At 50.1% G+C, this 70,322-nt stretch overlaps 1 protein-coding gene, 1 long non-coding RNA gene and 2 other non-coding genes across 4 annotated transcripts in view; 2 read left to right on the top strand and 2 right to left on the bottom strand.

Moving 5' to 3' along the window:
• LOC125433521 overlaps positions 1 to 5,268 on the bottom strand; it is an 18,584-nt gene extending 13,316 nt beyond the window's left edge. The window contains exon 1 of the long non-coding RNA XR_007244626.1: positions 5,227 to 5,268. This is a non-coding gene — a long non-coding RNA (uncharacterized LOC125433521). The remainder of the gene's footprint in view (positions 1 to 5,226) is intronic.
• A 25,157-nt stretch (positions 5,269 to 30,425) lies between these two features.
• Positions 30,426 to 30,498, top strand: TRNAV-CAC. The gene has a single exon. It is a non-coding gene; the product is annotated as a tRNA-Val (tRNA).
• A 416-nt stretch (positions 30,499 to 30,914) lies between these two features.
• TRNAG-UCC lies at positions 30,915 to 30,986 on the bottom strand. Its single transcript has one exon. It is a non-coding gene; the product is annotated as a tRNA-Gly (tRNA).
• A 936-nt stretch (positions 30,987 to 31,922) lies between these two features.
• DPP9 (dipeptidyl peptidase 9) lies at positions 31,923 to 58,486 on the top strand. Its single transcript, XM_048498625.1, has 10 exons — positions 31,923 to 32,056; positions 33,191 to 33,280; positions 40,368 to 40,624; positions 42,117 to 42,229; positions 45,173 to 45,346; positions 46,319 to 46,487; positions 52,117 to 52,230; positions 53,693 to 53,821; positions 56,391 to 56,452; positions 58,385 to 58,486. The coding sequence occupies exons 2-10, from the start codon at positions 33,225 to 33,227 to the stop codon at positions 58,484 to 58,486; spliced, it is 1,176 nt and encodes a 391-aa protein (XP_048354582.1). The 5' UTR covers positions 31,923 to 32,056; positions 33,191 to 33,224.
• Positions 58,487 to 70,322: the final 11,836 nt, after the last annotated feature.

The raw sequence follows: 70,322 nt of genomic DNA, 5'->3' as shown, positions 1-70,322 counted from the left end.
CACCAAGAGGCTGGTAGCCCGACACTCAGAATCTTAGCTCTTTTCTGCAACAGCAAGTACTGAAAAGCCATCCAAAGGGTGGAAGGGGCCTATTAATGCTTTCATACTTCATACTTTTATATTACTGTAACAGAAATATAATATAATATTAAATATAATATAAATATAATATAATACAAACCTTTCAAACAATGTACATTTAGAGGAGGTAAAATGTTTGTGTGTGTGTGTGTGATTCCAGGTTAATTGGCATGGCCTTAATTTGATGGGTCCTTCTGATTTTGTCAAATGTAGATTTCCGCGATGATTCAATTGATGCGCCAAGGTGTGTATTCTGAACCACCGAAGGAAAATTGGGGTGTGTGATAATAGCTATTTGTGAGGAAATGTGTGAGAGAAAGCAAGACATGCACAGAGATTTCACTTTTTAAAAAAACCTAAATTAATCACTAATCCCATCAGGTGTTGATTGCTGGGGCGAGGGAAGGGGGGGGAAAGGACTCGCCTTGCAAAAAATAAAAAGGAAAAAAAAGACCCTTGACTGACAATGTCTCATCCGCAGACAGAAAGAACAGAATTGAATCATTAGCATGGCTGAACTTCAGCCAAAATCAGGAACAAACTCTCCACACTATGCCCCAGATGTGAATTAGTCACTTCTTGAAATTCAAACCCTGTATCCGTATCCAGTTTGTGCTGAACGGCTCCTCAGCTAAGTACCTGGTGGAACTATACCTCTGGCAGCACACAAAGACACGGGCCCCTTTAGGAGCAGAAGTATGGGTGGGAAATTCGGACAAAGCAGACCAACTATTCCTTGATTCTCTCTCTAGGCCCTACTAAGAACTCTGGTAAGCTACAGACCCTCCTTGAAAATCTTTCAGCCTCCCGCTCCGTTCCTCATTCCCCGCCTCAGTTTCCAGTTTGTGAAACTGGAGACAGTGGCCTACTTCACAACTCTGTTGTTCCAATGAATAAGGTTGGGTGAAGCCATTAGCAAGTGATATATGGATCTCATCCACCGTGATCACACCTTCTCACTGAAAATGATGTGAGTGCTTAAAATGGGGCAGTCAAATGTGACACAGTTGGGGTTTCTAGGTATGTGAAATAAGTTTTCATGTAAATTCAAGAAAAATATTAAAATAATATTAAGATAATCATACAGCATACTGGGAGAAATCAGTACTGATTTCTCCCAGTATGCTGTATGATTATTTTAATATTATTTTAATATTTTTCTTGGTCATGCTGGCAGGGGCTGATGGGAATTGTAGTCCATGAACATCTGGAGCACCACAGGTTGGCCACCCCTAAATTAGAGTGTTGGACTAGGATGCTGCGAAACCCACAAAACTCCACTCTGTCATAGAAACTTGGTGGGCAGCCTTGGGCGACTCATAATCTCAGCCTAATCTACCTCACAAGGTTGTTGTGAAGTTGACATGGAGAAAAGGAGAATATTATAAGCCTCTTTGGATCTCCTTTGGAAAGAGAGGCAGGGCACAAAATGAAGTAAACAAAACCAAAAACTGAAAAAGGAAAATGGTCTATTTAAGCCCATAAATTATCAGAGAATCCTGGAGTGGGGAATGTGGGTTGGAATCACATTTACCAGTAATTTATTCTCTCCCCACCAATAGTTTTGTAAAAGGTGTCTAACTTGTGACAGAGTGAAGCCGGATGTTTACCTACCAGTAGGGCAGTGAGAGGAAGCCACCTAGTTATACAAGTTCAAGGTTTCTGCACCACTGGATAAGCAGGAAACTAATCAGTTTGTAAATGTTAAAAAAAGAGAATAAAACAGCCCCCCACCCCAAAAGACTGCTGAGGACTGAGCATGCTCCTTGTGTTCCATGAAACATGGAACGTTGAGGCAGTCTGTTAAGGGGAGGAAAGGAAATCTGTCTTTGAAAATTAGTGTGGAGGGGAAAATTGAGATGAGACATGAGCAGGCACATCAAATGCCCGCCTCTCCCAATCGCTGAGAAAGAGAGCTTGCCCTTTCTGAGCCTCCCATCAAAAACCTGTGCTTACTGATTCTCCCCGTGGCCCCCTCCCTCCTGTTTCCACCACCCTGCTTAAATTTCACAGGGATCAAAAATGTCACATCCCCAACAATCAGGCTGATGAATCTTGGCCCACTTCTCCTGTTTCAGACCATCCTTCCCAGCCAGATGCCTCTTTCACCCAGAATTCCTCTTTTGGCGTTTGCGACGGGAACGGAGACTCCAATTTCATGGTTTGTGGGGAAGTGCGCCACATCAGGCGCTCTAGAAGCAGGTGTGGGTTTTTGTCCAGACTGGAGAGAGAGCTCTGTGCTCCCGAGGCAATCACAGTCATCCGCTCTCACGCACGTACAATGGTGGCCGTGTGTTTGCTCAGGGCCGGCTTGAGCCATGCTGCTCATCCCTCGCTGCCGATTAAATTATTTCTCACTCTGAGCATCCATCACGCACCAGGCTGTTATGACCTTTGCTGCCAGAGGCTTGGTTCACAGGGGGATGGGTTCGAGAGAGCCCATTTGGGAAGGGCAAAAGGGATTCGTCTGCCAGATTTTCATCTGATGGGATGGCTTTATTCTTCCCTGTCCTTCTTTATCCCACCCTGTGTTTTAGGTTGTGGAGAAATGGGCTTGCTTTGCCTGGCAGGCCCTATCCCGCACTCTGCACACCCCCAGGAGTTACCAACTTTTCCTGGGGAGGGCTAGCTTTCTCTCTGGGTACTCCGCTGCCACCACCTGATCATTTGAGGACTGCCCACTGGGGAAGATCAGGATTTCCCAGCTTCCTTTCCAACTGCAAGGCCTCTGCCTCAGTTTCCCCCTTGGTTCCCCTCTCCTGGGTTCCAAAGGATAGATTGGAGGTCCTGGAGGAAAAGCTGTTCAGCCTTCCTTTACCTCCTGTTTAAATAGCATGTCCAAGACAGTAGGGCATAACATGGTACAGAGAACTGTCCTCCACATCTAAGGTTTAAAAAGTATTTATTAAAAAGAAAATGATTGCCAGTATGTTTTAGCACAGCACGAGATGGAGCAAGGGTTCACAGAGCAAAGGAGATAAAACGCAAATCCTCTTCCCCTATCGCTTATACATACCCTAGCTAGCAGTTGGTGGAAAGCAGGGTAGGTTTAACAACTTTTGATTCATATTTATGTCTGATAAATTATGGGACAGGCTGTTGTGGATTTTCGGGGCTGCGTGGCCACCGTCTGGTAGTCTTAGTTCCTAATGTTTCACCCGCATCTACAGCTGGCGTCTTTAGGCCCCTTCCGCACATGCCGAATAATGCACTTTCAATCCACTTCCACAATGGTTTGCAAGTGGATTTTGCCATTCCACACAGGTCGATTCCCCACTTCCAAAATGGAACCCGATTCAAACCGGTTTGAAAAGAATCGGGAGCTTTTGAGCACAGATATTCATGCTCCCCGCTGCAGCTTCTACCCCCTTGCTCCTAGAAATGCAGCAGCCACGCAGGATTCTCCACTGTTGGCGGATCAAATCCCCATTTAAGACAGTGAATGCAAGGTAGACACAACCATACACTTCCCCATTTCATTAGAACAACTTGTCCCTGGCTGGGCTTGAACCAGCAACCTTTTGCCCAGCAGCCAAACACTCAATCAACTGTGCCATAGAGGCACTGCTGGCTTAAGGCTGGGGAAAATGCTACTTAAGTCTCCCTGCATGAGTGGAAACAGGCAAATGTAGCCAGGTGGATTCGTCTTTTTCTTCCGAGAATTTTTTTTAAGGGCTGCGCGCGCATCCTGCACAGCCCACTGCGTCCTGATTGGATGGGAGGCTCCACATCACTTGCAAGGGCGGGTAGTTTGAATCCTGATTCACCCCCCCTCCCCACTGCTCCACATTCGCCGCATGTCTTTTCGAAAGCTCTACATACATCCAGTTCCGGGAAAAGCGCGCGCTATGGGGGAGAAGCAACTGTGATACCCGGTTCAACCAGCACACCGTGGGTAAGTCTTCCCCAAACCACGTTTATTCGCTTAGTTAACACGTGCTTTTTGGCCAGTGGGAAATCGACTACAGTAAAACCCAGCTGCAAAGTGCATTGAAAGTGGATTGATAGTGCATTATTCTGCATGTGCGGAAGGGGCCTTAAATGCATGTCAGGGTGAGATGTGTTTCTCTCTGTGGTACAGTGACACAGCAAGAAACACAGGGCCACAGTGACACTGTCCCGTGGAGAAAAACACATCATATCGTGACACACCTCTGAAATGCCAGCCATAGATGCTGGTGAAACGTGAAGAGCAGAAACTACCAAGTCATGGTCGCACAACCTGGAAAACCCACAACAGCCAGCTGATTCCTGCCTTGAAAGCCTTCGGCCACACAACTATGGGACACTTTTCTCAAATGTCAAAGGCCCACATCTCAATGGCCCAAGTGAAGGGCTGAATCATTTATCAACTGCTATTTTCCCCCAGCACCGTAGCCTGGATCCATATCAAGCCCCTTGCTGGCGCAAAGATGCACGTGTCGGGATCTGCTCACAAGTGGCACTGTTCGTTTGGTCCAAAACACAGACTCATATGTAAGTACCCTTCTGGTTTTGTTTTGTGCAAAGGTTGCCAAAACCCTCTCACACACACACACCCTGGGACTCCAGCGATGCTCAGCTGCTTTCAGTACTGTGCGCCTACTAGACGGCAACAAACATATTCAGTCCTCATCTGACTATTCTGGAGATATTTTCTCCTCCTTAAATTTACAAAATATTATATTTTTTTTGCATGCTTGGGGAGTTCCCTCCATGGAGTGAGCAAAAGCCCAATCACTTTTCCCGACTGTGATCGGAAAGAGAAATTATGATGGATAAGATCCATATCCTGCTTACTAAGGGTTTCATCCAGAACAAAAGTCTTCAGCAGAATAACAGTCTTGTGAGGGACGCTGCTGCCTCCTGATTTACAAATGGGAAACTGAGAGGGGGAAGAGGGGCAGAGTACGGTTGCTGTCTCTGATTTGGTAGATTCCTGGGGATTTGGAGGCAGAGCCTAGGAGGGCAGGAGGAGAAGGAGGAGAGGAAGAGGAGGAGGAGGAGGAGGAGTTGGAGGAGTTTGGATTTATATCCCCCCTTTCTCTCCTGCAGGAGACTCAAAGGGGCTTACAATCTCCTTTCCCTTCCCCCCTCACAACAAACAACCTGTGAGGTGCGTGGGGCTGAGAGAGCTCCGAGAAGCTGTGACTAGCCCAAGGTCACCCAGCTGGCGGGTGTGGGAGTGCACAGGCTAATCTGAATTCCTCAGATAAGCCTCCACAGCTCAGGCGACAGAGCTGGGAATCAAACCCGGTTCCTCCAGATTAGATACATGAGCTCTTAACCTCCTATGCCACTGCTGCTGGTGTAGGAGGAGGAGGAGGAGGAGTAGTAGTTCGGATTCATACTCCACCTTTCCCTCCTGTAAGGAGACTCAAGGCAGCTTGCAAACTCCTTCCCATCTGCTTCCCACAACAGACACCTTGTGAGATAGGTGAGGCTGAGAGAGTTCTGAGAGAACTGTGACTAGCCCAAGGACACGCAGAAGGCTTCACGTGTAGGAGTGGGGAAATAAATCCAGTTCACCGGATAAGAGTCCTCCGCTCATGCGGGGGAGTGAGTTGTCAAACCTGGTTCTCCAGATTCGATCAGCTTTATCGCGGTCGAAGACCAGAAATTATTAAATACACAGTATAAAACCACAACATACAATTTCCAAATAAAATTTGGGAACATTGTTCAAACTACGAAAATTTTACCAACGCAGAGGGTTCTCCAGATTAGAGTCCGCCGCTCTTTAACCACTACGCCACGCTGCCTGTCAGGGTGCAGTACAGAGCAGAGCAGAGGCCGCTCAGCAAAGACGTGATGCAATGCAGCCTGCTCCCCGGAGCTGCCATTTCCCCCAGGAGAGCTGATCCCGGTGCTCTGCAGATAAGATGTAATTCCAGAATCTCCAGGCCTGACCTAGAGGTTGGCTCCCTAGGACTGTGTCCGAATGGCTTCACTTGGAGACTCGCGTTGAGAGAAAAGTCAGAAAACAATTGGCCTGCTTTGGTCACAATCTCCCATTTGTGGTTTGTGAATTCATTTTGAAACCATTGTGTGCCACCGGCCCGCACCTTTTCAGGTCATACCCGAGTACCTAGCTTGCTGGGAATAAACAACTGGGGAAGGCAATGCCAAATCACCCCTAAATATAGCCCTAATATATGTCGTGAGTCGTCGTCACCCCATGGGTTCGTAATGACCCACCGCTTGCACAGGGCACTAGCTTTACCTTTACCTGTCACCCTGGGATTGAGGTGGGGGCCGGGGAGGTGGGACAGATCTTGATCCCAGAGACAAAGGCCTTCGCCGAGTCACCACCCGCAAAGGTCAGGGCGGCGACTTTAATTATTCCCGAGTTGTTTTCCCACACCTGTCTCCCCAAACAGCTCTTTTCGTCCAGGTAATTAGCAACCGAAGCTGAGTCTGGGGCGGGAGGCGGTTGACGCTGGGGTGGGCAGGAGACCTGGACTTTAGCCTTTGCCGATCTGATTCTTACAACCTGCCTGATTAATGCTCCCAGTCATGTGGCGGCTGCAGGCAACTTGTTGCTGGGCTTCCAGACGTTTCCAAGGGAACTGCTGCATCTCCCGCGCAACGCAGCCGTCACAAAGTGGGAAAGATCAGCCCGTGCTACCTAGACCTGCAACGCCGACCGGGGAAAGGGAACAACTGCCGTCAGCCGGCTTGAAAAACAAGGTGCCTTTCGAATGTTTGCACATCCAGCTTCTTGGCCTCGACACGGTGCCAGTTGCTGGCCGTCAGGAAAACTATATGATGTTTGGGCCATAAGGTGTCCAGGAGGGGCACTGGCTACAGTGGGTGATTGAAGGGGGGGTGGGGGTGGTAAGGTAAGGTTGCCTGATCCAGATTGGGAAAGGTTTGAGGATGAACATAAGAACATAAGAACTAGCCTGCTGGATCAGACCAGAGTCCATCTAGTCCAGCACTCTGCAACTTGCAGTGGCCCCACCAGGTGCCTTTGGGAGCTCACCTGCAAGAGGTGAAAGCAATGGCCTGCTGCTGCTGCTCCTGCGCACCTGGTCTGCTAAGGCATTTGCAATCTCAGATCAAGGAAGATCAAGATTGGTCGCCAGAGATCGACTTCTCCTCCATAAATCTGTCCAAGCCCTTTTTAAAGCTATCCAGGTGAGTGGCCATCACCACCTCCTGTGGCAGCATATTCCAAACACCAATCACATGTTGTGTGAAGAAGTGTTTCCTTTTATTAGTCCTAATTCTTCCCCCCAGCATTTTCAATGCATGCCCCCTGGTTCTAGTATTGTGAGAAAGAGAGAAAAAATTCTCTCTGTCAACATTTTCTACCCCATGCATAATTTTATAGACTTCAATCATATCTCCCCTCAGACGTCTCCTCTCCAAACTAAAGAGTCCCAAACGGGGACTAGGCTAGGAGATGACCAGGTCTTCCGTGGGGTATAATACCATGGAGTAAGGCAGGGGTGTCCAACTCTAGCGCCCCAGCATGCTGGCATGGGCTGGTGGGAATCGTAGTCCATGAACATCTGGGGCACCAGAGTTGGACATCCCTAGAGTAAGGGATGCCAGCCTCCAGGTGGGACCTGAAGATCCTCCCCCCCATTATAGCTCATCTCCAGATTGCAGAAATCAGTTTTCTGGGGAAATGAATGCTTTAGAGCACAGGTGTCAAACTTGCAGCCCTCCAGATGTTCATGAACTACAGTTCCCATCAGCCCTTGCCAGTATAGCCAGTGCTCATGTTGGGAGGGGTTGATGGGAATTGTAGTTCATGAACATCTGGAGGGCTGCGAGTGTGACACCCCTGCTTTAGAGGGTGGACTCTGTGGCATTGTACCCCATCCCAGGGTATATCCCTCCCCATCCCAGGGTATATCTCCAAATCTCCAAGAGTTTCCCAACCTACATCTGGCATCCCTACGCCCCATCTCTTACCGGTGGCCAAGGGGAACCCGGCAATCCTATGTGGAGTCCACCCTCCTTAGCAGACTTCTTCTCTAGGGGAACTAATCTCTGTAGTCTGGAGGTTATGTCATTACTTGGAGGCTGATATCCCTAGTTGCAAGCCTCCTGGTGGGGCCCAGAGTCCCCCAGAGTTACACCTCATCTCCAGGCTACCAACTTCTGCTATCTTCTGGAGGAAATGGCTGGTTTGGAGGGTAGACTCTATGGCAGTGATGGCGAACCTTTGGCACTCCAGATGTTATGGACTACAATTCCCACCAGCCCCTGCCAGCATGGCCAATGGCCAATGGCCATGCTGGCAGGGGGTGATGGGAATTGTAGTCCATAAATCTGGAGTGCCAAAGGTTCACCATCACGGCTCTATGGCATTGTGCCTGCTGAGGTCCCTTCTCTCCTCAAAGCTCACTTTCTCCAGGCTCCACCCCCAAATATCAAGTAATTTCCCAAACTGGAGTTGGCATCCCTAAGGTGCTTGGGAATGAAAAGTTTTTGGTTTCCTCTAGGAGAGCTGATCTCTATCATCTGGAGATCAAGTGTAATGCTGGGAGAACGCCAATCCTCGCCTTGAAGTTGGCAACCCCAGCATTTCCCCTGTGCCTCACCTCAAACAGCCTCATGGAGTCATTTTTTTTTGTCTGAATGGGGGATACCTACTACTTGTTCCCTCTCCCCGGGGGCAAATCTGGAGACGCATGTTTGATTCACCGCTGAGCCACTTGAGCTGTGGAGGCTTATCTGAGGAGCTAACTGTGGTGTACCGCACATTGGGTATAGTGGGCAGTTGCCCAAGGCGCAGAATTTTTTGTCACATGGGGGCGCCTGATTTCTAAGCCCCACCCACTCTGGCTAAGCCCCACCCACTCTGTACAGTGGCCCACAAGCCGCCAGCCAGAGCAGCAGCACGGGGAGCCCTGCCTCCAGTGAACTTGGGCTGCTGGGGCCGTCTGGGAAGGGTGAGTGCCGCAGCCAGGCTGCTCTGCCCATGGAGGGGGGGATCAAACTCAGGTTTTGCCCAGGGTGCCAGTTTGCCTAGGTTCGCCACTGGGAGCTAAGATTAGCCTGTGCACTCCGCCAGCTGGGTGACCTTGGGCTAGTCACAGCTTTTTGGAGCTCTTTCAGCCCAACCTACCTCACAGGGTGTTTGTTGTGAGGGGCGAAGGGAAAGGAGTTTGTAAACCCCTTTGAGACTCCTTACAGGAGAGAAAGGGGGGATATAAATCCAACTCTTCTTCTTCTAATATGAAGACCCTGTGATTACGTTGAAAGTGAAATAAGGTACCCAGAATGGGGTGAATAATCTTTTAATTATAATTTTGCCTTGATCTTCCCTCAGAGAGCTCGTGTGGTGTGGTGGTTAACAGTGTTGGGCTAGTATCTGGAAGTCCCAGGTTCAAATCCTCACTTGTGCCACAGAAGCTTGCTGGGTGACCTTGGGCCAATTTACACTCTCAGTCTAACCTACCTCACGGGGTTGTTGTGAACATCAAATGGACGGGAGGACAGTATAGGCTGTTTTGGGTTCCCGTTGGGAAGAAAGACACGGTAATAACAAATTAAACAAATACATAAATAAAGAGCTCAGAACGGCTAGCATTGTTCTCCCCAGTGTGATGTAGGACAGCCAGTGTGGTGTAGTGGTTAAGAGAGGTGTGCTCTAATCTGGAGAACCAGGTTTGATTCCCCACATCTCCACATGAGTGACAGACTCTTATCTGATGAGCTGGACTGGTTTCCCCACTCCTACGCTTGAAGCCTGCTGGGTAACCTTGGGCCAGTCACAATTCTCTCAGAACTCTCTCAGTCGCACCTTCCTCACAAGGTGTCTTGTTGTGGGGAGAGGAAGGGAAGGGAGTTTGTAAGCTGCTTTGAGACTTACAGTTCAGAAAAGCGGGGTATAAATCCAAACTCCTTCCCTCCTCCTCCTCTCTTCTTCTTCTTCTTCTTCTTCTTCTTCTTCTTCTTCTTCTTCTTCTTCTTCTTCTTCTTCTTCTTCTTCTTCTTCTTCTTCTTCTTCTTCTTCTTCCTGCTCCATTGTATCTTCCAAACATCTCTGCGAGGTTGGATAAACCTCGCTTTGTGATAGAGCGAAGATTTGAAACCAAGACTCCTTGGTTCATGTGTCCGATTTGTTCACCCAATGCCGCCCACTCCTCATATATCTCACCCTGATCTGAACAGGGAGGTTTCCCCAACCCCCTTCTACTGTTTACCATTAAAAAACTAATTGGATGTTTATCCACAGTCCTGGGAATATTTCATTGCAGATCAGTGCTGGTGGACTCTAAAAGCCAATAAAATTGCGATGCCTTTTAAAATAAAATAAAAAATAAAAAGAGCAGAGGCTGGCTTTCACTACCAAGAACATAATCAAACTACTTTGCCTTAGACTCTTATTCAAAAAAAACAACACACAACACTTTGTTTAGCTCAGGAGAAAGAAACCTTGAACACGCTGAGAGTTCAGTGCCAGAATTTCTTCTTAACGTAAAAGTTGTTGCAAAAGCTGTAGTAGCAGCCAGCATTGCTTAACTGTGAAAATGCTGGAGTCGGATCTTGGAGACCTGAGTTTGAATCCCCACAGCCATGAAGTTTCTTGAATGACCTTTGGGCTCGCGCTCAGTTGAGCCTACTTCGCAGGCTTGCTGTAAAGATAAACTGGAGAAGGAAAGATCCACATCGGCTACCTTGTAGCTCCTTGAATGAAGGAGGGGACGAAAATGTAATCGACGACAGTAAAAAAAAATCCCTTTGTCTCCACGGGAATTTTAAGCAGCCCTCTGGCAATGTAAAAAGACATTTTGTGAAGGGACACAGTTGAAAAGGTGCCTGGAATGTAGGGTTGCCGACCTCCAGGTTGTGGCTGGAGTTCTCCCACTATTATATCTGATCTCCAGGCAACAGTGATCAAATTAGCAGGAGAAGATAGTTGCATTGAAAGGTGGCTTCTCTGGCAGTGAAATCCCGCCCCTCCACAAATCCTGGCCACCACAGGCTCCCCTCCATAATCTGCAGTGTCATTGGGTGGATGGTCAAACCAGGCCGATAATCCAGTAAACACCTAAAATGATGTCCCAGAATACTTTGCAACCAGGTTTACCTCCTGGAGAAACTGGATTTGCAACTAATCTCCAGACTGCAGAGAGAAAAGGCCCCAGGACAAAATGGCTGCTTTAGGGGGTGGTCTTGAGAGCACGATATTCCTGCTGAGCTCCCTCCTTTCCCAAACCCCACCCCTTCCAAGTTCCTCCCAAAATTTTCAGACATTTCCCACCCTTGAGCTAGCAAACCTATTTGTAACTCTCTGGCCCCTCCCACCCGGGCCAATAAACCTGGTTGTAGGACGCTTAAAACCCCCATGGGGGGGGGGAAATTTCACACAGATTCCCCCCCCCCCCAAACGAGTCTGCCCTCTTTTCCAAAATCCCAGGTTGCAGCTGCTTGCAAAGCAAATGGCTAGGCAGGGAGCACTTTATCTGCCTCCCATTTCCTTTTTTAAAAAAAAAAATTTGCAGCTTGCATCTGCATAGCTATGCAGGTGCAACTGGTCATATTGTGGGACATTGGCATGGCTGTGCATGCCTGAATAGCTATGCATGTGTGGGAAGTAATTTCAAAAATAAACGTGTCTCCATGTGAAGGTGCGACAGCAACCAGGATTTTTTCCACGGGCTTTAATTTCTGGCTGCACGGATACACGTGAACGCGAAAACAGGAAAACGGGTTCCTTTATCCCAAGTGCAACTCGTTGTACGTCTGCTGCGCAGACAGGGCCTCGAAAACGACATGAGCAGGCATATCAAATGCTCGTCTCTCCCAATCATCTGGAAAGAGAACTTACCCTTTCTGATTGCGGTGGGTTTCCCGGGCTGTGTGGCCGCGGTCTGGTGGATCTTGTTCCGAACGTTTCGCCTGCACCTGTGGCTGGCATCTTCAGAGGTGTATCACAGAGGGAAGTCTAGGAACAAGATCCACCAGACCACGGCTACACAGCCCGGAAAACCCACCACAACCAGTTGAATCCAGCCGTGAAAGCCTTCGACAATACATTACCCTTCCTGAGCCTCCCGTCAAAAACCTGTGCTTACTGATTGTTCCCGTGGCCCCCTCCCTCCTGTTTCCACTACCCTGCTTAAATTTCACAGGGATCAAAAATGTCACATCTCCAACAATCAGGCTGATGAGTCCTGGCCTACTCAGACCTTCCTTCCCAGCCAGATGCCTCTTTCACCCAGAATCCCTCTTTTGGCGTTTGCGGCGGGAATGGAGACTCCAATTTCGTGGCTTGTAGGGAAATGCGCCGCATCAGGCTCTGGAAGCAGGCGTGGGTTTTTGTCCAGACTGGAGAGAGCTCTGTGCTCCCAGAGCAATCACAGCCATCCGCTCTCGCGCACGTACAATGGTGGCCGTGTGCTCGATCAGGGCCGGCTTGAGCAGTGCGGCTTTTCCTTCGCTGCCGACTGTATTATTTCTCACGCTGAGCATCCATCACGCACCGGGCTGTTGCGGCTTTTACTGCCAGAGGCTTGGTACACAGGGGGACGGGTTCGAGAGAGCCCATTTGGGAAGGGCAAAAGGGAACAATCTGCCAAGTTTCATCTGATGGGATGGCACTGCCCTCCTGATCTGTCCTCCTCCATCCCATCCTGGCTTTTAGGTAGAGATGCCAGCCTCCAAGGGGGACCTGCGGATTTCCCAGTATTTCAGCTCATCTCCATACCATAGAGATGAGTTCCTCCAGAGAAAATAGATGCTTTGGTGGATGGACTCTATGGCCTTGTATCCCACCGAAATCCCTGTCCTCTGCAGACTCCACCCCCGAACCTCCCCCCAAAAAACCCCCTGCCAGTCGCCAGCGGGATCCTGGCAACTCCATCAGATAAGAATCGCCTCTTCCTGACTGCAGGAGGTTATTATTTTTCATTTGCCATTGCTGATCGCTAGTGGCAAAAGGGAAGACCTAGTGGATAGGGCAGAAAGAAGAGAAACAGTTTCTAAAGATCTCAGCTGCCCAACGCTTGGGCAGGACTCCAGCCCTGGGAGCTGTTCGGTAGGTATCAGTGACCCTGTCCCAGGTGAACCCCTTTTAACGTTGAGCTGTGTGACAACAAGGTCTAGGCTCTAGGCTTTTTCCACTGTGGTTCCTTGCTTACGTAATAACTGCCTCTGCCTGGCAGGAATCAGAGTTGTCCTTTCTGACATATGATCTTTGTATTTTTCTGGGGGGTTTCACACAGTTGCTCTATTTCTATGGGTTTATCTGATTTTTTTTCTTTGCTGAAGAGTGGGTTGCCAGCCTCCAGGTTGTAGCTGGCGAACTCCTGGGATTGCAACTGATCTCTAGGTAACCGTGGTTAGTTCCCCCGGAGAAAAGGGCCACTGTGTAGGGTGGATTCGATGGCATTATATCCTATTGAAGTTCTTCCCTCCCCAAACCCTGCTGTCTCCAGGGTCTGCCCCCAAACCTCCAGGAATTTCTCCCTCTGCAGCTGGCAACCTGGGCTGAAGAGGCAGGAGGAGGAGGAGGAGAGGAAGAAGAAGGAGGAGGAGGGAGGAGGAGGGGGAGGAGGAGGAGGCGGGAGGAGGAGGCAATGGCATTATCAGGTTGCTGAGCGAGCTCGGGTCAGTCTCAGCCTCAACAACATTGCAGGGTTGCTGTGAATGGAGAAGGGCTGACTGATAGAGAAGGGCCACGTGACCTCCTGGAAAGAAATATAGAATAAATATTTCCTAGGAAAGAGTGAGTCACAATAGGTGGGGGTGAAATATGCTGAAGGGGGCTTTGCTTTGACTGCTTCCCCACCATCCATCCATCCATCCATCCATCCATCCATCCATCCATCCATCCATCCATCCATCCATCCATCCATCCATCCATCCATCCTTCCTTCCTTCCTTCCTTCCTTCCTTCCTTCCTTCCTTCCTTCCTTCCTTCCTTCCTTCCTTCCTTCCTTCCTTCCTTCCTTCCTTCCTTCCTTCCTTCCTTCCTCCCTCCCTCCCTCCCTCCCTCCCTCCCTCCCTCCCTTCGTTCCTTCCTTCTCCCAGTGCTTGCTTGCTTGCTTGCTTGCTTGCTTGCTTGCTTTCTTTCTTTCTTTCTTTCTTTCTTTCTTTCTTTCTTTCTTTCTTCTTTTCTTTCTTTCTTTTTTCTTTCTTTCTTTTTTTTCTTTTCTTTACTTTCTTCTTCCCAGTGTTGTTAGTTCACCGTTCCGTTAGTTACGGTTCGTTAGGATCTCGATTCGTTAGTTAGTTAGTTGGATTCGTTCTGCTCGTTAAGTTCGTTAAGTTCGCCTGCTAGTTAGTTAGATTAGTTCCTTCCTTCCTTCCTTCCTTCCTTCCTTCCTTCCTTCCTTCCTTCCTTCCTTCCTTCCTTCCTTCCTTCCTTCCTTCCTTCCTTCCTTCCTTCTCCCCTCTCTTTGTGGCATCATTTCTCTGCCCCCTTGCTGCCATGGCAGTCTCTATTGAACTGAAATGTCAAAGACTTCCTCTGTGTGTGTGTGTGTGTGTGTGTGTGTGTGTGTGTGCGTGTGTGTGTGTGTGTGTGTGTGTGTGTGTTTGGGGGCGGGGGGGACGACACACCACAAAAGTAATGAAAAAAGGCCTCTCATGATGAGCCGTGCCTGAGTGTTCTGCCAGAGACGGGCCTTCCTCATTATGATAATGGTCTCCTCTGCATTTGGGAATGCTATCAGTAACACTCCAAAGAGAAATGGGGCTACTTAAAACTATTATATGTCTTCATTCACTGGGCAATGCCCATTTTGCTCCTATATGAAGGCAGGCACTAATAGCAGCCACTGCTAACGAGGCCCCCTTGCATTAGTCGCAAGTGACTCATTAGCGCACTGTTGCCATTCTTGGCAAAAATGGACTTTTGGTGGAGCGAGAGATCAGGAGAGTTTGGCCAAATTGTATTCATTCGTTTATTTATTTTGGAGGAAAAAGGAAAGGGTCCAGGTGTATCCTAGCAGCGTACGAGAGGGGGCTGTTGAAAAGCTGAAGAGGACGAACCAGGTGGGTGGCAGGGTGGTTGGCACCAAAGAGGAGAGGTGAAAACCAGAGTGCAAAGGATCAAGAATCCTGTGTGATAGCGTTGCCATCTTCCAGGTGCGGTCTGGAACTCTCCTAGAATTGAAACTGATCTCCAGACTACAGAGATTGGTTCCCCTGGAGAAGATGGCCGCTTTGGAAGATGGACTCTGTGGCATTATGTATTGCTGCAATCCCTCCCCGCCCCAACACCCACTATTTTCAGGATCCACCCCACAGATCTCCAGGAACGTCCAACCAGGAATAGGCAACCTGAGAATGGATTGATGGTCCACCAAGACTAGTGTCCTGTTTCCTACAATGGCTGTCCAGATGCTTCCGGAAGGCTGAAAAGCAGGTCATCCAGGCAACAGCCAACTCCAGTGTTTTGTTTCTAGCTGCTGAAATTCAGAGGTAGACTGTGTCTGGCCATGGAGGTTTTCTTTAGCCCTTGGGATGAAGAGCTGTCAATGGAACTTTTCTCCATGAGCTTGCCTCATCTCATTTGAAAGCCATCTAAGCTGGTAGCCAGCAGAAGGATGAATGGTAGGCAATCAACAAGGAAGGGAGGAAGAACTGGAGGGAAACTGAGGCAGAGAGGGAAGGAAGGAAGGAAGGAAGGAAGGAAGGAAGGAAGGAAGGAAGGAAGGAAGGAAGGGAGGGAGGGAGGGAGGGAGGTTTTCATGGACTGGACCCCAGTACTTTCGACGTGTCAAGTAATAACAAAAAAAGACTGCCCCTGAGCAAGTACAAAGTGTTTTCTCTTTACTGCCCAGTGACTAGGAACACTTTCCGCACACCTCTGTTCGGAGAAAAATGCTCCACTGACTTTCAGGTTAGACCTGGCAATTTCTCAAGTGGGAAGTTCAGAACTGGGTGCCACTGGCATAATCCCTGCCCCCAATTCTGAACTGGCTGCCACCTCAGACGGACCCTTGGGTGCAGGCCCACCGCTCCATTGTTTTCTGCTTCCTTCAGTTCAGTGAGGCAATTTTCCCTCTGGGGCATGGGAGAGCAACCTAGCGTGGGCCTCCTGCCAAACTGGGGGCTTCAGGACAGGCCCAGCCACGCTGACCCCCAACGCCAGCCCCGACCCCTCCCCAGCAGGTTAGAACACGTCAGTTGTCGCTCACCCGGGAGGGAGATCAGCACCCCTGCTCTTCCGTAATCATCCCCTGCTTATTAAGAGCAGTGCAGGGGTGGGGGCGCTGGGGGGGGGGGCAGGCGAGGCCATTGAAAAGGTTCGCCAGAGGGGAATTAATTCCTAGCAGATACAAAGGGACGGTGCTGAAGAGCCCTTAAAGGAAATGAGTAAGACACTCCTGTCTCCACTTGCCCCATCTGCACTTCGAATCTATAATCCTTGGCAAACACTCAGGCATGAAAAGACTACCGCAGGTGATTCGGCCGCATGAAGAGGTCTACTAAGTGGGACCGAGAGAGAGAGAGAGCATGAGAGAAAGAGAGAGGCCAGATTTGCAAGATGTTATCCTCTTTTAGACACTTTGGGTGGCTGATGGCCTCCTGCCTTCCCGAAGCAAAACCGGGACGCAGCTCCGCATCCCGCCCCCTTGTTACCCATGGATTCCCAGAAATCCATTTTCCTATGGAATATGCCTGGCTAAGCCTTAAATAGAGATATATGTTGGTATCAATAAAGAATGTGTGAAGTTTATGATTCCCCTCCTTATCCCACTCAAACTGTTTGCGAACCTCCTTTAGAATAAAGATTGTGTTAATTCTTAAATATAAACCCTTGCATGTAACCTAGGCCCCTTCTGCACACGCAAAATAATGCGTTTTCAAACCACTTTCACAACTGTTTGCAAATGGATTTGGCTATTCCGCACATCTTCAAAGAGCACTGGAAGCAGTTTGAAAGTGCATTATTCTGCATGTGCGAAGGAGCCCTAGATAGAGCTTTCATCCCATTTCTATGATGTATGATATAGCTTGAAAGTTATGTGGTAGATTCCTTGATATTATACTGATATTGTTTTGCTTGTTACCCATGTGTGTATGTAGTAAAAATGTATTGCTGATGTTATCTCTCCCCAATATATAAGCATGTTGTTATAAGGTTAAGAGATTCTATAGAGTTACTTTAAGTAATGGACAAGAAGAGAAATGGATTAGAAATATTCCTTTTAACTTTACTGCATTAATAGAATAAGCCTCTTAGGATTTTAGTAGTTTTATTTTAGCTAGGTAACAAGGAAGTAGATCATAAAATGCAAAATAAGGACAACTCCTTACAATCAGATAAGTTTGTCAGCCTCATAAACAGGCCTTTTTGGACTTACAAGGTGTGCCTTGGCCATTTGGAGGACATCACCCTACTTCCCATTGGACTGACTGAATTTTTTCACTGAAGAGAGGATCTCCAAGACCGATTGGACTATTGAAGTTTCCACTTCTAGGATCTCAAGATTTCATTGGCAGCCTTTTCTTCTAGGACTTAATCCCATCAGCAAAAAACAAAGACTGTCTTCCTCCTCTTTTGTTTTAGATTGTCTGTATTATGTGGCAGGGAGACTGCCCCTTCCCTCTGATTGGGTGAAAAACTTTGTATAAAAGGGCTGTGTTTCGTTCTGTACTGGGGAGTCTGGCCTGGAAAAGAGCTTGAAATCACAATAAAGAACCTCTGCTGTGAAGAGGCAGCCTGCCTCTGCTTACTGCATGAAAGCTGAAATCACTCTGAAATCACTAGCCAGCTCACTGCATTGACAAAGCTGAAATCACTCTGAAATCACTTTCTAGTTACCCTTGGCAGTGGGTAACACCCTCTCCCCCAACGAGGGTTGCCAGCTGTGTTTTGAAATACCTGGAGATTTTGAAGGTGGAGTCTGGGAAGTATATGGGGGAGGGGATGGACGTCAGCAGGGTATAATGCCAAAGAGTCACTACCACACCAAGGCAGCCATTTTCTCCAGCAAAACTGATTGCTGCACCTGGAGAGTTCTCTGTTCCAGGAGATCCCCAGCCACCTCCTGGAAGCCATCAAAAAGAATATTCTCTACAGTCAAAGGCTTTCATGGCCGAATTCAACTAGCTGTTGTGGGCTTTCCAGGGTGTGTGGCCGTGGTCTAGTACAGGGGTAGGGAACCTGCGGCTCTCCAGATGTTCAGGAACTACAATTCCCATCAGCCCCTACCAGAATGGCCAGTGGCCATGCTGGTAGAGAGCTGATGGTGCTGGACCCTGGAAAACACGTTCTAATCCTAATGAATCTTGTTCCCCTCTTGCTTGTTTCACCTGCATCTGTGGCTGGCATCTTCAGAGGTATATCATAGAGAGAAGTGTGCTACACCCTGTGCCCAGTGAGAAGGGAATGTTCAGTTGGGTATGAGAAGGGAATGTTTAGTTGGGACATGGACAATATACCCAACTGGCTTATTCCCACTTCTCACCGTTTACAATGTGTTAGCTCACACTTCTCTGGACACACCTCTGGACACAGTGTATAGCACACACAATGTGTCCAGTGAGAAGGGAATGTTCAGTTGGGTATGAGAAGGGAATGTTTAGTTGGGACATGGACAATATATACCCAACTAAACATTCCCTTCTCACTGGACACAGTGTGTAGCACACTTCTCTGGACACACCTCTGGACACAGTGTATAGCACACACAATGTGTCCAGTGAGAAGGGCATGTTCAGTTGGATATGAGAAGGGAATGTTTAGTTGGGTATATATTGTCCATGTCTCTGACTAATGGATGGTCACGACTAACTGTGCGTAGGACACCAAGCCCAGCAAACTAGGTAAGGTAACAAGCCTTTATTGGCATACAATAAACATACAAAATAAGCATACAAAATTTGCCCATTATTGCTCACAGTTATAGACACTGGTACTAAAATATATACATAGTCCTTCTGTAACTATAGGACATTCCTTCAGCTAAGTTGACTCACATCATCGGATACTGACAGAAGCTAGAAAAATTACTGCTGGCTATATGTGGTCATAATACATAGACATTGATTGGTATTCATCTAGACTTATTGTCTATTATCTTTAGCAGAAATTTTGCTACATTCTCACACACTGTGGGATCCATGTTGTTCAAAAGCATAGGTATCTTAAGAGCATCGGTTAGATTGTTATACAGAAATGGGATAACTGCAGATTGCGACATTCTGATTTTTGCAAACCTTACACAATGAAAGAGGGTATGATCGAGTGTCTCCACCTGACCCATACTGCATGGACAATGGCCCAGCAAACTAGATGCCCTTGTGTCCCACATGGTCCAATTCTGCCCGAAAAGTAACCGATGAAAGCTTGGAAACGCTCTTCCCCGCATACCCTTTCCCGTTTTCTCTCCACCAACTCCAGGGCTTGCAGGCAGGAGGGGGCTGGAGGGGGTGTCTGGTGAGAGTCTGAACCTTTCATTCAGCAAGGTCCTGAGAGACAAAGTCTCTTTCATAATATCTCAATTAGCTTTTCATTTGATTTACTGCTGTTGCGGAAAGAGAGAGACAGAGCGAGGGGGAGAGGAAACGCATACAATGAAACATTTTTTTTTAAAAAAAAGGGGTTTTCAGCAGAGATGTTCCAGCCAGCCGTCAGAGAGAATGCAGAAAGTTGCGGGTTCTGAATGCCAGAGGAACACCAGTTAGCTTCTGAGCTGAGGCTGCTCTATTGAACCAGGATGGGAATCATAGTCCATGAACATCTGGAGGACCAAAGTTGGACACCTCAGTCTACAACAGGGGTAGGGAACCTGCGGCTCTCCAGATGTTCAGGAACTACATTTCCCATCAGCCCCTGCCAGCACGGCCAATTGGCCATGCTGACAGAGGCTGATGGGAATTGTAGTTCCTGAACATCTGGAGAGCCGCAGGTTCCCTACCCCTGGTCTACAAGCTTGTTCACTTTTCCAAAGAATTCCTCACAGTGCCAAGGGCATGGGGGGGGGCGTAGGTGTGGCACACCGGGGGCGTGGCGTAGGTGTGGCGTGGGCGTGACAAGGGCACAGGGTGAACACATGCCCTGGGTGCAGTTCCCCCTCGCTCCGGCCCTGCCTCAAGGCTGGTGAGGCAACTACCCTTTGTAGAAGCCATGCTGACTTTTCCTTCAACAGGTTTTATTCTTCCATGTGCCTAATAATTCTGTCTTTAAGTACAGTTTCTAATAGTTTGCCTGGAACAGACACTAGGCCAGTGGTGGCGAACCTTTGGCACTCCAGATGTTATGGACTACAATTCCCATCAGCCCCTGCCAGCATGGCCAATTGGCCATGCTGGCAGAGACTGATGAAATGTAGTCAAGGTCCGCCCTGTCTTTATAGGCTGACTGGCCTGTCATTTCCTGGTTCCCCTCTGGACCCCTTTTATAAACCAGTGTAACCTTTGCAACTCTCCAGACTTCTGGTACAGTGGCTGAATGTAGTGAGAGGTTACATATACAGGTGAGGAGATCATCAGCCTCATATATCGATGTACTGAGAGAAGCCGGGACTGATTTAAGGTGGGGGGCGGGGTCAGAAGAACTCAGTGGCCAATTAAAGGGTACCGTGTTTCCCCAAAAATAAGACAGTGTCTTTATTAATTTTTGCTCCCAAAGATGCGCTCTGTCTTATTTTCAGGGGATGTCTTATTTTTCCTGTGTTCTGTTCGTCGGGCATGCTTCCAAACAAAAACTTTGCTACGTCTTACTTTTGGGGGATGCCTTACATTTCGCACTTCAGCAAAGCCTCTACTATGTCTTATTTTCCAGGGATGTCTTATATTCGGGGAAACAGGGTAGATGAAGAGGGAGAGCAGGGTTGAGGCTCCGAGTTGGGAAATTCCTGGAGATTTTGGTGGCGGAGCTTGGGGAGAGTCGGGTTTGGAGGCGGAGTGACCTCACTCTATGGTATAATGCCACAGAGTTTTCCTCCCAAACCAGCCCTTTTCTCCGGAGGAAACCAACCTTTCTAACTTGGAGAGGAGTTGGAATTCTGGGAGATCTTCAGCCACCAATTGCCGCAAAACCCACCACACGCAGCAGCCAATTTTTTAAAGCTCCAGATTGGGAAAATATCTGGAAATTTGGGGGGGGGGTGGAGCTGTGGGAGGATAGTGGGAGGGGCCTTGGAAGGTTTAATGTCATTGAGTCCACTGTCCAAGTAGCATTTCCTTCAAGGGAATTGATCTCTCCAAGGAGATCCTCTTCCTTCATCTTGAGGTTGGCCACCCTGCCATATTGAAACCAGGCAACACTGTTCCTAATTAGGGGTAAATGTACATTCATTGGTCCAGATTGCTGGTCACAGTTTGGGAGGTGATTTGTTGTTGTTGTTGTTGTTGTTGTTGTTGTTGTTGTTGAACAGTTTGCCGCCATGCTTTAACGAACCCATGCGCAAGGAGAGCCCTTACCATTGCGCGATTTAACGTTATGCCCTCTGCCCTATTAAAGGGTAGGTTCAGTAATTTAGAAAAATCTGCAAGGCTATGCAGTTGCAAACTCAATGTGGTTGAAACCCTGACCCACCAACTCTTGCACTGCACCAGATTTGATAACGGCATTTCCCCACTTACCTTTGCTGCCCTTTGCTGCGCGCTACTCTCAGCGCGCAGCATCTTCCTAGTGTCGCCCGAGGCGTCCCAATGCTCTCGCAGCGAGGGTCATCAAAGGTGCCACACGTTTCGAGGAAGCGTAGTGATGTCGCCAAGCTGAGAAGTGAGCAGCAGCGTCGGGGCGGCTGCGTTGTCGCCGCCCCTGTAGTGGGGAGTGTCGGGGGACCCCGCGCTACTTGAGGAGAGTAGCGCGGGGCTTAAGGTAAGTGGGGAAAGGGCCAACATCTAAATATACCAACTTACATTTTTTCTTCTAATCTGGGCTGCCTGATCTGACTAGGTTATCTCTATTGTTAAACAACTCGGACCCTGATCTTTGTGAAGAGGTCGCCAATTTCATTGTGGAGATAGTTGACAGTTCTCAGTAGAACGTACTTGTTATGGTTCCTGTGGGGCCTTTTGCCATTTTTATCTATCATGTATTTATGTATTTGCTTCTGGTTTATGTATTCGCTTCTGACTATGCCAATAAAGGCTTATGTATGTATGTATGTATTGAACAGTTTGGCTGTTTGTGAGCAGGCTGAGCCTGTTCAGTTGGTGACTTTTTACATATTTGTCTGTACTGAACGAAGGAACCTTTGACTGTGGGGGCGTGGTGGGGGGATGGTGGGGGCGTTCTGGGGCGGGGGCGGAGAACGCCGGCACTTTCCCCCCTTGCTATGGCTCTATATAAACTGGCCAAACTGGACTGTCTCTACGTAAGAAAATAAACAGACACAGATCAGACATTAACCGCTCAGGAGTCTGGGGTGAGGAAACATCTCAATTGCCTTGGATATTCAATACCAGACTGAAAGGTTAAAAGGATTTTGGTAGACGATCTTCAAAGGCAGACTCCAACGAGAAGCTGCAGGGTTTGGAATCCGCAGGCAAGTTGGGTCTCGATAGCAGGCTTATTTTCGATGGAGACTGGGCAAGGTTATTATTTTCATACGAAAATTGATGGTTTGTCCTTGCAATTTTATATGTTCATTCTGTGTTCATGCTATATCAAGTCAAGTAGCGTTCGTTGTATGAGGCCAAGGCCGTTACAATCATAACATAAGAAAAGAAACATCAAATGAGTCAGTAGTAGATCCAAACATGGTTAAAAAGACATAAAAAAAAACAACTTCAACAAAATATACACAGCAAAACACAATAGCTCAGCCTTCAGGTTCAGCTGTAGTCCGTATTTTCTTAGTGGGCGAAGCAAACTGTGTCACTCTATAGGGGACAAACCGAACAGTCTGGCAGAAGACATTTCTCCTCCACTGTGAAAGGACCTGGGTCCTTCAAACTCTCAGTGGGAAATTTGCTGCAGGGCTCCATACAAAGAGGGCAGAACAAAATGTAACATGGGGACAAAATGTTCATGTGGAAGTCTTCTCGAATCAAGGCCTCACAGATGCACAAATATGATGCAATCATGAGTTAAGTGGAACATCCGTCTAAAATAGCTGAAGGCATCGTTTGAAAGTGGACAGATGTCATTTCTAAGTTTGTGCAAGGAAATGTTGGGCAGATAGCAAACTCTACTGTGATCCCCTTTAAACAGTTTGAACCAGGGAGAAACTGTGGAACAAACGTCTACCTAAAGCCAGTTTTAAAGATCGAATCACATTTATTGGAAACAGCCAAAGAAACACCACCGGGGTCATCCAGCCCTTTCTGCACAGCCAAAATAAGACGTTTTAAGGCAGGAAATAAAATGTTTCCTCTGAAGAGTTCTACATGGTTTTCCGCCCAAAATGTTCTGTTTCCAGTCTCAAAATGTTTCATATACATCCTCTATTTTAGCGATCATTTTTGTGAAAACATTTTCACTTGCTGTGCGGAGGTCTTTAAAACGTTTCCTACTGCTCTCTGCAGTCCCCAGGTGGTCCTCCTCACCATTTCCCAAGCTGTCTCCATTGTCTCACCTGTTTACATCTTCTTCAATTTTATTACAGTCAAAGACCAGCAAATTACTGTCAGGGATCGACAAATTCTATACAGCAAATTACAGTCAAGGATCAACAAATTCTATACACACTCTCAACATTGTAATTCCCAGTGTAATTGTAATATATAAACTACCCTAAAATCAACACTGAGGCCTAATTTGTTTCACTTGTCCCATACATACAGTAACTTAGCATTAAAATACATCCAGTCCATAACTTAGCGTTAAAAAATCCAATCCATAACTTAGCATTACAGTGACTTGTATGGAAATGACCAAGTGCCAACAATGCAGAGGCGTATCGGGGAAAATGGCACCCGGGGACAACATCTTCTCTGCGCGCCCCCCAGGCCCAGTGCTCAGAGAGGTATTGGGGGTGGGGCTTTGGGACACCAAGCCCTGCCCCCGCCTCTGGGCAGGCCAGCTCCTGCCATCCCCAGGGCCTGGGGAGGGCAAAAGCCGGCCTGCATGGAGGAATGGGCCTTGGTGGCGTGTGGCTGGAACGCATGCTGTTTTGTCATGTGGGGGAGGCATCCGGCACCCCCTCGCATGACTGAAAGGCATGTTCCCAGGAACATGGGTGACCCCATGTCTCTATAGGCCATATACCACTGCATAGATGACATCTGACTGTAACAGTGCAAGGATTTGTGGGCCGATTTGGAAATTCCTTTGCTTCCTCCAGAATCAGAACAGGGCAATGTGCAAACAAACTCTGATTGATAATAAACCTAGTTCAGCCAACACTGGAACTTCCAGAATACACCAAGGCAAACCTAAAATTCTCTTTAAGAAGAGATTTTGAATAGGTGCTATTCCAGCCCCACAACTCTGCACTGTATAGAAGTGGCAATTAAATAGTGCTGCCAATGGAAAGTTGGGAAATTTCTGCAGGTTTGAGGCACAGCCTGGGGGAGGACTTCAGAGTGTATAATGCAACAGAGCCCACTCTCCGAAGCTGCTGTTTTCTCCCAGGAAACTGATCTCTGAAGTCTGGAAATCAGTAGTAATTCCCAGAGACCCCCGGGCCCTGTCTGGAGGTTAACTGAACCCTAATGATCATATCCATACCACTAAACAAACAATACGACTACAAAGTAAACTTCAAGTATTTTAGTCGTATGTTATAATATTATGCATATGTTCTCATTATAATGCTCTGTAGGTCGTGCTCCTGTTTCTTGACCTGTGTTCCAAAATTCTCTAGGAGCAGCAGTGGCGTAGGAGGTTAAGAGCTCGTGTATCTAATCTGGAGGAACCAGGTTTGATTCCCAGTTCTGCCGCCTGAGCTGTGGAGGCTTATCTGGGGAATTCAGATTAGCCTGTACACTCCCACACACGCCAGCTGGGTGACCTTGGGCTAGTCACAGCTTCTCGGAGCTCTCTCAGCCCCACCTACCTCACAGGGTGCTTGTTGTGAGGGGGGAAGGGCAAGGAGTTTGTAACCCTCTTCGAGTCTCCTTATAGGGGAGAAAGGGGGGTTATAAATCCAACTATCCTTCCCGTCCTCCTCCTCCTCCTCCTCCTCCTCCTCCTCCTCTTCTTCTTCTTCTTCTTCTTCTTCTTCTTCTTCTTCTTCTTCTTCTTCTTCTTCTTCTTCTAGACCAGTGATGGTGAACCTTTTCGAGACCGAGCGCCCAAACTGCAACCCAAAACACACTTATTTATCGCAAAGTGCCAACATGGCAATTTAACCTGAATACTGAGGTTTTAGTTTAGGAAAAACAGTTGGCTCCGAGGTGTGCGTTACTCGGGAGTAAGCTTGGTGGTAGTCGGTGGCTTTGCTTTGAAGCAACCGTGCAACTCTTCCAATGGGTGAATCATGACCCTAGGAGGGTTTATTCAGAAGCAAGCCCCGTTGCCAGCAACCGAGCTTACTCCCAGGTAAAGGATTGCACTTTAGTTCTTCTCATGAAAATCAGTGGGGTTTAACAGCGCTTAACAGGGTTACCTACTCTGCTTCCCCAAAACTAGGTCTGAGGTTTAATGCTAATAATTGAGCCCAGCAGCCCAGGCCAGCCTAAATATTGGGGGGGGGGGGGCACTCTGTTTGCGTGTGCCCGCAGAGAGGGCTCTGAGTGCCACTTCTGGCACCCGTGCCATAGGTTCGCCACCACTGCTCTAAACGGTTACCAACCTCTAGGTAGTGCCTGGAAATCTGCCATTACAACTGGTCTCCTGGTGACTAAGATCAGTTGCCCTAGAGAAAATTATTGCTGGAAGAGGGTGTGTGTGTTTTATGGCATTATACCCCTCTGTAGTCCTTCCCCATTCTATGGCATTATACCCCTCTGAAGTCCTTCCCCATTCCCAAACCTTGCCTTCTCCTGGCTCTGTTACCGCGCTGCCTGGGTAACTTTTACTCTCCCAGATCAACCACCTCTCAGCAGCGCAGAGGAACAGAAACAGGACCCAACACAGCGAGAATAGTGAAAAATAAAAATGAGTTTATTGAGATGCTGACCTACGTGTCAGCACCTCCGCACCACAGCAACTGCAGCTGCCTAGCAGCTTTACAACAACTTTTATACACTTTCTCCCGCCCGGGAGTCCGGGGGAATATAGGACAGCCTACAACCATTACATTTACAGATACACAGCAACCAATTAGAGTCCGGAGGGCAATCCCTTCTTGAATTTCATGGCAGAAGCAGGGGCTGAGGAGGCGATGGCGGCTGAGGCACAGGCGGGGAAAACACAAAAGAGTCCCTTGGGTGCTTGGGGTCAGGAAACGAAACCTAACGACGACGGCACCCTTATCTGCCTGCTGGTGGGATTAGGCAGATGGAGGCTCTTCTTCCGGGGTCTCTTTTGTCAGGCGTTCATTCATGGTTTTAGCACATGAAAAGGGACATGCCCAGGTGGAGCAGGGGTGGACTCCTGCCTTGAGCAAAGGAGGTTCCACACAGATACAAACTCAAAACACAACTGCAATTCCTACTTTCTATCTAATACAACTTATTCCTATCTAACTTATAAAGAAATAAAAACATAATTTCACCTTTATTAGAAATGTCAGATCAGAAATGGAATAATTCATTTCTGACTCCGCTATCAGCTCCACCCCCAAATCTTCAGGTATGTCACAACCAAGGCCCCTTCTGCACATGCAGAATAATGCACTTTCAACTCATTTATTCTGTCCCACTTCATGAATTGGACTAAGTGGGACTTTGGCTCACGGAGGCCTTTGCCTCAAACTGTTTGTTGTTCCAACTTTGTAGAGCAAGGGTAGGGAACCTGCGGCTCTCCAGATGTTCAGGAACTACAATTCCCATCAGCCTCTGTCAGCATGGCCAATTGGTGCAGGTTCCCTACCCCTGTTGTAGAGGAAAGGTTGATCTGGGGCTCCGAGCCTCAGCCAGCATCTTGCAGAGTGAAAAAGGGTTGCCAGTCATGTTCATGCTTTGGCTGACATCTGGTGGTGTTACTCTCACCCCATTGTGCCTGACTGGTTGCAAAGCGGTGGAAAACAAAAAAAGGACCTGTGATGAAGTAACTTCCTCACAGGACCCCAGTGTGAAATACAAACCCAAAAAAACACACAATACACTGTGACAAAGCCTCCCACATACTTTGACAGTTATTTACTACGCTGACGATTGAGCAAGTGACAAAGAGATGTCTACAAGAACTGCAAAGTGTGGCCAAATAGTCAAATAGTTAGCAACACTGTTTACAGTAGAAAGAAAAAAATGTTTGCAGTCGTAGGTACAGGAAGCTGAATGTATTCCCGATTGGAAAATGTTAAGCATCCAAAGGCAAAGCTTAGTTCTCGGTATACTGGAGGAGCATCCTAAGACATAAGAAGGGGGCTCTAAACATTTAAAAATATGGAGAACGATACAAAATCAAAGTGGACAGGCAAGATAAGGGCTGGCAAATCAATCCCACACATCTCCCTATATAAAAACCCATTGTTTTGTGGGGATGAAAGCTGAGCCTCCTTTGCTCTGTGTACACACATGCATCTAATTGGTAAGAAGAACATGGCAGAAGACTATTTTTGTCTCATTCGTGGACTATACCTTCTGCAACACCTTCATTTCATCTCCTGAGTTAACAGAATTAGCAGAAGTAAGGATACCAGCCTTCAGAATTGTGATTACCCCAGAATTACAGTTCATCTCCAGGCTTCAACCCCATTGGCGTAATGCCCATTGGGCAAGGTGGGCAGCTGCCCAGGGCATCACCTTGTGGGGAGCATCAAAATGCTGGGTTCGTTTTTGGGTATTTTTAGTGGTTTTCCATTTTTGGCCTGCAGGGGGCGCAGTTTTTAGGCTAGCGGCACCAACATTTCAGCGTATCATCAGGGGACTGTCCTTATGCTACCCCCCCAAGTTTGGTGAGGTTTGGTTCAGGGAGTCCAAAGTTATGGACTCCCAAAGGGGGTGCCCCTATCCCCCATTGTTTCCAATGGGAGCTAATAGGAGATGGGGGCTACAGTTTTGAGAGTCCATAACTTTGCCCCCCTGAACCAAACTGCACCAAACCTGGGGGGCATAATTAGGGAAGTCTCCTGATGAGACCCTGAAAGTTTTGAGACTGTGCCTTCAGAAATGCCCTCCCCCCGCAAAGCCTGCAACTCCCATTGACAGCAATGCAGAAAACTCAATGCAGAACAAAGATTCTTGGGCAAATTTCGGGATGTTCTTGCAGGGAGGGCATTCTTGGACGTATCAGCACCAAAATTTCAGGGTATCATCTGGAGACTGTCATGATGGCACCCCCAGGGTTTGGTGCAGTTTGGTTCAGGGGGTCCAAAGTTATGGACCCTCAAAAGGGTAGCCCCCATCTCCTTAGCAAAGGGTAGCCCCCATCTCCCCCATCTCCCCCTAAACCAAACTGCACCAAACTTGGGGGGATCCCATCAGGACAGCTTCCAGATGATACCGTGACATTTTGGTGCTGATACATCCAAAAATGCGCCCCCTTCAGGAACATGGTGGAGTGGCCGCCCATGGGGGGGGGGGGGCGGCGGCACCCAACTCAGGTTTTGCCCAGGGCTACAGTTTGCCTCGTTACGCCCCTGTTCAACCCACAGAGATTAGTAGTTCCCCTGGAGAAAATTGAGGTGTTCGAGGGTGGACTCTATGGTATTCGCTACTGAGGTCCTCGTCTTCCCCAGGCTCCACACCCGAATCGCCAGGAGTTTTCCAGTGTGGATTCGTCAACCATATTTCCACCCCCACCCCCATCCCCTGCCTGTGGCCAAGGGGAAACCTGGCAACCCTACAGCCAAGTGATTTTATTCTCTCTTCCAAGAAGAAATTTGGGAAATCTCATTGGTTTAGTGAGAGGTGAAGCTCAGATTGCAACGTGGAAGTTTCCCTGGGGTAGTGATAAGCGGAACGCTAAATCGTGGCCCATCAAAAATCCCAGAAATGAAGCTTTATTGTTTGCCGGCAAGAGATACGGGGCTCGTGCCCACTAGGCATTTCTCTGCGGAACTCTGCCAAAAGCAAATCATTTCTACATTGAAACAAACAAGAATCAAGCTGTTACAAATCAGTTTACACATTGCCATACCCTAAATTCATTAGTTCATGCACATTCTTGCAAGTTTTGCAATCTTTTACTACATGCATCTGCAGATGCGACTGTCCTTACAAACTCCTTAGCAAGCCAAGTTTACAGATGTTAAAGCTGTAATATGTTCATTAAAAATGTCATGATCATTAGACATGGCGTTGCCAACTCCAGGGTGGAACCTGGGAGAATAGGGTTTAGGGAGGGAAGGAGCCTCTAACAGGGGTGGGCAACTATGGCCCTCCAGATGTTTGTGGACTACAATTCCCATCAGCCCCTGCCAGAATAGCCAATTGGCCATACTGGCAGGGGGGCGATGTAGTCATCTGGAGAACCGGGTCTACCCTGGGTATAATGCCATGCAGTCCCCATTCCAAAGTAGCCCTTTCCCCCAGGAGAAGTGGCATGAAGGTTTTAAATAAATAATAAATAAGTGATTGTTGTGGTCTGGATCAGCTGTAATTTCCCCCTCTTTAAACTCTGATTAAATTTTTTATCAGTACTTAACCTTATCAGTACTTTTACATTTTTATCCGTACATTCAATTTTTATCAGTACTTAAAAGAGATCAACTACAAGTTCAGGAAATCTATACCCGCCCCCCCCCCCCCTTCCCACTTGGAGACTTGCCACCCTATGAATAGAATGCTTGGCTGTTCTATTTTTGCAAACATTTGAAAGTATTGTGGCAAAGCCACATGCGTGTCTATGCCAACAACAGAAATACAAATTAATCAGCGCAGCACATTTGCAGATGGATCCCTGTGAATCCACTCTGGGCTGATGCAAGGGCTAACCCTCTAGCTCAGCAGGCTCCAGCTCAGACTCCAGACAGTACAGTCTATAGGGCAAAAAAACAGCAAACAGGGGGAGGAACAGAAGCAGGCAGGCCTCTGCCCCCAGGAGTCTGCAATCTGACTTGCTTTAGCCGAATGGCCTATGGGCTGAGCTAGAAATCTCTGCTCCAGATCTCTGCCATTCATTCACCCAGAGGAGCTGAATTTTATTGTTAAAGGTTAACTGGGGATCGGCTAAAAGATGGGCAGGATGCCCCGTGTCCCATGGAGCCCTAATGCCACGTACCAGATGGCGGTGGTGTCCTATTCCAAAGGGAGGGGGGGATTTTTTCGCATGACCAGGGAGGTACTTTCTTATTTTCTACGTTACTGCATTTTTTTGCGAGCTGTGGTTGAGCCCGACGTATTGAGATGAGCGTCCAGGGAGATTAAAAATGGCATAAGGTGCTAAGTGGAGTGGAAAGTGAGCAAGAATGGCTTTCGAAATTATAGAGGAATCATAATGAGAAAAACCTGCTCATGGAGGCAACATCAAGCAGCATGAACCCTCTTTTTGCACATGAGTTTCCGTAGTGTAGCGGTTATCACGTTCGCCTCACACGCGAAAGGTCCCCGGTTCGATCCCGGGCGGAAACACATAGTTTTGTTCAACTGTCCAACGAATTGCTCACCAATGAGTATGCAATTGGTTCTTTTAGTTTTTTTGAATAGGAAGATAAAGAAGCAACCTTTTCAACAAGTTTAAATTCACTTTGTCTTTTTGCAAGTGAGTTTGTAGTTGGCATAAAGACTACGGGGGTTAAACTTGAATTCCACTCTTACTCCCACTACACACCACACTTTGTATGCATTTATTTATCGAGAAACACGTGTACGCTAAGTCGCAAGAGAAACTTGTGGAGGTTTTATTCGCGTGATGTTTACTAATACGGTGTACGTGTTACAAAATAATTCCTTGAAATATGTTATGGGAGGAAAAAGGGGCCTGAGAAAATTCTGTTTCCTTTTTCTTATTGTGATGAATTATACCAATGATAGAGAGCAAAATTTTCTGCGTTGGCCGGGAATCGAACCCGGGTCAACTGCTTGGAAGGCAGCTATGCTAACCACTATACCACCAACGCTACGATGAGGTTTGGGTTTCTTTTTTAGTCTAATAAAAAGTACAGAAACGGAGATTGTACCATTTCATAGCAAGAATGGGGATAATTTCACATTGTTTTTCAAGTGGATAACTTGGCTATTACACAGGAAGTCGCCCCCATCATCATAAGGGGGCCCCAGCCTGTTTCTATCTCTCCCTCTTCTGTCTTTTCTTCAATGTGAAGCAGTTTTCAACCCGCCTTTCGCAGGCCACTCCTTCCTCTTTCCCCTTCTGATTAAAGCTCCCCCCCTCTCAATACTTGGTTCCGCCTCAGTGAAACGGTCCCTTCTTCCCTGTTCCCACAGCAACGCCTTCACTCCTGCCAGTGGTTTCTTCCGAGTGTTTATTTTTTGTACTTTTTCACACAAACATTTAAAAGCATTATTTTACATATGTATCCTGATCGCGATATATTTTCATGAATGCTGACGTGTATCTATTATACCGGTAAAATATACCGGTATAATACAATCAAATTTCTCATATTTTATTAATATTTTTGATACAATTTATCGTTGTATTTTTAAATATTTTGTAAAATTCCGCCATCTCCTCTCCTCCTCCTGTGACAAATGGTTTCCGCCCTTTCCTGCAAAAGCCTTTTTATTCTTCAAACCACCCCCCTTTCTAATCCAGCGAGTGGTTCCGCTCAACCGAAATAGAGTCATCCCCCCCCCCCCCTCGTTTTCATCCTCTGGGGAGGGAGCGCGCGCGCGCAAAAACACAGCACCTCGGCCCCGGCCCTTATTTGCTCTTCTCGCGAGATCAAGAAGAACGGACCGGGGCTCGGAAGAGAGGCCCCGCCCATTTTTCCTTCCGCGAGGAGAGCAAAGTAGCCCGAACTTCCGGTTCCGGCGCAAGGGTCGCGCTGGGAGACTCAGGGAGGCCGGCGTTTTCCCTTCCCCCCTCCCCTGTTCCTTGGAGTTTCTCGGTCTCCGGGACGGGAAATGGAGCGGGAGTAAAGGCGGCGCCGCGTGACCCCCGACCCCTTCCCTCCCCTCCCTTTCCCCAACCGGAGAAGCCTCGCAGTGAGGGAAAAACTGCAACGGAGTGAGTCCGTGAATGATTGGCGGGAGGGAAGGCGGTGCTCGGGTTAAGGGCCCCGCCCTTGGAGAGGCGTGGTTGGACCCCCGCCCTTTTTCAAAGGGAAGGGGGAGAGAATGAGGTCTGCTGGCCACGCCTTTGGGGTTTGGGAAGGTTCTTGGCTATTGGCCCCGCTCCTGGACTCTGGAATGATTTGGCCACGCCCTCTCGGGGGAGAATGAATGGGGCAGTTATGGCCACGCCCTTCCTTGTATTCAAACGATGCCTTTTCCCACGCCCACTTTAGGGCAGGGAAGATGTTGATGGGAATGGGCCACTCAGTGACTCGCCTACCAGCTCCTTGGCAAGTTTTTGACTGTGAGTGAGCAGTTTTCCTTAGCCACCCCATTAATGAATTGTGCCCCTAGTGCTGGAGAGTGTAAGAATGGGATGCCTCCTCCCCATTCCATAATTCAGATGTTCCTGTCTTTTTTTCCCCCCCTTACTGTCTGGTTACCTCCTGCCTAATTTGGCTTTCTGTGAAACTCCCCCCTCCATTGGTTGGGACAGGTGGAACATGTCAGGGGGTTGTTTGTGAAGATCATGGGGCTCTGAAATGAAGACTGAAGGAGTTTGCTTCCATACCCTCTAGTATATTCCTTCTGGAGCTGGCAGCTTGGGCTCTGTTAGGAACCAGGATGAAACTCCGCTTCTTTGCAAACAGAAGCGGGTTGGGGTTTTTTAGCTTGGTTCCCAAGATGGGAGTTGCTTGAGTCCTTGGGATGAGGATATCTTTTGGCTCTACCTCTTATGAAATTCTGCCCTACAGAATAGACTTGCTCTGCTGTCCAAAGCTCCCAGCCCCTAACAGCTCAAGATATGCAGTGAAAACTTTAGTTTCTTGGAGATGCACTTTCTTGGCCTTGCTTGCTGTGCACTAGATTGTGATAAGAATAAAAGATGGCGAGTGCCATGTGGAAGAACAGGGGCTGCCCCATACCTTTTCTGTCCTTCCCTCTGAAATTGCATCATGTCTGGGCCTTTTGTGAATGATACGGATTCTTATGTCTTAAGAATTGTCAAGACATCTGTGGTGTGAAGGTGTCTAAACTGTTGCGCTCCAAAAAAAGTCACTTCCTGACTTTCTTTTTTCTCCTCTAGTTTCATATTCTGCCCAAGGTTTGCCAAGCGGTTGATGCAGAAAGCCAAGAGAGCTCGTCTGGAAAACAAAGCTTCAGGAAGTTGGAGAAGGTAACTTTTCTGGGCCTGTGCAAGGAGTGCCTTTTAAACTATTGCATACTGAAGGGTTAAATGGAAACCCAGTGGCGGAACATTGGGACTGGGAATTATCATACACCTGAATTTTAGACTTGGCTTTGTTCTCATTGAGGTGGTATAGTGAATCCCAGTTCAAACTGCAGCTCTGGAGTTTGCATGCTGCTCTATGCAAAAACAGTCCTTTGCTTCTAAAAAGAGTCTAGGCTAGCCCCCTCCTTAGCACGTTAGCTTTCTGTGTGTGTGGATATTTATGCAGAGGAGCACTCAGTTACATGAATCCCACCTGGAGTCTGAAATGTAACAGTCCAAACACAAATTGATTACTCTTTCCACAGAAAAAAATAGATTTTTGGATATATGCAGACAATACTCTAAATATGCTCTTTCTTGTATGTTTTGTTGTACGTTTTCCTGTCATGATTTAAGGGGGACTTATGCTGTGATTGGCACAGTCAGAGCAGGGCGAGAGACCTCCCTGTGATTTTTTTCTTCCTTCTTCCAAGGAACCCAAAGCAGCTTTCCTGTTTCTTTTATCTTAGGCATTGAATGTCAAGGCAAACCTGGGAATAAGAATTTCGTAGAGTGCAGGTCCCAAGGATCTGCCTGAAGCATTCTGGGAAATCTCGGTGTTTCCCACCTAGCCCAGATTAAAGCATAGCACAATATCTTAGGAAGTCTTCTTGAGGTTCATCGATGTATTCAGAAGCTATATCTTTCAGGGGGGCTTGCGTGGAGAGGTCCCTGCTGGATTGTCCCCCTGTGGGTCAGCTCTGAAAATCCTGTATGGTGCTGGGAATCCATTGCCTTAAGGTGGCCAATTCGACTTTCTTCCTGGTGGACATTAAGAACACTTGTTGTTTGCAGGAAACCTAAGTCAGTTGTGTGCGGTCCTCACGCACAGATGAGCTGCAGTTCATTTAGCATTTCATTGACACTCTTGTGACATGCTCTCTGTCAGGGCATTTGGACGGAGCCCTTGTGAAACAGATGTGGGGACGACAGCTGTGTAAGACTGTAGGGACATCTGAACTCTTGATGTGCTCTAATCCTTTGGGGCACAAACTAATCGGGTTGTTTGGTAAGCATGTTTCAAAAACATGTCGGGATCTACTGCAGCAACATTCTCCAATCTCCCCCACCCCACTCCCCGGTTAAAAACTTGGGGCCTGACATAGCGTGGAAAATGAATTTCTCAGCACAGCTCCTTCAGTCTTGAGCAGTGGTTCTCAACCTTCCTAATGCCGCGACCCTTTAATATAGTTCCTCATGTTGTGGTGACCCCCAACCCAAACATTTTACAGATGGAGAACACTGATGCAGAGAGTCTTAGGTGACCCCTGTGAAAGGGTCATTCGACCCCCAAGGGGTCGCGATCCACAGGTTGAGAACCACTGGTCTTGAGAATAATTTCAGGGTTTATCAGGACTTTAGATATGACTGGGGTTTTATGCATGTGGGGAGAGACTCTGCTAAAATATCTGCAGATGGAGCTGTCTCAAGAGAATGCGGCTCTTGTGTCCTTCGCCACTCCTTTTCCTTTAAAAATAATTATTCATACCTTCCTACACAGGTGAGCTCCAAAAGGCAAACAAGATTTTCATGATATAATCTTTTGAGAGACGAAGCTTCCTTCAGCAGATCTGAAAGTTCATCCCTCCCAAATGTTGTTAGTCTGAAGGCGCTACTGGATTTGTTCTTCTCCTGCCGACCAGCGCAGCTACCCTTTAAAACTATATCCAAAAGTTTGATTAGAAGATTATTGAGTTTGATATGAATTTACTTTCTGAGGAAGGGATCATTCGTCATAACTTGATTCCGGTCAAGTCAATTCCTTTGCTTTATGTTTACAACTACGGGTTCAAGCCAGTGTTTTGGGAAATAGATACCCCAGCTTAGCAAAAATTAAAATGTTTGCTATTAAATTCTTCCAAGGTTTTTTGGGAAGGGGTTTCAGATTTTGAGCACAATCACTGCTTATGAGGAGCTTTGGAAGACACCCCCTTACCCCCATTTTTAAGGCTTTAGGGAGAGTCATTTGCTATTGAGCTATTCAGCTACAATCAGGGTTATGAAATGTCCCAGAACACATCTCGGAATCCAGCCTGTGAATTCGCATGGCTTCCCTGGGGCTCAAAATAACCATGGGGTTTTAAGTGGTATTGCCTTGCAAACCATTTTAAATTTAATGTATTGTCGAAGGCTTTCATGGCCAGACTCAACTGATTGCTACAGCATATTTCTCTCTGTAATACACCTCTGAAGATGCCAGCCACAGATGCAGGCGAAACGTTAGGAACAAGATCCACCAGACCACGGCCACACAGCCCGGAAAACCCACAACAGCCATTTAAAACTCATTTTTGAAAGCATATGTTTTAAAATGGACTTTCCCCCTTCACTTCAATCCTGGCAGTGAATGGGATTCTCTTGTTTCACTGTCCGCTTGTCCATTTCCACTGAGCCGCTGTTAAGCCTGTGAGTCTGAGCAAACAGGCCTCCCAACGCTCAGCCTGATCTTGAGTCACACTCGCATGCACACCCACAGCATTGCTTGAATGGTGACTTGGCTGGCCTTGGAAGTTGGCTCGGTAACTGGCCCAAGATGGGGTCAAAGGTTGTGTAAATAGAGACCTGGATTTTTTTTTTCAGCTGCTGCTGAGCAACAAGCTTCAGGGAAGATGGTGGATTCGCACTGTTCAGACTTTTCAGTCGGTAACGACTTTGGGGTTGAGTTTTCTCCTCTTCCTGATTGTGTCTCTTGTTTTGGAGGGCAGTGAAATTTCAGCACAACTTGACTTGGGAGAAGCAGATATAAAGTTCTGCGAAAAGGTTCTGCACGTGCTTTTGAAGAGCATGTCTTAATGTCTCCTTGGCCTTCTCAGCACTTGCAGCCCAAGTCATTGCTGAAGCATGAAGGTTTTGCTACAGGTGCCATTCAAATGAACCATTGTGTTTCTGGGGTCCTGTAGCTATTTTCTGAGCAACAGTGTAGGCCTCTATATACATTAAGGCGGGGTGTCCAGCTCTGGCACTTCAGACATTCATGGACTACAATTCCCATCAGCCTCTGCTGGCATGGTTACTGCCATGCCAGCAGGATGGAAGTTGTAGTCCACGAACATCTGAAGTGCCAGAGTTGGACACCTCTGCATTAAGGCATACAGAGGTGGTGTCCAAGGTCCTCATCTTATACTGTGTGTAACAATCAGATGTGAATTGCAGGCTTTCCTCGATTCAGGCGTGCATAGTCCCTGATTCAGATCGCAACTGTGGGCCAAAATAGCATTTCCTGGACTTCTTCAGGTTGTGAGAATGGTGTCAGGGCAGGGGCAGGCTGATGCCCGTTTTGCACGTCTGCCACAGATGTGATCTGAATCAGGCAAAGGTGGCTCCAAATCATAGATTTAGTGATACCACAGAATTCAAGCACTGTAGTTACATATTTTATCATGCATTTTCTGAAAGAACCATTTTAGAACATAAGAAAGAGCCTGCTGGATCAGACCAGAGTCCATCAAGTCCAGCCCTCTGCTACTCGCAGTGACCCATCAGGTGCCTTTGGGAGCTCACACGCAGGATATGAAAGCAATGACCTTTTGCTGCTGCTGCTCCTGAGCACCTGGTCTGCTAAGGCCTTTGCAGTCTGAGATCAAGGAGGATCAAGATTGGTAGCCATAGATCGACTTCTCCTCCATAAATGTGTCCAAGCCCCTTTTAAAGCTATCCAGGTTTGTGGCCATCACCACCTCCTGTGGCAGCATATTGCAAATACCAATCACGCGTTGCGTGAAGAAATGTTTCGTTTTGCGTTTTCAGTGTATGCCCCCTGGTTTTAGTATTGTGAGAAAGAAAAACTTCTCTCTGTCAACATTTTCTACCCCATGCATAATTTTATAGACTTCAATCATATCCCCCCTCAGACGTCTCCTCTCCAAACGAAAGAGTCCCAAACGCTGCAGCCTCTCCTCATAAGGAAGGTGCTCCAGTCCCTCAGTCATCCTCGAGAAGAGTCCGGTAGCCTGATTCCTGCAGTGGTCAGCTGAGGTGCTCTTGGATCGTCCAAGGGCAAAAAGGCCAGAGCCTCCCCCATTGTTACCCACCCTCAGCAATTGATTCCACAAAACAGCCTCCATTTTAGCCATAAGGCCCAACAGTTGTTGGTGGACGTATCTTCCACCAATTTGTCTAGTCCTCTTTTAAAACTATGTAAGCTGGTGGCTCTCACTAAGGCAGTGAGTTCCACAGTTGAATTATGTACAGTGCATGTTAGATGAGGCTCTTATTTATTTATTTCAAATGTATTTTTTAAAAAAAGTATCAGCCACTTTTCTAACTTGCAGCCCTCAAGCCAGCTTGCAATAGAAATGAAGCAGCAGATAACGTATAAAACGTATAAAATGTAACATTTCTGGAGTGCCAATGAATAAAAACCAAATGTAGTCAAATTTAATCTTAAATAAAACCATCTTGAACTGCCTCCTGAAGAGCAACGGTGAAAAGGCCTGGTCCACTTCCCTGGAGGTTGTTCCATAACTGTGGGGCTCCACCAAACAGACCCTCTCTCCTGTGCCCACCAGACAAACTTCTGTGATTGATGGGTCAGTCAGGAGGGCTGCTTCCTGTGATTTTAATTCTCAGGCAGGAACGCATTGTGGAAGACAGTCCTTCAGATATCCAGGTCCCAAGCCATGTACCACTTTGAAAGATTAAAAAAACCTCCTTAAATTGGGAGCGGATCAGTAGCCAGTGTAACTGCTGTAAAATTGGGATAACATGCTCCCTGTAGCTTCAACCTTAGCGACAGCTTTTGAACACTGTTCATGTGACACGGTGCTTCTTTGTTGAATGAGACTTCTGTGCAGAGGCTTTTTACCAAATAGAAAGCAGACTTGTGCACGCGGGCAACCTTTTGTACAGAGAAATGCTCCGTCATACATCTCTCATGTGAAGCGTACCGCTCAGGTCTCTGGGAGATCCAGGCCAGAATCATTATCAGAGGTTCTGTACCTAGAAGCGAAGTAACCGCATTTCAGCTCTTCCCAAAAGACAGCTTGTTGCTGCTGATCGTTCTGCTGCAGGGTGCACTCAGGAATGCTGAGGCCATTCTAATGTGCAGTCTCCATTAGCATTGGGCAGCAGGGAAGCCCAAGGGGGACCAGTGAGCGTAAATATTGTGACCAGTGCGCACGGGAAACCGGAAACTAGAATATCAGACCATAAACAACATGACACACTATCGCTGCTCAGTAGCTAAATTCTATTAACAAATTCCATGTAACATATCATATAAATTTCCTTTAACAAATTGAATAAATAATTGTGCAATTCCTTAAATTGTCCAATCTTACAAATAAGGGTTCCTGTAAGGGTGATAATATATCTGTTTTTTTTTCTTTTTCCAGATATCTCCAAGAAGACCACTGCACAAATGAATAATGTCAATACAATGTCACACCTGCTGTAAATCACACATTTATATCCTCTTCCAAGCACCCCCCCTCCCCTCTTTGTTTGTTTACATCTTTTATTGATGGAGTCAGCAGTCTTCCCATTTAGGGAGGGTTTTAAAAATGGGTTTGCTGGGCGCCTGATTCAATTTTAAACTTGTATTAACCGCTGTTTTAAATGGGGAGCTAGTAATTTATTTATATTGGATCTTACTTGTTTAGTTTTGATTGTACTTAGTCGACCTGTGATTTAACTTTGTTGTATGCCACCCAGAGCCCTTCGGGGATAGGGCGGGTTATAAAACTAAACAATAAATAAATAAATAAATAAATAAATAAATAAAGTCTGTTCGCTAGACACAAGCTTGTTAATTCCTTGCATAAACTGTTCATTGACTGGCAAGGAATTAACAAGCTTGTGACTAGCAAACCAACTTGGAAGATGATATAAACGTGTGATTTACGACAGGTGTGACATTATGCAGTCGTGCAGTGGTGTTAAAGGAAATTTGTATGATATGGTACATGGAATTTGTTAATAGAAATTTAGCCACTGAGCAGCAACTGTATGTCACATTGTTTATGGTCTGATATTCTAGGACCAGTGAGCGTCCCACATCCTCCGCATGTTGGAGGGGTTCGTTGATGTGCTAGTCTTCGTTGCAGGTTGTGGGACCTGCCAGCGACCACCTTCCCACAAGGTGCTCCTATTTAACCCAGGACACCTTTCTTGTGTGGTGGAAAGCTGAATTCTGCTGTGTGCACATGTGCACATGTAACCAGACTGTTCTGGCTGTGTTTTTAAAGAGCACCAGGGGCAGCCGAGTTAACCCAACAACTGCATCATCATACATTCATTATTTATTTGGGCCTCTGTTAAGGTTCTAGCCCACCTTTTCCTCCAAGGCCCTGAAGGTATGTGGCTCTCCCCATTTCATCCTTGTAACAGCCCTGTGAGGTCAGCGGGGCTTAGAGTGTTTGATTGGCTCAAGGTCACTGGTGGAGCTTCATGACTGGGTGAGTATTTAAGCCTGGGTCTCTCAAATCAAAATCCAGCACTCTTAATCACTAGGCTAGGGGTGGCCAGCCTATGGTGCTCCAGGTGTTCATGGACTACAATTCCCATCAGCCCCTGCCAGCATGGCACAATTCAAGATGCTGATTTTGACTTTTGAAAGTCAATATGGTTTGGGATCAATTGGCCATGCTGGCAGGAGCTGATGGGAAATGTAGTCCATGAACATCTGGAGCACCATAGGTTGGCCACCCCTACACTAGACTGAAGTCCAGGAGCATTTGGGAGAGCAGCAAGGTTTTTAGGGTATGAGCTTTTGAGAGTCAATGCTCCTTTCGTCAGATATAAGACTCAGGGAGCTTTGAGTCTTGAAAGCTCATGACCTGTAAAAACCATTGGTCTCTAAGGTGCTAGTGGTCTGGAATCTAGTTACTGTGACTCCAGTCTGCCAGACACAGCCTGAAGGCCTCAAGCCCAGGCGCAATATCAACATTTGGTGGTGTGAAACGTGAAAATCGACCCAGAGCTTAGAATCCTGGACGCGGGTGGTCGCGTTCCCTCTGGCCCTTCCCAAACATGTCCTCTTCCATTCGTCTAGTTCCTTGACCAGCTCGGGAGGAAGGCCGAGGATGACGGCGGTGGACGCGTTGCTGGAGAGCGCCGAGGTGGTGGAGATGGAAGAAACAGCCTCATCGCAGTTCCACGTGGAGAAGCACTCGTGGGAGGGGCTGCGCGACATCATCCACGGAAGCCGCAAGTACACGGGGATGATCGTCAACAAGGCACCTCATGACTTCCAGTTTGTGCGGAAGACTGAAGAGTCCAGTCCTCATTCTCACCGCTTATATTATCTCGGTAGGGCTGGCTTTGATTGGTTCCTTTGCCTTGGGGCAAGGTGAAGATTGGGACTGGTCGCCAACTTGGCCCCCACTGCTTATTTCCTTCCAATGAGAGCTGCCCTCTCATTTAAGACGAATTGGTTTTTATGTCCCATTTTTCTCTACTAAAAGGAGTCTCAAAGTGGCTTACGGTCACCCCCTTCCCTCACAACAGGCACTTTGTGAGGTAGGTTGGGGTGGAAGAGTTCCAAGAGAACTGTGACTACTAGCCCATAGTCGCCCAGCTGGCTTCTTGGGAGGAGCGAGGGAACAAACTCAGTTCACCAGATCACAGTCTGCCATTCTTAACCACTACATTACTTTGGCTACATCAATTTTTAATCCACAAAGGAGCCCATCTTCATATCCTTTGACTTCTAGTTTTACTCAGGAGTCTTTAGTGAGGTACCTTGTCAAAAGCCTTTCGAAAGCCCAATATATGATGTTTACTGGTCACCAACATCTACATGCCTGTTCACTTTCTCCAAGAACTCCAAAAGATTGGTGAAGCAGGACTCCCCTTTGCAGAAGCCTTGCTGATTTTTCCCTCATGAGGCTTTGTTCCTCTCTGTGCCTTATAATTCTGTCTTTGATTTCAGTTTCAACTGCTTTGCCTGGGACAGACATTAGATTAGCCTGTGCACTTCAACACATGCCAGCTGGGTGCAGCTGGCATGTGTTGGAGTGCACAGGCTAATCTAATGTCTGTCCCAGGCAAACCTTGGGCTAGCTGCAGCTCTTTGGAGTTCTCTCAGCCCCATCCACGTCACAGGGTGTTTGTTGTGGGGATGGGGATGGAAGGGAAAGGAGATTGTAAGCCCCTTTGAGTCTCTTTACAGGAGAGAAAGGGGCGATATAAATCCAAACTCCTCTTCTTTTTCTTCTTAGGGTGCCTTCTGACTACAACTTCAATGTAATTTGTAAGGTTAATTTTAAGATGCTTTAGAAGGGGCACCCACCCCCTCAACAAAGCACCTTTTAAAACAGTGGTTCTCAACCTTCCTAATGCCGTGACCCTTTTATACAGTTCCTCATCTGGTGTTGACCCCCAACCCTAACATTTATCCATTTTACAGATGGAGAACACTGATGCGGAGAGTCGTGGGCGACCCCTGTGAAAGGGTCGTTCGACCCCCAAAGTGGTCCCGACCCACAGGTTGAGAACCACTGTTTTAAAAGATAGTACAGAAATAATGGAGTTCTGTATTTTTGTCCTTTCTGAGATGCCCCTGTTCCTTTCCAGCATGTAGTTCTCTGGGGTTTCTCAGTTGAAGTTCCCTTTGACAGAGAGTGCCCCTGGATAGCCATCCCTCATCCAGCAGCTGGGCATGTTCTCTTTTTGTGTCATGGTTTCCTGCAAGATTGTGAAGCATGTTGGGAGATGACGCGCTTAGTTTTCCCGTTACCGTAACCTCATTGGACGGAATACAAGATCTCATCCGTTTTGTTCTGATGTGCTGCTTCTGCAGGAATGCCATATGGGAGCAGGGAGAATTCCCTCCTCTACTCCGAGATTCCCAAAAAGGTACGGAAGGAAGCCCTGCTCTTGTTGTCGTGGAAACAGATGCTGGATCACTTCCAGGTGAGGCGCGTTGGATCATGGACTGTGTCCCATGGCTGAGACAGAAATGGTGAGAAAAGAAAAACATCCTCAGCTCTCCCTGTAGGTTCATAAGTATGTTCCTACCTGCTCATTAAGGTTTTCTACTGAAGCCTTTCTCTTGGTTTCCCCATTCTGTGGTACAGTGGGGGATAGTTCCCCGGGCCTTTTGCATACAAGGATCAAGGCTTTGAGATTCCTTCTCTAGGCAAGTTTGATCTGCTCCGTGAAACTCTGCCAGGTCAGACACCAGTTCTAAGTCCAGCATCCAATTTTGCATAGCAGTCAACCAGATGCTATCTGAAAGCCTACAAGTGAGACCTTTATGAATAGCATCTCTTTGCTGCTTTGGAGCTTCAGGTACACTACCCTGCCTGTGGAGGTTCCATTTGGTCAACCAGATGCTACCGAACATCCTGCAAGCAGGGGCATGAAGACCATGGCATCTTCCTGCTGTTGAACCTGAGCTACTAATGATCAGGGATATATTTCCTCTGCACATGGAGGTTTCATTTATCTGCCATGGCAAATAGCCTTTTGTGGACATTTCCTCCCTGAATTTGTTCAGTTCCCTTTTGAAACCCTCTGAGGTAGCAGCTGTCTATACAACTTAATGCACAGGACTCCAGAAGTGTGTTACACAGCACAGAGAGAAGTTCTTTTGCTTCTTTGTCCTTCTTTGCTGGCTTTCTGGAATAAATTAAAGACAGTATTTCTCCCAGCCCCCTACACTTTCCGTTTGTATTACATACATTATGGTGGCTTAAGCAAAGTTTCTGCTTCTAAGTTTTCTTCCATTCTCCTGTTTTTCTGTTTCGTTCACATACCTATGTACCTAATAGGGACATGTAGCCCTACTGCAGATACCTAAATCTGTGGATTGGGGCTTGACAGCTTTTCCTGCTTTCTTGGAAGACTCCTAGGTTTACAGAAAAATCTGAAATGACAAATAAAATATATAGGGGGAGTGAAAGATCCCCAGGTACGTTTGTGTTGTCTGCATGTGCACAGACAATGCACTTATCAGAAGAGAAGAACACTGTTCCAGTGTCAGGAGGATGCTGGCAGTTGGGCTCAATAGAAGTTGGTAGGGCTTGGAACTACTCCATTTTTGGCAGTGGGGGGAAGTATGGGATCCCCTGTGACTATCGCAGATCTTCACTTGGGGTTTTTTTTTCTAATTTGCTTATAATTTAATTGTTTTGAAGGGTTGTTTATTCAGAGTCCAGGGTGAAATACTTTTCACTAAAGCAGGAAGTTTGGGCCAGGTAGCATAAGCATGCTTGCTTTGCTAGCATCCTGCAAGGCATGCGGCCATACCATTTGCAGAGCTTTTGGTTTAAATAACAGACCAAGAGGGAGGAATTGAAAACTCCGGGAAAATATGGTATAGGGTGGCCGTAGCCACTCAGAAAAAGGAGAGCCAAATAAAAGGTTGGCCCCTGTGCAGCTGAGCTAGATATGGCTGCTATTGGTGGTTGCCATGACAGTTCAAAATGGCATGCCAAAACTGGCATTAGCAAGGAGGTGGGAACTGGAGCGAATAGCAAGGAGGGGAGGGAAAACGGGATTTCCCTTCCTTAAGCCTCCTTGTTGGTCCCAATTAAACCCCAAGGACTCTGAGTCGGGGGCAACTTATTATTAGCTTAACTTGTCCTGCCTTATCTTCTTCACCTCCTGAACCAGCACCTGGAGGCAGTTTGGGAATGAATGCTGGCTAATAAACTGAAACTTAATCCCAGCATGATAGAAGCGCTATTGGTGCGAGGAAGGTTTGAATTATAAGCAAATTTAACCCATTCTGAAGGGGTTTGAACTCCCCTTGAAGGAACAGGTCTGTAGTTTGGTAATGCTGTTGGAATAAGGCCTACTTCTGGATAAGCAGTTGGCAGTTACAGTCAGGGGTACTTTTACTGGCTTCAACTCGTTAGCCAGTTGTAGCCTTTTCTGGGCAGCCTGTGGTTATATCTCGATTAGATTTCGTGGTGTACTCTTGTGTGTGGCTGCCCTTGGAAAGTGTTTGGAAACATCAGCTGGTCCAGTATGTTTATTGGAGTGGGTTGAAGGGGCCATATCATTCCAGTTTTGGTCGACCTACACTGGCTCCCAGTCTGTTTCTGGGCACAATTCAAGTTGCTGATTTTGACTTTTAAAACTCAGTATGGTTTGGGATCAACATACTGCATAGACCGCCTAACTCCTTATGAACCTACCCAACCAGTATGGTCCTCTTCCACATTCCTGTTTCAATTGCCCTAGTCCAGTGGTTCTTAACCTTCTTAATGCTGCAACCCTTTAATACAGTTCCTCATGTTGTGGTGACCCCCAACCCTAACATTTATCCATTTTACAGATGGAGAACACTGTTGCAGAGAGTCTTAGGTGCCCCCTGTGAAAGGGTCGTTCGACCCCCCCAAAGGGGTCGCGACCCACAGGTTGAGAACCACTGCCCTAGTCTTTGGAGAATATGAGGGTGGTGACTCGGCAGAGGTCTTCTCGGTTTCAGTACCAAAGCTCTGGAACTCTTTCCCCAGGCAGACTCACCTGTCCCGTTGTGTTGCCATCCTACTTCAGCGGGTGAAGATTTTTTTTGATTCCTCTAGCATCCTCTCAGTGATCCCTTCTTCCTGCCCTGAGTTTTAGTGGTGGTTTTTATGTGTGTCTTTCAGTTTGGTGTTAATTGTTTTCATGACGTGTGCGTTGCTGGTTTTTATGGTTTTTAAAATGTGTTTTTATGGTGTAGGTATTTAGTCCGTTAGCCTCCTTGGAGGCCCTGTTGAGAGCAGAAAGGTGCGGTGTAGGTTTTGTAGGCAACATAAGTGAATTGACAGCCAAGGTGAGACTTGAACTCCTTTCCCCCCCATCCCGCCCAGTGCCAAGCCTTCCTTGGGCCACTCATGCATACCTCTTACTTCTTTTTGCCAGGCTACCCCCCACCATGGGATGTATTCCCGGGAGGAGGAGCTACTGCGGGAACGCAAGAGGCTAGGCGTCTTCGGAATCACTTCCTACGACTTCCACAGGGAGAGCGGCCTCTTCCTCTTCCAGGCCAGCAACAGCCTCTTCCACTGCCGAGACGGAGGCAAAAATGGCTTCATGGTGAGTACAAGTAGCCCAAACTGTCTTGGTCTGTCCCCTTCCCCAGTATGGTGCCCACCGATAGATTATCCATCGCCTGCTTGCTGCTTGAGTCTGCCAGGTAAAATCTGAATGTAATTAGTTTTATATCCCGGGAGGCTCTGGGCGGGTTGTCAAACCTGTAATTTGGAGTCCACGACTTTTGGGGGCCTGTGGGCATCTTTGCAATTCTGACATAGGCCCGTGAACTTAGCCACAAAACAGCTGCTGGAGTAGGTGTAGCCTACCATGCCGTATCAGGAAGTAATCCTATGTATAACTTTCATAGTAAATCTTCAACATTGCAGGTACAAACACTTCGGTAGAATGCCTTTTAAAATGAAATAACTTTTTAAAAATATTTTCTCGCATGCACAAAACGAAAATCCTCTTGCTGCGGTGGTGGCTGTTTTCCAAAACAACTTTTTGAAAATCAGTCTGAACAGCCACTCAGAAGCCCCACTTTCAAAAAAGCAACTTTCTAAAAACAGTTGGTGAGCTCCAGGAGAGGTGTCAGTGGACGTTATAGTGCCTAGAGCAGGGGTCTGCAACCTGCGGCTCTCCAGATGTTCATGGACTACAATTGGCCATGGTGGCAGGGGTTGATGGGAATTGTAGTCCATGAACATCTGGAGAGCCACAGGTTGCAGACCCCTGGCCTAGAGGCTCCGTGTTGGAAACTCCTGCTGTAAATCAATCGAAGCCCAGCAACTTCACACAGGAGTCTCCCTCTATTTTGTCTGTGACGGATGGAGACATTACAGAGGTTCCAGAGAGATGCCATTGCTCGCTTCTGAACGTTGGTCTTGATTCTGAGCACAGGGCTTCTGTCGGGCTGCATGAGCAATTCTTTCCCAGTCTTGCCAAACTGGTGTGGTCAGTTTCGCCCTGATTCCCCAGTCTGGGTGGGCTTCTAAGGCCCTCTCATGTTCTGGTGTTTCTCTGCTTGCACAGGTTTCACCGATGAAGCCGTTGGAACTCAAGACCCAATGCTCAGGGCCTCGGATGGATCCCAAAATCTGTCCGGCAGACCCTTCTTTTTTCTCATTCATCAACAACAACGACCTCTGGGTAGCAAACATCGATACAGGAGAAGAGCGCCGGCTGACGTATTGCCAGAAAGGTACCCTACAGTCATCTTCCACACCTGGGCGCGGCCTTTCTGCAGAAGTGTTGGTGCGGGCAGGGGGCCTGGCCTTGGCAGCGAGAGCCTTTTTGTGGGTGATGTTGGAATTTTAGGAAAAGGAAACATGTTAGACCTGGCGCTCCTTGGGATTCACAGAATATTCAGGCCAGCGTTTTGCAGTTATCGGAATATGGTCTGAAAAGGGTGGAAAGTTTTTATTGGAAACGTGTCACATTCAGGGGGAGGAACTGGAGCGGCTGGAATTATAGCAAGGGGGTGGCAGAGTGGTAGAGCACAGTCTAAAGCATCTTCGTCTAAAAAGGCTCTGGTGGTAAGTAATGAGACTCACCCTGGAGACACACACACACACCTGACTGTAGTCCTTTCCATGTGCGTCTATGCTGGAGGTATCCAACTGTGGCACTTCAGATGTTCATGGACTACAATTCCCATCAGCCCCTGAAGCGCCAGTGTTGGACACTCCTGGTCTACGCTCTTGTGAAAACGGAAATGTTCTTTTCCCTCTGGAATGATGGTGGAAAGCACAGTCAAGTGACAGCTGAGGGACTGGAGCACCTTCCTTATGAGGAGAGGCTGCAGCATTTGGGACACTTTAGTTTGGAGAGGTCCGAGGGGGGATATGATTGACGTCTATAAAATTATACATGGGGTAGAAAATGTTGACAGAGACATTTTTCTCTCTTTATCACAATACTAAAACCAGGGGGCATACACTGAAAATGCTAGGGGGAAGAATTAGGACTAATAAAAGGAAACATTTCTTCACGCAACGCATGGTTGGTGTTTGGAATATGCTGCCACAGGAGGTGGTGATGGCCACTAACCTGGATAGCTTTAAAAGGGGCTTGGACAGATTTATGGAGGAGAAGTCGATCTATGGCTACCAATCTTGATCCTCCTTGATCTGAGATTGCAAAGGCCTTAGCAAACCAGGTGCTCAGGAGCAGCAGCAGCAGAAGGCCATTGCTTTCACATCCTGCATGTGAGCTCCCAAAGGCATCTGGTGGGCCACTGCGAGTAGCAGATGATCTCTGGTCTGATCCAGCAGGCTCTTTCTTATGTTCCTATGGTGACACCCTAGGATTTTCCAGGCAAGAGACGTTAAGAGGTGGTTTGCCAGTTGCCTGCCTCTCCATAGTGACCCTGGACTTCCCTGGTTGTCACCCAGCCGAGTACTAACCAAGGCTGACCCTGCTTAGCTTCCGAGATCTGACCAGTTCGGACTGGCTGCAGCTATCTGGGTCAAGGCAAGCAAAGGTGGTTTGTGATTGACTGCCTCTGTGTTTTGCCCCTGAACCTCCTTTCTTGTCCCTTCCAAGTACTACTCAGTACTGGCAGTGGACTATCCAAGTACTACCCTGTTTAGCTTTGACAAAATTAGGCTAACTTGGGCCCTGCATCTCCAGGCTTCCTGTGAAATAGGGTCATGCTAAAAGAATTCCGTGATGCGTGAACATGGCTATCCACTTGGCATGACAGCCATTAGCTTCCCAAAAGTATCATAGTGTCCTTATGTACTACTATGTGCAGTGGTTCTTATGGGTCCCTGAAGCATGCCAAATGAGTTGTGCTTTCACTTGCCCAGCCACCATTGCATCCTTGAAGCTGTGCTAAGTCAGTGTTACGTTCTGTGTCTGGTTGGTTGGATAAAGGCCTGTGGCACAGGCTGGAGCAGGGCGGGAAGTGCTGCGAGGGACAAGTATGGGAGAGAACAAACCATTGGGAAATTGGGGTGTTGTGGGGTTTCTGGGCTCTTTGATTCCTCTGAAGATGCCAGCCACAGATTCAGGTGAAACGTCAGGAGAAAATTCTAGTGGAACACGGTCATGCAGCCCGGAAACCCTATAACACCCTAGTGATTCCGGCCGTGAAAGCCTTTGAGAATACATTGGGAAATTATCCTCTGATTCACCTTTTCTCTCCCAGAATGTCATCAACTCTTAGCCTGAGCAGATCAGTTTCCTTTCTCCTTGTATGTTTGCTCCCTTCCATTGGTCTAGTCCAAGGGTCGGGAACCCGCGGCTCACGAGCCGCAAACGGCTCTTTCCCGCTTGTCGTGCGGCTCCTGGCATGGCCCCTTCCTCCCCTCTCTGGGGCTTTTCCACAGCAATTTCCCTCTCTCTCTTGTCTCTCTCTTGTCTCTCTCTCCTCCTCTCTCCTAGTCACCCCCGCTCTCCTTTCCACCCTCCACTTTCCCCAGCTTCTTCCTTCTCCTCGGAGCCTCGTTCAGCCGCCCCACCCCCCTTAAATCCTGCCCCAGTGCCTTCTGGGGCGTTTCTCCCCTCGTCCTGCAACGAGGCCGGGCCGGGGAGAGGTGTTGCCGCTGTGACTTGCTCGGCGGCCTGCCCCCGCAGCGCTCGGCCCGTTGTCCCTCAGGCCGGGGCTGGGCACATTGCCGCCGCCGCTGGGGCTTGGGGCTGCGTGGCCAGACCGAGGCCTGCCGCTGCTGGGGCGCGCAGCTGTGCCGGCACCCGGTGTCCGCCCCGTCAAGTCTGCGGAGGAGCCTCCACCCACGCTCCCGCATGAATGGGGAGCGTGCAGCCAGCATCCCGGCCTGAGTCGGGTGCTGCTTTTTTCTCCCCTCCCCTCAGGGTAGAATCCTGAGAAAAAAGCAGCGCCTGGCTCAGGCCGGGATGCTGGCTGCACGCTCCCCATTCATGCGGGAGCGTGGGTGGAGGCTCCTCCGCAGACTTGACGGGGCAGGCGCCAGGCACCGGCGCAGCTGCGCACCCCAGCAGCGGCAGGCCTCGGTCAGGCCACACAGCCCCGAGCCCCAGTGGCGGCGGCAATGTGCCCAGCCCCGGCCTGAGGGACAACGGGCTGAGCGCTGCGGGGGCAGGCCGCCGAGCGAGTCACAGCGGCAACACCTCTCCCCGGCCCGGCCTCGTTGCAGGATGAGGGGAGAAACGCCCTAGAAGGCACTGGGGCAGGATTTAAGGGGGGTGGGGCGGCCGAACGAGGCTCCGAGGAGAAGGAAGAAGCTGGGGAAAGTGGAGGGTGGAAAGGAGAGCTGATGTGACGAGGAGGAGGAGGAGAGAGAGAGAGAGAAGAGAGAGAGGGATAGATCTGTGGAAAAGCCCCAGAGAGGGGAAGAACAGCAGGGAAGGGGGTTGAATGTAGTAGAGATGGGGGGGGGACGCTGAAAAGATAACTGAAAGCTGGGTAGAAATATTAGAGACAGAACAAGGGGGAAAGGAGGAAACAGAATGGGAAAAGGTCACAATCAGAGGGTTTGAAGCGGACCCTGACGAGAAGGCAGAAGTTGTGGAAAGAGGAGAGTTGCCCTTTGTACAAATCGTGCGTAAAGGTAAAAAACCAAAATACTCAGTGTTTTCTTAATTTTAAATGCCAAAAGGTATTTGCGGCTCCATGAGTTTTCTTTTCCGTGGAAAATGGGTCCAAATGGCTCTTTGAGTGTTAAAGGTTCCCTACCCCTGGTCTAGTCTTAGTTATGCTTGATATTTTGCTCCCTCGGACAGTGGGTGTGCTTGGGTCCCTGCCTGACTGTGTATGGCGGCCTCTGTTTGTTCTCTCTCCACCCCTTACAAAATACTTGTTTCTTTGCATACCTGAAGAGTCCCTTAAGTGTGCAAAAAACCCACTTTGTTCCGTGGGTGATCCCTTTTCTGTATATGTAGGAGTACGCGCAGCACCCAGGCTGAGGCAATAAAAGTGTAGTAACCAAATTATCCTTGGGATCTAAATCCCTATAGTAATTTATATTGATCAGCACAGTGAACAAATTATTCATGCATAGGACGTTAATTCAATACAATTATACATGAAAGTCCAGGTTTCAATGAATATCCATACTGTTGCTCTATAGTAAATACAAACAAAGATGTAAGGTCATCCTTCTCATAAATGTAATTCAATGAAACCAAAAATAGGAAATTTATCGCAAAGACCTCTCAGGTTCAATTGGTGTGAGGTTCCAGTTCCATGTAATTGACTCCCCAAAATGTATAAATCTACTATTTTGAACGCATCGTACGTAGAGTTTTCGAAGAATCTTCCTCAGAAATAAAAATTATTTTTTGCTTTTATCTTTAGCCTTATTAACAGCGGGTTTCTATAATACATGAAATATAAATAATAAGCATTGCACAATTTTATATAATACATGTAACATTAAGAGGACTATAAACATGCAAGTGTAATGTAAACCCCTCCATCGCCCATCAATATATTAACAGTATATACTACATAATAATAATTAGTAATGATAATGCTCTCACATTTGCTCTCCTTCAGAGTTGATCCACCCCTCAAGGCTGTGTATTATTTCTAAAGAAAGGACTTAACGCTGCATTCCTATAAGACCCTAGTGAGTTTCAGCTGGGAATTCACAAGTAATAATTTAAAGTGATACTAATCTACAAATGACAGATTTGCCGTAAATTTCCTATTTTTGGTTTCATCGGATTACATTTATGAGAAGGATGACCTTACATCTTTGTTTGTATTTACTATGGATCAACAGTATGGATATTCATTGAAACCTGGACTTTCATGTATAATTGTATTGAATTAACTTCCTATGCATGAATAATTTGTTCACTGTGCCGATCAATATAAATGCCTATAGGGATTCAGATCCCAAGGATAATTTGGTTACGACACTTTTATTGCCTCAGCCTGGGTGCTATGTGTGTTCTCTTACATATATGTTGGTTCGGGGCACTCCATCTTTTGTTCTTGATCCCTTTTCTGCTTGATTATTATTTACAGCCTGCCTCTCTCAGCGGGACTCAAGGTGAATGACAAAACATGAACAGCAATTCCATCAAACAGCAGCGGCCTCCAGTAAACCAAGCGGCAGAGCTAGGGATTACAGCACTGGAAAAACCATGCAATCAAAATCGTGTCCAAGGCCTGAAATACCAGTTGAAGAAAGGGGCGGACAAAGGCAGGGAACATTGTTGTGAAAAGGGAGGCTTGTGTCAGAATCCTAAAAACACACGCAAACTCTTGTTGAAGAACAGTAGTTTTTAATGGTGTTGGATCTTCCCTGGTCAAAGCCAGTACTGAGAATTGCCCGCGCAAAACCCAATAGTTAAAACAACTTGCACCTCCCAGCCTGGGAAAGTGCGCCTAAAAGTTACCATAAGAAAGATAACAGGAGATGGTCAGGCAGTGACCTTGGGCACCACCTGGTACTGCATAACATCCTACAGCAACAGAAACGCATCTAACCCCCTGTGCATTTAGAAAGCAGCAAAAGCAAAACCCATAATCACAGGCCTCCTGACAGCCTGCAGGCTCAACAGTACAATAGACTACATTGTATAGAAGTGACCTTCAAGCTTGCTATTAAGAAGGTAGTGGGATGATACTAATTTGACAGAATTGGAAAACTGCATCTTCAAGCGATTAATTCTCCCTGGCAGGGAATATGTGTCAAAGCATGCCTCTTTGAACTGCAGACCTCTGCTAAAGCAACCGAGAGCATTTTTTTCTGTTGAGTAGAGTTTGCGTGTTTGGTGGAGAGAAGGCTAATGAATCTAATGAGCGGGCCTTAAGCCATGCTCGGGTTCTGCGTGGGCAGCTTTACGTGCGCAACCGTTCGGGCAAGAATCCCAGTTCTTTGTCCTTCTTCTGGCAGGTTTATCCAGTGTGTTGGATGACCCCAAATCAGCCGGCGTCGCCACATTTGTTATCCAGGAGGAGTTTGATCGGTTTACGGGATACTGGTGGTGTCCCACTTCTTGCCAAGAAGGTGAGTTTCGCTGGGGCCGGACTTCTGGGTTTGTTTTTCAGCTCTGACACGCCACGGTCATAGCTGAGCACGGCAGGCGGGACATCCTGAGTTGCCCAGGCCAGGCCAGGCCAGGCATTTGTACTAGTTGACAAGGCCTTTGGCTGTTCTGCCTCTGAATAAATTCTTAAGGCCTGGAGCACACACAGTTCATAGAAACTAAGCGCAGGGCATCAAGTATCCCCTATAGAATTGGCTGTTGTGGGTTTTCTAGACTGTGGCTGTGGTCTGGCAGTTTTAGCTCCTAATGTTTCACCCATTAGGAGCAGAAACTACCAGACTACGGCCGCACAGCCTGGAAAACCTACAACAGCCAGTTCATGACAGCCTTTGACAATACCCTATAGAATTGCTTCAAGTAACACTACTAATCATCAACATGTTCTGAAGCAGTGGTTCTCAACCTGTGGGTCGGGACCCCTTTGGGGGTCGAACGACCCTTTCACAGGGGTCGCCTAAGACTCTCTGCATCAGTGTTCTCCATCTGTAAAATGGATAAATGTTAGGGGTTGGGGGTCACCACAACATGAGGAACTGTGTTAAAGGGTCGCGGCATTAGGAACGTTGAGAACCACTGCCTAAGACTCTCTGCATCAGTGTTCTCCATCTGTCAAATGGACAGATGTTAGGGGTTGGGGGTCACCACAACATGAGGAACTGTATTAAAGGGTCGCGGCATTAGGAAGGTTGAGAACCACTGCCTAAGACTCTCTGCATCAGTGTTCTCCATCTGTAAAATGGATAAATGTTAGGGTTGGGGGTCACCACAACATGAGGAACTGTGTTAAAGGGTCGCGGAATTAGGAAGGTTGAGAAGCCTAGCCTGAAGGCACTTCTGGGCAACTTCGTATGTTGCCTCTGCATACTTCAGAAAGACACTGTCATCTTCTGAGTGAAATGGACATCCTTGGGGGATTTTAAGCCCTTGTGTCTTATTCTCACGCGAGGTGTTTCTTTGGGGCGTCAGTCTCGTCTTAAAATAAAGGTGAATGACGGGGAAGACATTTCTGGGCTGGAATGGCAGGCAGTGACCTAAAAAGGAAATTGCTAGGAGAGCTTTAGGAAAAAAAGAAGACTGGTATGATGCATGAAGTGATTAAGAAGAGATTGAACCTGATGCCCGACAATATCTGGGATGTTGGGTCGCTTAAATGGAGCTGCCTGAATAGTTGCCATCTCCTTTCCCAAAAGCCAGTGTGATGGAGCAGTCAGGCGAGTACCCAGAAGCCCACGTTCAACACTCTTCTCTGCCTTGAAGCTCCCTGGGAGACCTTGACTGAGTTTCTCTCTCCTCTCGCTCTCTCTCAGACTCACCTACCTCCCAGGGTGGTCGTGGACATAGAAACGAACCCAATTTTTCTCCCCCGAGCTCCTTGGAGAAAAGGTTCGATAAATAAGTGACCTGCTCTCCTGTGTCTTCTAGGCCCCGAGGGCTGGAAAACGTTGCGGCTCTTGTACGAGGAGGTGGATGAGTCGGAAGTGGAGATCATTCACGTTCCTTCTCCTGCCCTGGAAGAAAGGAAAACGGATTCATATCGGTATCCGAGAACAGGTTAGTGACAGGACGAAGTTGAAAGGAGTGTTGCCAACTTATGGGGTAGGCGGATCCTTCTGGGATCTCTCCCGATTCAGCCCCCAAAAGAGATCTATCTAGTTCCAGTAAATTTTATTCATTTCCCCCTCTTAACCTAGTAATTAGCCTGGTGTTCTGTGCACTCTCTCCGTCACCGTACAGCGGCATGGGGTTGGGAGGGAGAGCCAACAAAGGTCTGAGAAGCTTATCCTGGATGGGTTGAATTGATTTACGCTGCATGGGTCAGGCCTTACCTGGAGTGCCGTGTACAGTTCTGGAGGCCTCACTTCAAGAAGGATGTGAACAAAGCGATGAGGATGATAAGGGACCTGGAGAAAAGCACTGTAAGGAAAGTCTGAGGGACTTGGGAATGTTCAGTCTGGGGAAGAAGAGATTGGAGGGAGAAGGAATTATTGCCCTCTTTAAGTATTTGAAGGGCTGTCCCTTCGAGGAGGGTAGGGATCTGTTTCTGTTTCAGCAGCAGCAGAAGGCCATTGCTTTCACATCCTGCAGGTGAGCTCCCAAAGGCACCTGGTGGGCCACTGCGAGTAGCAGAGTGCTGGACTAGATGGTCTGATCCAGCAGGCTAGTTCTTATGTTCTGTTGGCAGCAGAGGACAGGACTCGCAATAATGGATTTCCAGTAGGAGCAGCAGTGGCGTAGTGGTTAAGAGCAGGTGCACTCTAATCTGGAGGAACTGGGTTTGATTCCCCGCTCTAGTCTGGAGGAACCGGGTTTGATTCCCCACTCTAATCTGGAGGAACCGGGTTTGATTCCCCGCTTGAGCAGTGGAGTCTTATCTGGGGAATTCAGATTAGGCTGTGCACTCCAACACACGCCAGCTGGGTGACCTTGGGTTCTTCTGAGCTCTCTCAGCCCCACCTCCCTCACAGGGTGTTTGTTGTGAGGGGGGAAGGGCAAGGAGATTGTAAGCCCCTTTGAGTCTCCTGCAGGAGAGAAAGGGGGATATAAATCCAAACTCCTCTTCTTCCTTAAATTATGGGCAGGTAGGTTCCATCTGGATATTAGGAAAAAAGTTTTTACAGTAAGAGTTGTGCAACAGTGGAATCAGCTCCCTGGGGAGATGGTGAGCTCCCTCTCACTGCCAGTCTTCAAGCAGTGCCCAGACAAACATTCGTCTGGGTTGCTCTTGGCTGATTGTGCGTTGATCAGGAGGTTGGTCTAGATTACCGGTGTCCAGCTCTGGCGCTTCAGATGTTCATGGACTGCAATTCCCATCAACCCCTGCTTGGCCATGCCAGCAGGGGTTGATGGGAATTATGGTCCATGATCATCTGAAGTGCCAGAGTTGGACATCTCTGGACTAGATGCCCTGTATGACTCCCTTCCAAGTCTATGATTCTATGATTTAAGAGCATGTTCACCTCAACAGCCTAATGCTGCATAATTCTTTGGTGACTGGAAACGCTGTGGGCCCAAGCAAAAGACACCCTGTAGTTCTTATTAGAACTACCCTAAATGACGCATCAAAGGGTGCAAACTTTTGAGTCCTTCAGAACTGTCCATCCAGCTAGATCAGGAGTCCCTAACACGGTGCCCTGTAATTCCTGTCCATGGGGCCATGTGCGACTTTTGCTTTAAACAGGCTGATCCAGCCACAGTTTTCACCACACCTCAAGGATCTTGACTAGGTGGCTGTTTGTAACTGTTCATCCCGCAACGTTTCAGAATTCCAGAGGTGTCCTCTGGCCCATAAAGGATGTGGACTCCTCAGCTAGATCTTTTAAGTGGGGGGGGATACTTTCATCATCCAAGATTGGGGTGGGGATTGAAAAACAGAATAAGGAGTGCCCTCCTTCCCACGCAGATGTGCCCTCCCTCCCACGCAGATGTGGTAGCCAAAAGTGGAAGGAGCGCGAAAGTGATGCTCATTTAAAACATCTGGCGGCATCTGTTCCACCCAAAATGAAGTGCTTTCCTCAGAGAACATATGGAAGGGTTCTATAAATAGAAATGAAATTCATGACTGAATTTAGCCCAAGAGATGCTTGGGGGGAGGGGGTCACTTTAAATGAAAACAGGAGGCTTGGGCCACATTGGGACCAGGGTCCCCAAACATTTCAAGCCTGCAGTTACCTTTCGACCACTGACACAGCGTGGTGTGCACAGGCACAAAATGGGTACCACTGGAGGTGGAGCAATCTACAAAAGGATGCCTGCAGCATGTCTTCAATGACCCAGTGAAGATCCTTGTGCTGTGGTGGCAGCTGCTGCCAGAGGAACACTGCCAGTTAAATCACTGAGGGCCAGTTAGAAGCCTTGCTGAGCAAAAGTCCTACCTGGCCCCACGCACTTTCTAAGAACACTTGGCAGGCGCATGGTGCCCTTGAGCACCTTGTTGGGGGTCTCCTGATACAGGCCAGTGCAGTTTTATTCCCAACCAATCTTGTGGACAAGCATCCCCTTGTTCCTATGGTGGCAGCAGCATCTCTTTGCTATGCAAACATCCTCTGTTAGAAGTATGGAAAAACATCCTTCGGAGGGCGTTCACTTTGAACCTTTCTCATTCCTTTATCCTCCTTTTTAGGCAGCAAGAACCCCAAAATCTCATTGAAGCTGGCAGAATTTCAGGTGGACAGCCAAGGGAAGGTAAGCATGGACTGGATCTTGGCCTAGTGCAGGAGTCACCTCATCCCGCACACCAAGCTTAGCCCCGCTGTCTGGTTAATGTCAAAGCCTTAATCTGGTTCATGGAGTCTGCCTTGCGAAATGGGCCCCAGGCAGGCAGGCAGTGATGCTAACCGAGTCAGTGATCTCCCTGCGCGTGCCTGTTTTTTTAAGCAGCCATTGCCATACCACTTTTGATTTGTCTATTTCAAATATCTGTCAGCCACACGTGGAACTCAAGGTGGGCTTACAGGGTAAGTAAAGCAACAGTGGTTTTAAAATCAATTTAGAAATCTCCGTTAGGCCTGCCAATCTGTGACAGCTAAAATGGTCAAATACAGTCCTGAATAAAACTGTCTTCAGCTGCCTCTCAAAGATCAAAAGTGTGCTGGATGGGGTGTGTGTGTGTAACTACCAGGGGAGGTGCTGGTGGACTGGGTTGTGACTGCCCCAAACCTTTCTGGGGATTCAGAAGGTCCAAAACACGAAGATATATCCAGTGGTGGGATTCAACTAATTTAACAACCGGTTCCGATGGTGGGATTAAACTAATTTAACAACTGGTTGTTTACAAGCACCATTTTAACAACCGGTTCTGCCGAAGTGGTGCGACCCTGCTGAGTCCCACCACTGGATGTATCCCGCTAATACACAAGCCTCAATATAAATTGCACAGTGTGTTTATTGTGCTAGTGTGATTCGTAAACATCCACTTATCACTATACCTAGCAGACTACCACTATTAGCTATTGCCTAATTCTAACACATAACACATATTACTAAAACCCATTTTAGATGCTTGGACAGAGGGAAGAGAGGCTTTCTATTTGGATGACCTCCAAGACTTGTGCCTAGTTGGAATTTTGTTATGGACAATTGAGTTGCTTTGGTTTCATGATCCAAGAAGAAGAGGAAGCTAATATAATTGGACTACATAAACTGATGAGTTTAGGGCTAACACCTGCAGCCTCTACATTTTTGATGGTTTCTTTTATGTTTGCATATTTAACTGTATGTCTAAATTGTATGTTATGAGTAAGAGTTGTATGTTTGGTAATAAGTATTTGTTGTGTGTTAGGCAATAGTAAATAGTGGTAGTCTGTTAGGTGTAGTGATAAGTGGATGTTTAGAAACCACACTAGCACAATAAACACTGTGCAATTTATATTGAGGCTTGGATATTAGCGGGATATATCTTTGTGTTTCGGTTCAGAAGGTCTTCAGCCTCTCTGTTGCAACTAAATCTGCCTTCCGAGTTTGTTGTGAGATAAAATGTGTGTTGGAGTGAAGCGACCTTCTGAGCTCTTTGGAGGAGGTTGTAGATCAGGGGTCTGCAACCTGCGGCTCTCCAGATGTTCATGGACTACCAATTGGCCATTCTGGCAGGGGCTGATGGGATTTGTAGTCCATGAACATCTGGAGAGCTGCAGGTTGCAGACCCCTGGTGTAGATCAAGATCGAAGACCACACAAGACACACATTCAACAATTCCTTACAAAAGTCCTATAAATATAGACTCTTCTTATCCCACAAATGCTGGTAGGGGAAAGGTGAGAGAATAGCAGCTTGCCATGTCAGAAGACTTTTTCTGGATCAGGCCAAAAGTCCCACATCTTTTCCCCAGTGATGTTTGGGCAGATGCTTCTAGGAAGCTTGTGGGCCAACAGCCCTCCTCAGTTGCTTACCCCCTCTAGCATTTGGTGCACAGAGGTAGGTTGCCTTTGGACTTGGAAGTTCCACAAGCCAAATTTATGGAGGGAGAGGCCTGATTTTTTAAAAAAAGATGCACATGTTAATATCACTTTTTGGGCCCAGACTTTTGAATTTTCCCAGGCATTGCAGTCTCTTTTTATGGTGAAAGTACTCATTGACCTGTGTGCACTGTTCAAAAAAGATATTTTTCTATTTGTGTAGATCGCCTGCGCCCAAGACAAGGAGCTGGTGCATCCGTTCACTACAATGTTCCCACGGGTGGAGTACATTGCGCGGGCTGGGTGGACCCGAGATGGGAAATAGTAAGTACATTTCTGTGGCGCATGTGTGTACCTGTATGCACAGCTGAGCCCTCAGCAGCTGTGGAGTGGCAGTGAGGGAACATTTCCATTTCCTTGGATGCTGTTAACAGATTGGAAAGTTAATGCTGTAATATAGTATATGGGCAATGTTATGAACTATAGAATACCACAATACTGTATGGCCATTGGCCAACCACACAGTAAATTTTGGTATTCTGCAGTTTGGAAAGTTGCCATTCTTCAGAAGAGAACTTTCAAGGGATAACTCTAGCATGAAACCACAGAATTGGGATGAAGAAGTTGTCATTCACTACCGTCTGCTGCTGTTTCCCTGCACTTGAACTAACGCTTGGATTTCCTGTCAGGACAGATGGAGTGATGGCTCAAGAAGGAAGATGGGTTCTTTCTAGCTCACCTACAAGTTTTATTGCCCAGGCATAGTGTTCTCCAGTCAAACCTCAAAATCTCAGCAGGGTTGGCCCTGGTTCATATTGGATAGGAGACCACCAAGGAAGTCCAGGGTCGCTGCCCAGAGGCAGGCAGTGGCAAACCACCTCTGAACATCTCTTACAAGGTCGCTGCAAATCAGCTGTGACTTGAGGCTTTGTTAAGGCATTTGAAGATGCATTCAACTGTGGCTTCCATTACCTAAGTCTGATGATGATGATGATGATGATGATGATGATGATGATTGTTATCAAGTTACAGTCTGATTTTAGCAACCTCTTAGGATTGTCAAATCAAATCATGGGGGCAGGAGGTAGAGTTTGGGATTTGGACGCTATTCCTAATATGGTTTATTTGAATTATGATGTTGCTACTGTTTTAATGGATTTTAATGCACTTTTGATTTATATTGTTGTATTATGCTTTATTGTTGTTGGTTTTATTATACACCGCCCTGAGCCCTTCGGGGGTAGGGTGGTCTAGATGATGATGATGATGATGATGATGATGATGATGATGATGATGATGATGATGATGGGCGTTCAGAGGTCGTTTGCCATTTCCTTCCTTTACATCAGTGGTTCTCAACCTGGGGGTCGGGACCCCTTTGGGGGTCGAACGACCCTTTCACAGGGGTCACCTAAGACTCTCTGCATCAGTGTTCTCCATGTGTAAAATGAATAAATGTTAGGGTTGGGGGTCACCATAACATGAGGAACTGTATTAAAGGGTCACGGCATTAGGAAGGTTGAGAACCACTGCTCTACATCACAAGGCTGGTATTCCTTGGGGATCCCATCCAAAAATAGACATGCTCTACCCCACTTAGCATCTGAGATTAGGCTTGCCTGCCCAAGTCTAATTAGGGTTATGAAACTCTCCTTTACCTCCCTGTTCAGTCTCAGCCATTCTCTGAGTACCAGGATTACATTCCCCCCTCCCCCCTCGTACTCCCTTTCCCCTGTCCTCTTCTGAACCATCGACTTCATCTTCCTTTCTCTCTGCTTGCCTCTCTTATTGATTTTCTTGTCTGTTCTCCAAAATCCCTTCCCTCACTCCCGGTAGCTGCCTCCTCCCCCTCTTACACCCCGTTTTTTTCTGTCTTGACCGCTGTACCCAAGCACTGTTCACCCTCTCTGTCTCAGCTACATGTCTCTCTTCTCGCCTTGCCCAGTCTGGGGCCCTGTCTTGTGCAATTGTGCACCGTCGGCAGTCAGATGCCAGCGACTGCCAGTCGACTGGTTCTAATCTTATGTTTTGGGGGCAAAGTCAAGTGCCAGCACACTCAGAATAGCTGATAAGCTATTTTAGCAAAACCGGCGACTCCCCACCTGCTGCAGGTATTACGTAGATCAGTAGAACCAGTGATTTGGCCTTGTTTGTGTTTGAATTTTGCATCGTTGCCTTTCACCTGGGATTTCCTGCCTCTTGTATTTCTTTGACCCTACTGTGCGGTGGCCTCATATCCCTAAGTAAAGTGTCCTACATCATGAAGGGATCTGCTCATAATGTCTGAAGAAGTGGGCTCTAGACCAGGAATGTCCTACTCTGGCCTTCCAAATATTCTTGGACTACGATTCCCATCAGCCCCTGCCAGCTGGGAATTGTAGTCCATGAACATCTGGAGGGCCAGAGCTGAACACCCCGTATGAAAGCTTATTCCTCAAAACTGGTATGTAAGGTGCTACAAGGCTGATGAACTGTCCTTAGGGCACCGGAGGCACTGGACCGTCTGACACCTCTTGGCATGGTTCACGCATTGTGCTCTTCACCAGTGGTCCCCAAGTTTTTTGAGCCTGCAAACCCCTTGCAATTCTGACACAGCCTAGTGGGTACAGCCACAAAACGGCTTTCTCCGCTTATCTTCAGGCACACTCTTCTGCTGAGCCTCTAGCTCCGTGGCAGCGAACCTATGACACTCCAGATGTTCATGAACTACAATTCCCATCAGCCCTTGCCAGCATGGCCGATTGGGCAAGGGCTGATGGGAATTGTAGTCCATGAACATCTGGAGTGCCATAAGTTCGCCATCACTACTCTAGCTGCTACCAAAGCTACTTTTTAAAAAAACCTGCAAAGCCAGTCAGGAGCTCTGTTGGGGGAAACTCCCCTTCCCCTCCCACTTTCTAAAAACACTTGGTGGGTGCTAGAAAAGGTGATTGTGGGTGCCTTGGTGCCCCTGAGGACACTGTTTTTGGGCGTTGCAGCTGTCCTTATTTTCATCATCTTCATTGTTCCCTCTCACTTTCATCAGCTGCCCTGAAATATTGCAGGCTTTTCTTTAGGCTAAATGCTTTTGGTTTTGCTACTGCCAGGAGCACCCTACTCGGACTGATTACTTGCGTGTGGGTCAATTGGCCATGCTGACAGAGGCTGATGGGAATTGTAGTTCCTGAACATCTGGAGAGCCGCAGGTTCCCTACCCCTGGTCTAGGGCAACTGCATATTCATCTGGACAACAGCTATTACACTGTGCCCACTGTCCAAAATCCAAAACAATTAAGTAATCAGTGCAAGTGATTTTAATGTAGAAAGGTGCCAAGTGCAGCGGCAGCATAGAAGAACAACACAGAGAACAGAACAAACACTTGAGAGACAATCCTCCATTCCTGTGAACAATACCTAATATTATTTAATTTCTATATAGTTGTATATTGTCCATTTGAAGTTCCAAGTATCAAGATAGAGGATAAATAAGGTAAGCTCGCAGTCCGAGTTTATAGCTTCCTCAAAGTGGTCTCTTTTCTTGGCAGTCAGTAGGCATTAACTGCCTGTTGACTGCATCTATCTTGTTCATCAGAATAGAGGATTGAAGTGCTTTTTTAGTACGTTGTTGTTCTGTCTCGGCTCTACACTTTGCACTTTTCTACATTAAAATCACCTGTATTGTGTACTTAATTGTTTTGGATTTTGGCCATTAGGCATAGTGTACTTGTTGCTGTCTAGATCCTTTACATTGCCCACATTGTTGTGCTTTCATCAACTCCAGCTTCATCCTATGTTTTCTCTGACTGGATGTTGATTGCCCCCTTGAGACTGGGTGTTGATTGCCCCTTTCAGAGATCTGTGGAAATAGCCAGTTTTATCTTGCGTCTGTGCATTTCCTGCTCACTGATACTGATCCTGGTATTCCTTTTGGCATGGCTGAACCTCTGGCAGTGGTGGTTTCGATGCATATTTGTAAGATTGGTTCCTGTCCCAAAGCGGTTGTTGAATTGCTAAAGGAAGGAAGGAAGATGCCATCAGGCTCCTGTTTTATTTTTCCTGGGACCAGCTAATGCGACTGCCCCTCTGGAAATACTTTTTTGGTTCAGCTTCTGTTCCCGTAGCCTCAGTTACACCTGCTCTCTGTCTCTCTTTCCCTGCCCCATTTCACTCAGCGCCTGGGCCATGTTCCTGGACAGACCTCAACAGCAGCTCCAGCTCGTCCTCTTCCCACCAGCGATCTTCATCCCTGTCCCGGAAAGTGAGGAGCAGCGCCTGGAATACGCCAGAGCTGTGCCTGAAAATGTCCAGCCCTTCATCATCTATGAGGAGGTCACAGATGTGTGGATCAACGTAAGGACCTCACGGGGAAGAGGGTTTTGTTCTTGCAAATCCAAATGGCCAGAGCAGGCAGTTAAGGGAGCAGGCTAGAGCGCAAACTGATGGGGGACTGTTTTTTGTGGCTGGCTGAAGGTTGACGGGGCACAGGGAGAGTTGGCTGGTGAAGGAGGAGCAGGCAGAAGTGTGGCAGGCAGGACTGGGCAGAAGGGAAGATCTGTACAAGTTGGGTGAGTTGGCAACAAGGTGGCAAATGAAGGTCACTGTAGGTAAGCAGTGCACGCCGTGTCAAAAAGTGTGCCCCAGCCTCAGCTGTGTGCTAATAGGGTCTGAACTTGTTGTGATTAAGAGGGGAAAAGATCTTGGGGTTATAGCGGAGAGTTCAATTAAAGTGTCACTCCAGTGTGCCGCAGTAGTGAAAAAGGCAAACTGTGCTGGGGATTATTAGGAAAGAGGCTAGAAATAGAACAATATTATGATGCCTCTCTATAAATCTATGGTGCGGAATACTGTGTCCAAGGAATTATTAGGAAAGAGGCTAGAAATAGAACAATATTATAATGCCTCTATAAATCTATGGTGCGGAATACTGTGCCCAGTTCTGGTCACCATGTCTCAGAAAGAGAATTGCAGAGTTGGGAATAGTAGAGGGTGGCTAAAGCTATAAAAAGTTTGGAGCTCCTTTCCTATGAGGAAAGGCTGGATGGGCCTAAGACTTTTTGGTTTAGACAAGAGATCGCGGAGGGAGGACAAGATAGAGGTTTATAAAATTATACGGGAGAAGGCGGGGGTTGACACATAACTTTTTCTTCCTGTCCCAAAATACTGGAACTCAAAGGCTTCTTCTGGTAATTCCTATTTAAATGCCCGCCTTTTTCAGTAGCTCAGTCAAGTGCCTGTATTCTCTTCTCTTTCTCAGGAGTCTAGGTGGGACCTCTTTTAGAATTATGATCTTTGTCCCCTCTATGATCAAGTTGTTTGCAAGGTGGGCCTGTATTATCCTATCCCTGATAGAGTTGAACTGAACAATGCAGTCTCTTGGTAACTTCTTTCGTGTGGCCTAAGTTGAATTTATGCGAAAGGCTTTGTCTATTTCCCCTTCCATTAACTCAGGTTTTACATCCACTAGCTGGGCCAATTTTATGGTATTTAACTGTTTAATATCCTGTCTTTCCACTTCTGGGATTGATCTATTCTAAGACGTAAAGAATTTTCTCTTTGCCTGTATTCCAGCATAGCAATATGATTCTCCTCTTCCAAATGTGAAACCTTTTGGTCCAACTCATCTAATCTGTTCGTAATTCCTCTTACATCCTCTGCAAGATTCTTGGTGGTGGTATCGATTACATTTACTTTCTTGTTTATTTCTGTGAGGGTTGCTGTGTTTGCTTCTAAGAAGTCATGCAGTTTATTAAACATCTTCATTAAATCTGCATTGTTTATTTTATCAGGATTTTGCCCCTCTCCCCTCCTTCCCCACTACGTGACTTACAGAGTCCCTCCTGTTTTTTTCCTTTGGTGGGGTCATGTTTATTGGCCATCATTTAAAACTCACAAACAGCACTTTCTCATAACTAAAATTTGTTTCTCCCACAGTCTTTCCCCTGGTCACAGACACTTTGTGTGTTTCTATCTTCTTGTTGTCAGTTTGACGTCTTAAGGTCAGAGAAGTACTCTTCCCCCTCCTTTCTTAAAGTGACTCAGATTTATGATGTGAAGAACACTAGATCCTGCATTCCTGTCTCTGCTCAGTCTCTTGCAGTTCTTAACTCTTTCTTACATAAATATTTTGATCTGCCGGCCAATCAAATCCTTCAGTTCTTGTAAGTTTCAGTAAGCATTTATCTTCTTATTTTAATCTCTCTACTTTTAAGTTTAAGTCAAATTAAGTAAACCTTCCAGAGTTCTTTTGCCTCTAGGCTTTGTATGATGATGATGAGTATGAGGAGGAGGAGGAGGATGATGATGATGATGATGATGATTATGTAGGTCCTTTGCTTGTTTTAAATTTTTTAAAAAGAGACTCACAGTTCCTCAGGTCTTTAGTTCTTTAAGTCCATCAGCAGCCAATTTTTATACATTTTTTGTTTTCTCCAAAATGAGGTAACTTTTTTTTTCATAAATCCACATATGATGAATCTTAGAAGAAGAAATCTGGTTTGGAGCAGCTTGATTCCTTTTGATTCCACAGCCAGGTTCAGCTAAGACGATGGTCCCACTCCCAGGTTTCACTCTAGGGCAGAAAGAAGCATTCTCCAACACTCCCTTCTCTTGAGGAAACTTTTATGCTCGGCTTCTATGCCGTGTTGTTGGCCCTCCGAAGAAATTGGTTGGCAATTTCTAGACAGGATGCTGGACTAGATGGACTCCAGGTCTGATCTCACAGGGCTGTTGTATATTCTTAAGAGGGTGGGGACTTGGAAGGAAGAGAGGAGGTGGCCAATCCCCTGTTCTAAATATGAGAAGAATATTAAGAAGCCCGGTGGGGTGAGCAAAACATAGGACAGAAGAAGGCAGGAAAGGAAAGGTATTGGACTTGTGTTGATCACAGAAATCTTTGCATGTAAAATCTTTTTTTTTAATTTGACTTTTAATTTATATACCGCCCTCCCCGAAGGGCTCAGGGCGGTGTACAACATATCAGCAGAGTTTAAAGCGGAGCTGCTCTGGTAAGATGAGAAGGTCTTACGTCTTCTTGCACACACTGCAACCTTCTATCACACTTGGAAAAGAATACTCTCCGCGCAAGATTTTCTTTCCATAGGAAGGTTTTTACTTTTGCAGTTGCAAGGTTACACAAGTCTATTCTATACAAGACTATAATACTATACAGAACTCTTCAGCTATAACAAAGTTCAACATATACAGAACTTAACTCAGACTCTACTCAGTGTAGCATATACAATACATACATCAGGGATACCTTTCTCCGTCCATGCAACAGCCTCTAGAATTACAGTTAAATTCACCAATCATGTTAAAGGTCAGTCTTTGCTACTTTTGCCCCTAGACTGACTGTCTCCGTCCTCTGGGTTTGGCAAACCTTCTGCTAACTTGAAATGACCCTTTAGTGAACTTTTCACTCTTTTTTATGTATCACGAGACAACATAGTAAATAACAATAGCATATCAGTACAAAAGGCATAAAGCAACGTCAATTACAACAACTCCTAACACTTTATGTACCTCACTAGCTGATAAAAATGGCTTAAGGGTTTCCAATAAATGAATAGATTCAACCCTATTTGAGCTTTCCTTGTTTAAAACAAGAACCAAGCATCTAGCCCCATGGTGGCGAACCTTTGGCACTCCAGATGTTATGGACTACGATTCCCATCAGCCCCTGCCTGGGGGGGGGGGGGGGTGGTGGGGGGGGGGGGTGGGGGGGGGGGGGGGTGGGGGGGGGGGGGGGTGGGGGGGGGGGGGGGTGGGGGGGGGGGGGGGTGGGGGGGGGGGGGGGTGGGGGGGGGGGGGGGTGGGGGGGGGGGGGGGTGGGGGGGGGGGGGGGTGGGGGGGGGGGGGGGTGGGGGGGGGGGGGGGTGGGGGGGGGGGGGGGTGGGGGGGGGGGGGGGTGGGGGGGGGGGGGGGTGGGGGGGGGGGGGGGTGGGGGGGGGGGGGGGTGGGGGGGGGGGGGGGTGGGGGGGGGGGGGGGTGGGGGGGGGGGGGGGTGGGGGGGGGGGGGGGTGGGGGGGGGGGGGGGTGGGGGGGGGGGGGGGTGGGGGGGGGGGGGGGTGGGGGGGGGGGGGGGTGGGGGGGGGGGGGGGTGGGGGGGGGGGGGGGTGGGGGGGGGGGGGGGTGGGGGGGGGGGGGGGTGGGGGGGGGGGGGGGTGGGGGGGGGGGGGGGTGGGGGGGGGGGGGGGTGGGGGGGGGGGGGGGTGGGGGGGGGGGGGGGTGGGGGGGGGGGGGGGTGGGGGGGGGGGGGGGTGGGGGGGGGGGGGGGTGGGGGGGGGGGGGGGTGGGGGGGGGGGGGGGTGGGGGGGGGGGGGGGTGGGGGGGGGGGGGGGTGGGGGGGGGGGGGGGTGGGGGGGGGGGGGGGTGGGGGGGGGGGGGGGTGGGGGGGGGGGGGGGTGGGGGGGGGGGGGGGTGGGGGGGGGGGGGGGTGGGGGGGGGGGGGGGTGGGGGGGGGGGGGGGTGGGGGGGGGGGGGGGTGGGGGGGGGGGGGGGTGGGGGGGGGGGGGGGTGGGGGGGGGGGGGGGTGGGGGGGGGGGGGGGTGGGGGGGGGGGGGGGTGGGGGGGGGGGGGGGTGGGGGGGGGGGGGGGTGGGGGGGGGGGGGGGTGGGGGGGGGGGGGGGTGGGGGGGGGGGGGGGTGGGGGGGGGGGGGGGTGGGGGGGGGGGGGGGTGGGGGGGGGGGGGGGTGGGGGGGGGGGGGGGTGGGGGGGGGGGGGGGTGGGGGGGGGGGGGGGTGGGGGGGGGGGGGGGTGGGGGGGGGGGGGGGTGGGGGGGGGGGGGGGTGGGGGGGGGGGGGGGTGGGGGGGGGGGGGGGTGGGGGGGGGGGGGGGTGGGGGGGGGGGGGGGTGGGGGGGGGGGGGGGTGGGGGGGGGGGGGGGTGGGGGGGGGGGGGGGTGGGGGGGGGGGGGGGTGGGGGGGGGGGGGGGTGGGGGGGGGGGGGGGTGGGGGGGGGGGGGGGTGGGGGGGGGGGGGGGTGGGGGGGGGGGGGGGTGGGGGGGGGGGGGGGTGGGGGGGGGGGGGGGTGGGGGGGGGGGGGGGTGGGGGGGGGGGGGGGTGGGGGGGGGGGGGGGTGGGGGGGGGGGGGGGTGGGGGGGGGGGGGGGTGGGGGGGGGGGGGGGTGGGGGGGGGGGGGGGTGGGGGGGGGGGGGGGTGGGGGGGGGGGGGGGTGGGGGGGGGGGGGGGTGGGGGGGGGGGGGGGTGGGGGGGGGGGGGGGTGGGGGGGGGGGGGGGTGGGGGGGGGGGGGGGTGGGGGGGGGGGGGGGTGGGGGGGGGGGGGGGTGGGGGGGGGGGGGGGTGGGGGGGGGGGGGGGTGGGGGGGGGGGGGGGTGGGGGGGGGGGGGGGTGGGGGGGGGGGGGGGTGGGGGGGGGGGGGGGTGGGGGGGGGGGGGGGTGGGGGGGGGGGGGGGTGGGGGGGGGGGGGGGTGGGGGGGGGGGGGGGTGGGGGGGGGGGGGGGTGGGGGGGGGGGGGGGTGGGGGGGGGGGGGGGTGGGGGGGGGGGGGGGTGGGGGGGGGGGGGGGTGGGGGGGGGGGGGGGTGGGGGGGGGGGGGGGTGGGGGGGGGGGGGGGTGGGGGGGGGGGGGGGTGGGGGGGGGGGGGGGTGGGGGGGGGGGGGGGTGGGGGGGGGGGGGGGTGGGGGGGGGGGGGGGTGGGGGGGGGGGGGGGTGGGGGGGGGGGGGGGTGGGGGGGGGGGGGGGTGGGGGGGGGGGGGGGTGGGGGGGGGGGGGGGTGGGGGGGGGGGGGGGTGGGGGGGGGGGGGGGTGGGGGGGGGGGGGGGTGGGGGGGGGGGGGGGTGGGGGGGGGGGGGGGTGGGGGGGGGGGGGGGTGGGGGGGGGGGGGGGTGGGGGGGGGGGGGGGTGGGGGGGGGGGGGGGTGGGGGGGGGGGGGGGTGGGGGGGGGGGGGGGTGGGGGGGGGGGGGGGTGGGGGGGGGGGGGGGTGGGGGGGGGGGGGGGTGGGGGGGGGGGGGGGTGGGGGGGGGGGGGGGTGGGGGGGGGGGGGGGTGGGGGGGGGGGGGGGTGGGGGGGGGGGGGGGTGGGGGGGGGGGGGGGTGGGGGGGGGGGGGGGTGGGGGGGGGGGGGGGTGGGGGGGGGGGGGGGTGGGGGGGGGGGGGGGTGGGGGGGGGGGGGGGTGGGGGGGGGGGGGGGTGGGGGGGGGGGGGGGTGGGGGGGGGGGGGGGTGGGGGGGGGGGGGGGTGGGGGGGGGGGGGGGTGGGGGGGGGGGGGGGTGGGGGGGGGGGGGGGTGGGGGGGGGGGGGGGTGGGGGGGGGGGGGGGTGGGGGGGGGGGGGGGTGGGGGGGGGGGGGGGTGGGGGGGGGGGGGGGTGGGGGGGGGGGGGGGTGGGGGGGGGGGGGGGTGGGGGGGGGGGGGGGTGGGGGGGGGGGGGGGTGGGGGGGGGGGGGGGTGGGGGGGGGGGGGGGTGGGGGGGGGGGGGGGTGGGGGGGGGGGGGGGTGGGGGGGGGGGGGGGTGGGGGGGGGGGGGGGTGGGGGGGGGGGGGGGTGGGGGGGGGGGGGGGTGGGGGGGGGGGGGGGTGGGGGGGGGGGGGGGTGGGGGGGGGGGGGGGTGGGGGGGGGGGGGGGTGGGGGGGGGGGGGGGTGGGGGGGGGGGGGGGTGGGGGGGGGGGGGGGTGGGGGGGGGGGGGGGTGGGGGGGGGGGGGGGTGGGGGGGGGGGGGGGTGGGGGGGGGGGGGGGTGGGGGGGGGGGGGGGTGGGGGGGGGGGGGGGTGGGGGGGGGGGGGGGTGGGGGGGGGGGGGGGTGGGGGGGGGGGGGGGTGGGGGGGGGGGGGGGTGGGGGGGGGGGGGGGTGGGGGGGGGGGGGGGTGGGGGGGGGGGGGGGTGGGGGGGGGGGGGGGTGGGGGGGGGGGGGGGTGGGGGGGGGGGGGGGTGGGGGGGGGGGGGGGTGGGGGGGGGGGGGGGTGGGGGGGGGGGGGGGTGGGGGGGGGGGGGGGTGGGGGGGGGGGGGGGTGGGGGGGGGGGGGGGTGGGGGGGGGGGGGGGTGGGGGGGGGGGGGGGTGGGGGGGGGGGGGGGTGGGGGGGGGGGGGGGTGGGGGGGGGGGGGGGTGGGGGGGGGGGGGGGTGGGGGGGGGGGGGGGTGGGGGGGGGGGGGGGTGGGGGGGGGGGGGGGTGGGGGGGGGGGGGGGTGGGGGGGGGGGGGGGTGGGGGGGGGGGGGGGTGGGGGGGGGGGGGGGTGGGGGGGGGGGGGGGTGGGGGGGGGGGGGGGTGGGGGGGGGGGGGGGTGGGGGGGGGGGGGGGTGGGGGGGGGGGGGGGTGGGGGGGGGGGGGGGTGGGGGGGGGGGGGGGTGGGGGGGGGGGGGGGTGGGGGGGGGGGGGGGTGGGGGGGGGGGGGGGTGGGGGGGGGGGGGGGTGGGGGGGGGGGGGGGTGGGGGGGGGGGGGGGTGGGGGGGGGGGGGGGTGGGGGGGGGGGGGGGTGGGGGGGGGGGGGGGTGGGGGGGGGGGGGGGTGGGGGGGGGGGGGGGTGGGGGGGGGGGGGGGTGGGGGGGGGGGGGGGTGGGGGGGGGGGGGGGTGGGGGGGGGGGGGGGTGGGGGGGGGGGGGGGTGGGGGGGGGGGGGGGTGGGGGGGGGGGGGGGTGGGGGGGGGGGGGGGTGGGGGGGGGGGGGGGTGGGGGGGGGGGGGGGTGGGGGGGGGGGGGGGTGGGGGGGGGGGGGGGTGGGGGGGGGGGGGGGTGGGGGGGGGGGGGGGTGGGGGGGGGGGGGGGTGGGGGGGGGGGGGGGTGGGGGGGGGGGGGGGTGGGGGGGGGGGGGGGTGGGGGGGGGGGGGGGTGGGGGGGGGGGGGGGTGGGGGGGGGGGGGGGTGGGGGGGGGGGGGGGTGGGGGGGGGGGGGGGTGGGGGGGGGGGGGGGTGGGGGGGGGGGGGGGTGGGGGGGGGGGGGGGTGGGGGGGGGGGGGGGTGGGGGGGGGGGGGGGTGGGGGGGGGGGGGGGTGGGGGGGGGGGGGGGTGGGGGGGGGGGGGGGTGGGGGGGGGGGGGGGTGGGGGGGGGGGGGGGTGGGGGGGGGGGGGGGTGGGGGGGGGGGGGGGTGGGGGGGGGGGGGGGTGGGGGGGGGGGGGGGTGGGGGGGGGGGGGGGTGGGGGGGGGGGGGGGTGGGGGGGGGGGGGGGTGGGGGGGGGGGGGGGTGGGGGGGGGGGGGGGTGGGGGGGGGGGGGGGTGGGGGGGGGGGGGGGTGG

This window comes from Sphaerodactylus townsendi, linkage group LG05, assembly GCF_021028975.2.
Source record: "Sphaerodactylus townsendi isolate TG3544 linkage group LG05, MPM_Stown_v2.3, whole genome shotgun sequence".
Taxonomy (NCBI): domain Eukaryota; kingdom Metazoa; phylum Chordata; class Lepidosauria; order Squamata; family Sphaerodactylidae; genus Sphaerodactylus; species Sphaerodactylus townsendi.
The sequence above is the reverse complement of the archived record's forward strand: the minus strand, read 5'-3'. Positions and strand labels throughout refer to the sequence as shown.

Excerpts from the sequence above, each read along its gene's own strand:
- DPP9 (XM_048498625.1), top strand. The coding sequence starts at position 33,225 with ATGCAGAAAGCCAAGAGAGCTCGTCTGGAAAACAAAGCTTCAGGAAGT. Across the intron at positions 33,281-40,367 it reads GCTTCAGGAAGTTGGAGAAG|TTCCTTGACCAGCTCGGGAG; the intron begins GTAACTTTTCTG and ends CCATTCGTCTAG. Across the intron at positions 42,230-45,172 it reads AGATGCTGGATCACTTCCAG|GCTACCCCCCACCATGGGAT; the intron begins GTGAGGCGCGTT and ends TCTTTTTGCCAG.